Source organism: Poecilia formosa, unplaced genomic scaffold, assembly GCF_000485575.1.
Source record: "Poecilia formosa unplaced genomic scaffold, Poecilia_formosa-5.1.2 Scaffold39, whole genome shotgun sequence".
NCBI lineage: Eukaryota > Metazoa > Chordata > Actinopteri > Cyprinodontiformes > Poeciliidae > Poecilia > Poecilia formosa.
Window position 1 is genome coordinate 2,121,437 of NW_006799978.1, and position 72,089 is coordinate 2,193,525.

General features: G+C 37.4%; 2 protein-coding genes across 3 annotated transcripts; one reads left to right on the forward strand and one right to left on the reverse strand.

Moving 5' to 3' along the window:
* Window positions 1–6,945: 6,945 nt before the first annotated feature.
* Window positions 6,946–19,664, forward strand: neil3 (nei-like DNA glycosylase 3). Of its 2 annotated transcripts, none has more exons than XM_016670951.1 (10): window positions 6,946–7,195; window positions 7,704–7,813; window positions 11,218–11,352; window positions 11,726–11,939; window positions 12,667–12,741; window positions 12,836–13,002; window positions 15,470–15,633; window positions 17,888–18,302; window positions 18,611–18,785; window positions 18,877–19,664. In XM_016670951.1, exons 1-10 carry the CDS (start codon window positions 7,091–7,093, stop codon window positions 19,057–19,059), a joined length of 1,743 nt encoding a protein of 580 aa, XP_016526437.1. In that variant the 5' UTR covers window positions 6,946–7,090; the 3' UTR covers window positions 19,060–19,664. The 2 variants fall into 2 exon arrangements, with proteins under 2 accessions (XP_016526437.1, XP_007551110.1); XM_007551048.2 differs by having other exon boundaries at window positions 18,620–18,785.
* Window positions 19,665–19,775: 111 nt separating this feature from the next.
* On the reverse strand, window positions 19,776–36,705 carry aga (aspartylglucosaminidase). The gene is made up of 9 exons (XM_007551050.2): window positions 36,409–36,705; window positions 33,023–33,176; window positions 31,966–32,078; window positions 30,574–30,686; window positions 28,307–28,415; window positions 27,808–27,883; window positions 25,965–26,072; window positions 23,146–23,279; window positions 19,776–19,972 (listed from the first exon to the last, which is right to left on the reverse strand). Exons 1-9 carry the CDS (start codon window positions 36,515–36,517, stop codon window positions 19,872–19,874), a joined length of 1,017 nt encoding a protein of 338 aa, XP_007551112.1. The 5' UTR covers window positions 36,518–36,705; the 3' UTR covers window positions 19,776–19,871.
* Window positions 36,706–72,089: the final 35,384 nt, after the last annotated feature.

Consider the following 72,089-nt stretch of genomic DNA (forward strand, 5'->3'; position numbering starts at 1 on the left):
ACCTGTGGATTTTTTGCAAATAATATATTGGTTTGTTTGCATTTAAGGTTTTATGATGCAAGCAAACATTATTATTATTTTCAGATTACATATTTTCAGTATTAATTTCCAAGAACATGAATGATCCAGTTTGTGGAAGTTGACCTTTGGACCAGTTCAGTCCAGCATCTAGTGAGACGGTGGGAATTATGAATTCATTATAACCATTTTTCTTTTGAAATTTTTCATTATTTACGATAATCCTTTTAGAAAGAGTATGTTAAAAACATTGCAATTCATCAGTTATGCTGACAGTTTAATCCAATAATTATTTGAAGAAAGCCAAAATGAGAGGTAAGCGGAATGGGCTTTGAGTGAGACATGGCCTGATCTCATCAGCGTGCGACTGGCATTGTGAAGGTGTGATCTAATCAAATCTTAAGTTGAAGAAACAGCTCCACTTTTAGGGCATCAATCAGTAACTGCCCTTCAAACCAAGAAAAACTGCTTTATTTGGGGAACACTGCTGGGCATGGGATTACTAATCTGCTTTATACAAGCTTATAAACGGAGGGAAAATAATTGATTACACTCAGGATATTCTGTAATCTACCACTAAATAAAGCACCTCATGGTGCTTAACAACAATCTCATTGTACCACTTGAAATTGGAACGCTAGTAGTTATACATCAGCTAAGATCCCCTTAAAGAATTTCACTGCTTGAGACGTAATGACACCAAAGGAATGATATTTCAATTGAAAGTCACCCTGCCACTTAGATTCTCAGATTCTCTGCCTTCTTTGTGAGTGTGAACCTTGTTTTCCCCTCCGTCTTCCCTTCAGCTCCCCGCCATGCTCAGTGATAAATAATAGAACTCAAGCACCGCCTGAGGCAGAGAAGATGCTGAGAACACAGCCACTTCCCAAAACCCAAGGTTTCAAATCAAAGGATTACTTGTGCTCAGCGACGCAACAGGCAAAATAGTGACCATGCAGCATAAATGCCTCCACCCATGGGTGAATGATTGCCTGAGAGATGAGAAACAGACTATGTAGCAATGAGGGTAGGTGTTCCTGTGGCACTTATGCAGTCGTGACTGATTGCTTTGTGTTGCTGAAGTCAGTGTGTAATTATATTTTACTTGCATAAGAAACAGCAAGGTAATTCTTATGCATGACAATAATTCACATGCTCAGAGAAGGAGTTCATGTTGGTATATGTGTGTGTGTGTGTGTGTGTGTGTGTGTGTGTGTGTGTGTGTGTGTGTGTCTGCGCGCACACCTGTGCTACAACTGCTGGGAAATGATTATTATATCTAAAGCTTTCATGTTAAATATAAAAGCTAGTAACTTATCAAATAAATAAGTACTGGAACTGATATTTACAGCAGATTGAGAATAAAAAAAAAATATTGTCCTGCACAAAATCTTAAATTCTACAGAACTGATGAAATCATTAACTGCAACTTTCCATCTCTTTTATGAGATCTATAGGAGCTGTGACAGACTGTCTATTTCTTAGTTTTTTGGCATTTTTTATTCAATTTTTTGAAACACTACATCATCTTAATTCATCCTTCATATTTTCAGATTCATCTACTTGTCCTTCACCCCATGCGTCATCTCCTCTCCCTCTCCAGATGCCGCTGCATCATGGACTATGAAACTACTTTCAATTTTGGACACAATCATAGGTAAAAAGAAATTATCTTTTATGCATGAAAATTATAAATATTAAAAGTAGGTGTGTTACTAACATGAAACTAAATATCAAAGGTGACTTACAAGTCCCAGCAGTGCCTTAGGGACTTAAGATGTTAGCGATGAACAATGAGCTGTTAATAAGCCTAAGACAAGACTGTTTGATGAAAAAAAGTTAAAAAAATAATTCACCGAAATCCCAAATCATCATAAGAAATGTTTACTTAGTCAATCAGTGTGATTTGGCAGGGTTTGGTTTGTTTTGAATTAATAAACAAAGAGCTTCACAAAAATCCTCCCTGGGATAAAATGTAATTACTGATGGTATTTTCCCTGAAATCAACAGGGAGGCATGCAAGGCATTTCTGTTTCTGAGGAAAATGTCACCATGGCTCTAACTTTCTCTCTTTTCATTTTAGAAAGTTTATTTCAACTGCAATTTTTTATTTATATTTTGATCCAATGTATTTAAAAAATGTTGCAGTTGCACAGTGAATTGGCAAATTAACTCTACAACTAATGTTGCAATAGTTACAAACACAAAGTAACACATCATGTATAAAGTGCTCATATTTGTTTTGCTTTGCTTGTTTCAATCAATATGCTGGGTTGAAACATGCCAAATCAGGTATATTTATGTTCACTATGGGACAGTTTTGTAGTTATTTATCTTCACTTTAAGCTTGCTGCTTTTATTTCCTTCCTCGTTTCCTGCTGGCCAGGGGCTGTTCAGTATAATCCTGTTTGCTTATCTTAAACGTGAAATTTCTGTGAAAAACTGCCCTCACTGAATAAAACAAGAACAATGCTGGAAAGAGCTGATTTTCTTTGCTCACAGCTTCATGTTCTCATGGCTTTTTGGAGATGAGATATGATCTGCATTACAGGAACCTTGTTTATGTCTTGCTAACACGCCCTTCAACAAGGGAACACCTTAGCTTTTCATTCTGATCAAAGGCTGATTTTATGCTCTCACTGAGTGCTTGGTCTCTTTAACTGTGGTGTCATTATTCATGTCCAATTAAATGTGCTATTATTAAATCAGACTAAGTCTGTGATGCACTATGAGAGGGTAATAGTTAAAATAATGATTTAAGCTGAAGTCTAAGTTCTCCTTGTGACACCAGCAGCTTTCAGATGATCCTAACGAGCCAAACACTTTGATTTATACTAATACTGTCATGTTCTGCCGAGTCCCCAGTGAAAAATAAAGCCTGGTGCCAGTGATGGAGATGAGGAATGTGTTTTCATCCAGTCATTACCAGGGGAGAATAAAGCTAAATTAAAATGGAAATACTGCCATCTAGAGGCTAAACTTCTTCACAACAGCCTACATTTATTAATTTCTTTTCTTGCAGCCATTTTGTGCTGAATGAAATAAAGCCAAAAAAAACAAAACTTGGCTTTTTGTCTGCTGTTGGTAAATCTGCTGTCTTACCACAGCTTTTGTTTTATGTCACTAAAACCTTTGCAGAAAAATAATTTTTGTGTTGCATGTTTTGTTTTGGTAAAGTGATTTCTAATCCTCACATCATTACCAAATCATTTATCATATGAGCATCTTTCAAGTTTAAAAAAATAAAACATTCACAGAAAAAAAAGTTATGTATGAAAGTTTGTTTTATTGTTTTGTAATATAGTATACAATAAAATGATAGTTTTCTATGGACTCTGAAACATTTCTTTTAATATCAATAAATACATTACAAATAGAAAATTGGAGCAATAACGTTAAGTGCATCATCCTAAAAGAAGTTTGGAATTTAGCAGCTTGAGCCAGAAAGTTGTCTCAGTCTGGTGCTTCTGCTTCTGTTGCTGTGGTTCCGTTTACCTGGTAACTGAATTCAAAATGTCCATGGAGAGGTGTGAAGTGTCAGAGTTCAGGGCCGTGCTCCTGCAGCGACTCTGAAACCAATCATGAGCAGAGTGTGAGGACAGTCCAATAACTTCCTGAGTCTTCACAGTCGCCCCCAGGACCCACGACATCAACACATGGTCAACCTCTGCTCCTTGAAATATTTAGAGGATGTTGGTTTCATGTTCCTGAGAAGGTGCAGTCTCTCCTGAAAATGTTTCACAATCCCAGTGGTGTTCTTTGATTAGGTCAGATCATCAGAGATCTCTTATAGGTGGAATTTATTGCAGTCCACACATGAATCATCTCCTCCATTCTGGCTCTGATTGGTTGTTTCTGATCAAGTGGTGTATTTCTGCAGATGGCAGAAGGACAACAGAGAGGAGGCAGAGGAGCTCAATATATTCCCAACTATTGTTTATTGTTTCAAACAATAAACAATTAAAATATATATCAAACAATTTGTTTGATATATATTTTAATAGTTACCTAATGCAGCTTTGTGTGTTGCATAGCACAGTTAGACTGTTGCCTTGAAGCAAGAAGGTCCATGGTTCAAATCCCAGCTTGGGGTCTGGATGGAGTTGGAATGTTCTCCATGAGAATGTGTGGATTTTTCTGGATACTCCAGCTTCCTCCCACAGACCAAAAACACAAATGTTAGGCCAACTGGTTCTAAGATTCCCAGAGGTATGAGGGTGTGCATTGTTGTCTGTGTTGTCCTGCCTCTTTCCCAATGAATACTGGACACAGGCACCAGCCCCTGGGACATGATTATTAATACATGTTGAGCCTTTTATAATAAACATAAAAGATTACCTGTAAGACTTGGTCTGAGATAAAAAATAAGTTGAACATTTCATCCTACAGGAAGGTGTTGGCAGCTGCTACCTTCTATGTATGTCTTTATATAATCAGGTTTATGGTAAATGAGCCAGATTTATACAGAAGGTAGAGTATCTGACTTTTCCATTCTTTCTTAAATTCTATGGGTTTCATTTTGTGTTCAATTACCTGATAAAGATATTTATTTAGATACACTATATTCACAGATCTTTGTTGGTCATAAGTAGCCCATTTCCTAAACAACATACATAAACCATAAATGATTCTGCTGCATAATGTAAGTTAGAAAATATTGAGATTTAATAGGTAAATAAAATGCTTTAAAAATAGCATTATTAGCAGTCATCACATCCTGCCAAGCTGCTGGAGACAGACAGTCAAATGTGACCCTGGTGATGAAATCCCAGTTGCATAGCAACACATCTCCATCTGCAGTAAAGCTTCCTTCCTCCACAGAAGCAACTGGATTTTTTTCTTCTTCATTTATTTTTTTTTTTTTTTGCTTCCCATGCAGTTTAATGTAATTAAAAAATGCTCACAGTTAAAATGATTAAAGCATGGACGCATGATTTTCACAGTTTTTTGTGGTGAACCAACAAAGCATGCAATCAGTAGTCTGGTCCTCATGATAATCAAAGCAGCTTAATTGGCTGTCAATTGTTCTATAAAAAGAAAGTCATATTTGACTTTAGTGTTTATCCAGCATGCAACAGTGATTTTAAAACACTGATTATTTACTGAATGTTTTTTTTATTTTATTTATATTACTACTGAACCTACAAAACAAATCAAATGAGAATAGCATATATGTTTGCTCTGGGAACATCTTGAGAAACATTAGCTGCAACTCTAAGGTTTTATTTAACAATTAGAAAACTCATTAGAACAATTAGGAAGAGACTATTAGCAGAATGAGAAGAGTTTTTTCTTCTGGTCTTGAGATAATTAGACAAATCTGTTAAGAGACTTAAAAGTTTAATTAAATTTGAGGACTGAAGTTGCTGTGTCAGCCTATCATACAAGCACATTCAGTCAAAGTGCTCACACCTGAGCTTACATCTATGGTCCTTTATGACTCACAGTTTGTGCCTCAGAAACGGAAAACCTAAGCTTTTCTGCTAATTGCCTGCAATTTGATCAAAGTTAATTAACTTAGTTAATTAGGCATGTGATCAATATACATTTAAGTGGTGTATTGCAGAGGAAAAAATATTTATTTTAGAATCTGACCTCAAAACAATCATGAGCTTTTTTTATCCGTATGGTCCTGTCATGTATTCTTCAAATGTACCTCAAATTTAGTATGTGCTGCTACTTTTCTCAGAAGATGTGCATTATTTAAAGTGAATGTGACAAGGCACATTTGTGTTTAAGGGTGCTTAAAATATAGTGTTTAAAAAGAATATCGCTCATTATATTCTCCCTGAGTCTCTCCTTGTGCCTTTTTCTAGAGAGGCACTTGATTTTGCTGTTAAGGCTTTCATTTTATTGTTTTCAAGTTGTCATTTTTTTTGGAAAGTAATGTATTTCGTTTGTGCTGCTCTGAAGGTTCAAAGACTCAGCCTGCATCTGAACCAGCTGTGACTCTAATTAGGTGAGATCACATGGTCGCTGCCCTTTATTCTTTGCTATGTGACACCTTGTGGGAGAACAGAACCCTGCAGGAATATGCTGCTTTTAGGTTCGTACATTAGAGCTGAATGGAGAGAGCAGCTGCTTTTAACAAGCAAAATGCCTGTGCCATGGCTGAACACTTGACTGGAGAACATGAATTAAAAAAAAAAAAATAAATCTTCAAATGAAGGAGTTGTGGTGGCAAAACTGCATAAGAAAAACATCTATCTATCTATCTATCTATCTATCTATCTATCTATCTATCTATCTATCTATCTATCTATCTATCTATCTATCTATCTATCTGTCTGTCTGTCTGTCTGTCTGTCTATCTGTCTGTCTGTCTGTCTGTCTGTCTGTCCGCCCATACTGTCGGCAAATTCAGACCTAACAATGGTACAATATCGCCCTCAAGTGAAATTTAAAGGGAATTGCTTATATTTACCATGAATTATGCATTTGTAATGTAATATTAAGATGAGGAAATTGGATTTTAATCGGCTTCTTTGCTCACTGTAACATTCTTTTTTATTATGCATAAATGGATCAAATACAAATGAATAAAAATTATAAATATATACCTTAATAAATTAAATCATTATCTGAGAACCACATTTTCAGTTTACTCGGGTTAACTTTATCTGACGTTTAAATGTTTCGACCATGTGAAACATTTACATGTGACAAATAAGTAAAAATAAACGTAATCTGTTAGAGAAATACTGAGTATGATAAAACCATGAATAAACGATATCGAGTGAAAATGTCCTCATTATTTTTAGCCGTTTGTCATTATTTCAATTTTTCTAGATGTGTAATTATAAAATAGGTATTTTTATCATAAAATATGTATTTTTACGGAGGAAAATGTGATTATCAACCATTTGTGTGCCGGAAAAAATCGGTTACTGTACCTTTAATATTTCCATCCGGAGTACTATGAACCACACTACGCATGCGCGCCTGTGAATCGTATGGCGGGCGACTAAACGTCAACAGACGCTGAGGAGCTGCTTATCTGAACTTTTAGTGGGTATGTGAACTTTGGCTGGTTTTGAATTGGTCCGACTGGTTCCGTGTTGTGTTCAGCAGGATGGTGGAAGGTCCAGGCTGCACGTTAAACGGAGAGAAGATCCGCTCGAAGGTCCGAACGGGTCAGAAAGTGAAGGAAGTGAAGGGCACTTTGACTGCGTCAGCTGTAAGTTGACGGCCTGTGTTTCTACCTATAACCTCATTTATCTGGCTGAATTGAAAATGCATGGCGCATAGAAGCTATATTTACTTCTCGTAGTGACTTGGAAGTTTGTCTCCCATGACTGACTCGGGTTTGAGAAAACAAAGCAGATGCACAAAATAGAAACTGACGCGCTAATCCAGTAGTACTTTCCATGTTATAAAGAAGTAAAACAAATGATGACGGTAAGTTTTATTAAGAAATAAGCAAACTCCTAAACCACAGCTGAAAATAAAACTAAATGTTTTCCTTTTCTCTAAAGTACACCACATTCATTTTTATATAACTAAGAATAACTTCAGCACAACAATTCATTTTGTTTTCTAACAATTCAATATAAAATGCTTTATTGTGTGAGCTGCTTTTGTTCATTCTTTTTTTTTCAGGGCTTGACAATGAAAGGTTATGAAAAATGCAGTTGGTCACTCAGTAGCAGTGTTGAACGTTAATCAAGCTGCTGTATCTTTTTTAGAAAAACAACACAGAGACGAATGTTTTCCACAGTTTCTCTGGATGCCAGTACACCGGTGTGGAAACTCTTGGGAAGGAGCTCTTCATGTACTTCGGCTTAAGAGCCTTGAGGTAAAGTAAACTCAACACGTCTCTGCAGTGGGAACATATTTATACCCTGGAACTTTTTCACATTAAACACAGTGCAATACAACTACAACTTTCAGGGTATTTTATTAGAGGTTTTTGTGACAATTGTGACTTGGAAAGATAATTCATGTTGCTTAAATATACCAAAGTGTATTCGTCTGTTAGAAAACTTAGTCAAAGTCTGGAGCTCCAAATTTATGTTCATATATTCTGGTGTTCATAAGACTTGTTGCTTCCTGCATCTGATCATATGTTGAAATCGCTCTCTGGATAGGCAGCACTTTTTTTTTTCTTAGTTATGTTAAAATATTCCCTCTAATGGGTCATAAATAACATAATGTTTGACAGCACTATTTTAATTGATGGATTTATTGATTGAATGTATTCTTCATTAAGACCTTCAGATGCCTGTCTATGGAAGCGAGCTGCTTTGACCTGGCAGACAAACACTCGTACTGTTTTTACCTCAGTTAAGCCTCGTTCCACTCAAACATCAACAGTTTTCACTTCAACCAGTGGCTGGGTCATTCTCCGTCTACATGGAAGGAAAGAAAAAAAAAAGGATAAAGTGATTCAAAGTGAAAACAGCGACCCATTTTTCTTTTCTGCGTTGTTTGTCCCTCTGACTGAGGGACAAAAATCTAGATTGCACGTAGAGGTATGAGTTAGATTTCAACTGCGCCTGTAATTTGGCAAACAACTTGGGGAATTATTCCCACCATGTGGCTGTTGTGCGAATTTACCACTTGGCGATGATTAGTATATTTTAATAGAATATTTGTGAAATGTACAAATGATAAGAAGTGGACATTAAATGAAATATGCTAAGAATCAAAGGAATGTGTTAGTTTACAATTGTCTCGCTTTAGAATTTTAGTTAATTATAGAGAACAATTACTGTTTTGATTTTTGTTTTGTTTTTTCAGAATTCATTTTTTTGGAAAATTTTCTTTCAAATATGTTGAAACAGATGAGCAGTTGTTTTATAAATAACTTGGAAGACAAATTATTGAAGATGAAGAAATAAAGGTAAATTTAGGTTGTTGTTTTTTTTAAATTCAGTTTTCTTTTTCTTTTGACATTTCAATATAAATGAGTAAAGATGCTGTCTTCAAACGATGGACCTTCCTTTCACACCGTTGATGCCCTCTGTATGAGTTGAACATGAACAGATGTTTGCAGGTCATGCCACACCATTATGATTACATGAAGGTTGTGACCTTTCAAAGTGGATGTGCTTTTTACTTGTCATCTGTTCTGCTGGGTTTTGGATCACTGCCTGATCCTCCACTTAGTACCAGATTGTAGAATTTGGTACTGACTCTTTTTATTTGGTCCAATTTTTTAATGTGTTCCCTTTGTGGCTTTTTTTTTTTTTTCAAACAAAAAACAGATTATTCCTACTTTAGGTTTTCTAATATGGTGGCAATGCCTGTTTTTATGGGAGTTTGGGACCACAGCCGCCTACGAATAGCTAACATTCATCAGCACTCTAGATCTCCACTTAACACACTTATTTTAATAGTTCAAACTCCAAATTTACCGTAGAAGGGGGTGTAATGTATTGTCCAGGCACATAGTACAAATTTATAGCACAATAAAGCTCCAAAAATAAAACTTTGCATAATACCCCCTCTTTAAAATGTATTAATGCACAAAGTGGAAACCAGCATGACCACAGAAGCTTATTTCTGTTCTTGGGTTTACAACCAATCAGCACCAAGGAAAAAACATGCAACTCCTGATGGCTGCTTTGCAAACGCTAGCTAATAGTGTGTCATGTAGCATTGTCAAGGTATTCCAGCTTCCTAAGCTGGATTATCTGTCAAATATTTTAGATATGCTCTATAAAAATTCTCCTAATAGCAGGATTTTCTCACAATAATTTCCAAAAGAAAATGTGTGAATACTGAACCGTGACTAGCCGGGGGTCCACTGTAAAAGGTTTTTGTTCCATCTCCCGTCCACAAACCTGCAAGGATAAGCGTGTCCAGACGATTGTGTGGGATAGTTTTAGCAGTAGTAGCAGAATAAAGCAGTTTTTGTTCCATTACCTTTGAGCATTTCCTCCCTTTTTCCAGGTTTTTATGTCTGGTTGTTGCTATGATTTTAGCAGAATACCCACTCACAGCAGCAGCAGCAAAAGTGCTGAATTTCCTCCATTTGAACCTTTTTTTCCTCATTGTGGAACGATGGCACCCTAGCTCTTTAGAAAAGCTTTTGTAGCTTTTTCTAACATCAAGCATGTGGAGAATAAGGTGCTTTCGGGTCCACTGAAAGTTGCTGTAATTGAGGCTTTGCTCTCGTCAACCAATCTTCCCTTTTCAGGAACAGTTTTTTTTATATATATATATTTTTAGGGAGCAATTCGTTCAATTTGATGTCCTTTACTGGAAGACCTCACTCCTAAGTGGCATCTGGGAAAAGTCAGAAACTCCCAGGTTTTCAGGCTTCGCCATCTGGACCTTACTCAGTGTTCAAAAACAATTTATAAAAGTTTTTTTTTTCCCTCATCTTCCGTCTTTTTACAAATTAATAAGTAATTTGTGCAGAAATACCAATGATTCCAAAGCTTTCACAGGTTTCTTTTCCCCTTCTGTAACTCGGCTTGCCTTTTCATTAAATGGTTTTATACAGTAGCCTTGTATAAGTTCTTTAAAGGCTAAACTTGTAAATTACATCTTTTGTGGAGGTAAAATGCGAAATGTTTGCTGTGGTAGTAGAACTTATTTTTGAAGGAAACATTTTCTCTGTAGGAAGTTAGAAGGTCTCTAATTCAAATATACATCATCCTCTCAGTGTTTGTTTGGCAGCAATAATATTAAGAACATGTTCAGTCGTAGTGTTGTTTTGGTAATTGCTGATTTTTACTTTTATTCATGTTTTTGTTTATTTGTGAAAAATCTTCTTGGCCAGATATTCAGATTGATAATGAATCAGCTTAAAAACACCAGATATTCAGATTGATAATGAATCAGCTTAAAAACAGGACTCCACCAGTATGAAGAAATCTGTAAAACTACAGAAATTTTATTTTATTTTTTATCCGCCCATCCATCTGTCCATCCATAATCATCAATCCCTCTATAAACATCGTCAATCTATAATTCATTCATCCGTTTGCCTCATTGACCACACTGATGTATATTTTTATTGACTGAGATACCAAATCTTACAGAGTGGTTTGTGTCATGGTAAAAAAAAGAAAGTATTTGATGGTGTCGCTATCGTTATCACAAATAAGTAAAAATCCTTATTTTTCATATTCAGCCCCAACTCCGTCTTCAGCCCCTAGAACCATATTTCTTTATTTTGTCAAACTCTAATTAAAATCAGATATTCAACACCTAAAACCATTTTCCATTTTTCTCTCCCTCAACATCTAGAATCCACTTCGGCATGAATGGATCGATCCGTATAAATCCGGCCCAGAGGAAGGTTGCAGCGGGCTCTGCAGCAGCGCTGGAAATACGCCTTAGCGACGACACCGTGGCCTTCTATGACAGCGCCGTGGAAATAAGGTAATGGGGACAACAGTGGAGGCAAGATAGATTGAGGTGACAGGAGTTCACCTTGGGGTATGCGTCTGATTTAGTGAGGATGTCCTACATTACGCTGCTTCTGAACACAGTGGCTATTGTTGCATGAAAAATGCTCCCTTCTTTGCTCGGCATTTGTCCCGATCATAGACTTTCATGTGTTATGCTCAGAAACAAGACAGACAATCATTTGTACTGTCTGAGAATTTCACCTATGCTCTTCTGGCTAATAATAAACAACCTCAAACAATTTAGAAATGTATAACCTCTCTAGAGCTCCGGTTGACCTGGAGTGAAAACAGCAGCCATGTATTTTCTAAATCCTCCTGGTGCTGGGGAACTGTATTTCCTGCAGGTTGACGGAGGATTGCGAGCAGAAGGTCAGGGCCATGGAGAGTCTGGATGTGTGCTCCTCCAGGTTCAGCTGCTCCTGCTCCGAGGAGGCGGTGAGGAGCCAGGGTAGCAGGATGCTCTGCGACGTTCTCCTAGACCAAGCCGTCATGCCGGGAGTCGGCAACATCATTAAAAACGAAGCCCTGTTTGACTCGGGCCTCCACCCAGCCGTGAAGGTATAGAAGAGATGATGGATTGTGTTCAGCAGAGGAATAAAAAATGAGGGTAAAAATGCAAGACAACACTCACAGGGAAGAATAGCAGAAGCTCATGTATTTCTGAGCGCCGCATGGAAATGAGGAAGGTGAAAAGGGGATAAGACAAACAAGCGCATTGCGGCACATATATCCCATCTTTTGGTGCACTTTGAATGCATATGACTGCCTACAGACCCAAGAGGATTCTCCCTCCGGTTAGCTGCATAGAGTTATTAAATAAACATTAATAAAGTTGTTATTTTGATGAGGATCACTTTGAGAACTTCATTGACCTATCTGTTACTGATGAGATGCTTTGTGGTGTGAAAACTTCTAATACTCAACGATTACTTGAGGATTTGCTGTACAAGGCTGTCTGGCCTCCTCAGAGTGTATCGGCACGCTGGACCAAAACATTAATCTCGGACTTTTAGCCCCGTCTTCTCCTGGGGCTGCCTAATGTTTATAAGCTTCCCCTCCATTATCAAGCCTCCAAGTCCCTAAAAGAGCAAAAAAATATATTTTTCTCTCTTATGCAAAGTTGCTGCAATCCCCATGAATATACAACACGCAGTTTTCATCTTTTGAATCATTGACCTCTGCCTTTCTCCATATCTATCTTTTTTTTCTTTGTGGTTTATGTGTTTGTGTAGCCTTGCTGATTCTGAATGTCTCTTTGTTGTTCCATGGAAACTTTAATTTCTAGGTTCAACAGTTGACAGACGTGCAAATCCGCCATTTAGTGAAGATGACTCGTGATTTTACTCTTTTGTTTTACAAGGTTGGTCATTTCATAAGTAATATCGGTTATTAAGAGCTACTTGTAATTTTCTTTTACCTTCGACTATCTTGTTTTTTTTCTTCATCTTTCTCAGTGTCGCAAATCTGGCTCTCCTCTCTACAAACATTACAAAGTCTACAAGCGTCCCCACTGTGGCCAGTGCTCCCATGTCATTACAGTCTGTCGTCTCGGAGACAACGGCAGGATGACGTACTTCTGTGAGCGCTGTCAGAAGGGAGATCCCACCGGGTTGGATGTCAGGTACCGTCCTTGTAGGCTTTTGGCACTTTGACGGAGAAATTATTGTTTTGCATTCCTGTAAAAGCTGCTTGTTTGAAGGTTTGGGGTGTTGGTTGTTACTCCGTTGTAATACCTCACTTTTTCTGTGCAGTGACACAGCAGGGTTATCTTTTGGTTTCTCTGTGGCTTCAAAACAAACGTATAAATAGAGAGCCTGGCGGTAAAGATCTCGACCTTTTTTTTTTCCTTTATAATAATATAAAATCTTAGTTCTTAATAAAAGAAACCAAAATGTAAAAGCTGGACTGTAAGAAAAACTAACAGTTGAAAAGTCACATGTACCTTTTCCTCTGTATTGATCAATGAATCAATCAATGTCTTCTAGTGATCGATAAGTATAATCAAATGCAACAGAAAGAATCAATCATGCAAACGCAACTAAAATTCATTTTTAAAACGCTACAGTAAGTAAATAAAATACTAATAATTAGATAACTACATGAAAATGTAATTTAAAGAAAATCTAAAAAAAGTACAATTGCAAATGTAAATGAGGAAACACCAGGGACTGATATGAGCAAACCACTTAAAGATAAAAAAAGAAAATACTTGGAAATAAAACTATGCTTCAGTTATGATGAAATCCAAAGTAGTGGTAAAACCTAAATTAAAACGATGAATATTACTGATTACACTAAGAAAAGGAAAATATGCAACAGAAGTTGATGAAGATATGTTCAAATTAGATTAGCAGAATTTGATAAATAAAATAAAACCAAATTTCTGAAATTCAAGTGAAAGCCAGGCTAAAACATTTTTTTCTGTTTTTTATAAAAAGCATCACCACTCTGAGCTGCCCTCAGGTTTGTTCCAGAGCTGATGGCCAGAGTTAATAAGGTGTGTTTTATTATTTCAGGTCCAAATAAAATCCTTCAGGGCTCTGCTGGACTGGTAGAATAAAAGCAAATTGAACAATAAATAAACTTAATTAAGAAAAACAATAACTATGTACGGGTAGCCACTGCAGAGATTTTACAATCAGTACAATACAATTTTTTTACAATCAGTGTAATGTGAGCTCTCATTGTGGCACTCGATAGCTGTTAAAAAAAAACAGCTATCGTGATAGCACAAAAAAAAGGGAAATGCAGAAAATCTGATTGTATCCCTGAAATATTTTGTGACATCTTATTTTGATGCCAGAAACGTAGATTTCCCATTTGGAAACTGGTCCAATGAACCCTAAAAGCCTGAAATCATCTTGTTGTCGTCTTTATCAGAAATATGAAACACCCACACAGCAGGAAGCGTCAGCTGAGCCAGATCTGAGTTCCAAACCCTAACTTTGCAGAAGTAGCGCCACGCTTTAGATGTTAGGCTCACATTCACAGAGGCCATCTTTGCAGGCAGATGGGCTTGGCAGGGAGTGGGAAGTGTTATGGGGTGAGAATTAATGCGCATATAAGGCTGTGTTTGCCAGACAGGGCACAGGCTCAACACCTCCTGGGCTGTGTTTGAGCAAAGCTTTGAGGGGTTAGGATGCAAAGCCCTTACAATGCATTACACAGCTGATAAAGCAATCTGTGAGAAGTTTTCCAAAGCCGCTGCTTCTTTCCTCCTCCATGACGGTTGGCAGTGAAGATTTGCCTTTTTGTCAAACATACCCCAGCTTCATGTCAGAGTGAGAACATTTATGCACAAAGCTTCTTTTTTTAAAACACATTGTGTTCATTCATATCTGCATCCAATGTTTGAACTGCAACATTAATTACTGCATCCTTCTTTAGCTTACTTGGATTTTTATATTATGAAAATCTTTTTCTGTGACTCAGAGCTCATAAGAAAAACAACCCTGACATAAAATGAAGCAATACTAGCAAAATGGATGCATGAAGAAGTCATTATGATCATTATCATTACCACCCACTCATTACTGAAATGAGCTTCTCCTTCTGATTTCCCATTATTTCTTTTAAAAGCTGCTGTTTTAGTTGTGTTGAATCTTTCATATCCATCAGTTCAATGAAATCTTTTCTTTTGAAAACAAAAGAACATCATTATAAAATACAATAAAAAGTAAAAGTTGTATTTTATACTGAAATCACATTCAGACTTGGGGTGATTTAATTTTTTTCTACCTTTAACCTATTTTCATGGGGTAAATATTAACCTGATATACAAAATATTGTATATCTGATTTTTTTTTTTTTTTTTTTTTTTTTTATAGATTTAGGGAAAAAAAATCTGGCTAGCCTGTGTACTTTGATTTGCTTATTTAGTTTGAACAAACGTATTACAGGTTCCTTTGCCTTTTGATGCAAAGGAAGAAAATTTTGTAGTTCTTTTATGCTCTGTTTACATTATAGCAACTAGATATAGCAAAGAACATAAAGCACATTTTTCTGTTAGTCATTAGAGGTGTAAAATGTCTGTTTTAGCTGCAGAGACTTACCAGAATCACCTCGGCTGCTCTGTGTTGCTCTCCCAGTGCGCTCCCAGTTAGAAACAGCCTCATCGGTTGGGCGTTTCACGACAGAACCAGCGATGATGTGGCTAAGAAGGAGGAAGAGGACTGGGCTTGTCAACTCTGCACGCTCATCAACCAGCCAGAAGCCAGAGCCTGTGATGCCTGCCTCACTCCAAAACCTGAGGGTGAGTGAACATTTTCTGTCTTTTTACTGTCACATTATCTAATGGGGTGACAGAATAGCTTTGTTAACAAGCGATAAAATAAGAGCAAGTTTTCTTTTGCTGTGTAGCAGAATAACAACATGCAATTTGACGTGAATGCTTCAATGCTTTGAGAGGCAGTGGCAACCGGAGTCAACTGGGCGGACTCCTCTGTGATGAGAGCGGCCGTATGTTGCTCCACAAATAATGACCACGTCTGTCAGCTGGTCATTTTCCTCCGGCTGTCTTCAGACGCTCACGGATGCACTGAACTTTTGCTCTGAAAGACGCGTCCTCGCTCTGTCGCCGCGGCAGCAGCCAAACTACAGCTGAATGGCTTCGACTCTTTGAGACCATGCTGCTCGATTTGGAATACATCAATTCTTCTTTGTTTTTTTTTAAGATCACAGCAGATTGAAGAGCTGAATAGCATCAGTTCACAGCTGCTTTATGTGGGGCTGTAGTTTCATTTTTACAGCTTTGAATTTAAGGGATTTTTTATTCAATCAGTGCCACAACAAATCCTCTTTAGTCCCATCTCATGAAGTGAATTTCTCACTTCTAAAGGAGGGGTGAACAAAAGAAACTGCACTTGTAATCATCAGGATTTTTACAGTGTTGCTCTGAGCTGTTTTAAAATAACCATGAGAAGCCAGACTTTAAAACAGCTTGTGTTTATGTAAAACCCCTGCATTTTCCACTAGACATGAGTGAGAATAATACATGAGACTGGTTGCATATTTTTTGGAATCCTCTAAAATCTTTGAAGATAATAAACATATTTTGCTCCACACAAACCTGACTGAGCTCTGGGAACAGGAAGGTTACTGGTATGAAGGTACTCCAAGGTGTTGAACAGATTTTAAAACTGCTAAAAAATGTCCCATCTCATTACATGAACAATGTTTATTACAGTAACATTGTGACCCCCAGGTTTTCCCGGCCACCCGCGAGTAACTCAAATCTGCAAATACTTGAGACTTCCTTTAAAAACACTAATAAATGCATATTTAGTAGTTCAAACATAAATATTGGTCAATGTGAATTAGAACTCAATATAAAGCATCTCAACACTAGTACAGAAGTTAACATCAAAGGTCTTCTTTATCTCTGCCCTTTGGGGTTCAGCCGGTCAATAATAAAGAAAAATGAACAGAGCACCTGGATTAGCTGCTTTTTCAGCCGGTACTGTGTCAAAGAGCTTCAAGGCATTTCAGTTTTCCAAACTGCACTTTCTTTCAAATATTTTAAATTGCTTTATGGAAAAAAAAAAAAAAAACTGTAAATAGGCGGATTATCTTCAAATAATTTGTAGTTATGTTCCACAGAAAAATCTGCTAATAAAAAAATACAGATTACTGGGAGTCCACTGTGTAGTTGACAAGCTCCAAGTATTAAATCAATTAAATCATTTCTGTTAGATTTTTACATTTTAATTTTTAAAAAAGGTGACAAATTATTATTTGTATATTATTTTTTATTTATTTAGTTTGCCGTTTTATTTACTTTTAAAATAATATCCAAGCATTGTGAATCAGAAAGTGGCAGTAACATCCACTCTGATTCTTTTTTTAGCAAAGTTGTGTGTAAATATGTTGCTGCAGCTTCACTTTGCTGAACAAAGTATGCCATTGAAAGATCATCAAGATAATTTTTCTCCTGATTTTTTATTTCATGAATGCAGTTATTAACTTCAGTCCTCACCATACAGAGTAGATATTCCAGCCAGTCTTAGAAGAGTGCTGCCTTTTTCCCCATCCCAAACAAGCACAGTGGATTTTTTGGGAGTATTTTTTTTATCTTGGCTTAACAGCATAAAACTAGCAGTAATATTGATTCTGATTAAATGATTTTTTTTGTGCAAAGTCTTTAAAATCCTACTTTGTGTGCATCAACACATACAGGCTTATGCATACAAATAAAAATTCTGTTTTGAAGGTTTTTGAGGAGCAGAGTCGATAAATATTCTGTTTGTTCTTTTTGACTCAGAGTTCATTGTTTGTTTACTGAGAGCAGGTAAATTTTCACATATTTGGCTCAATTTCTGCATCTCTATAGATTATGGTACTTTTATTAGGAAGCAGAGCATGGCAGCCATGCTGCTTGCTGTTAAATTTTATGGTAACCACTTTAAGCTAACAACAAGCTGGATTTTACTGAGAGCAGCCAGTGAATCAGAATGAGCTGCAGCTGCTGAACATAAATTGAGTTTCTCACTCTGGCTCCATCTCCACAGTTCACAAAGACGACATTAGCACTGAAGCATCGCCCTTCACTGCTGATTTAATTAAATACCCCTGCAACGCCTTCAGGAAGCCGCGAGAGGAGCTCAAAGTCAACTGGAGGTCTGCGTTCGGGACTTCCACCCTCGTTTTCTCCGACATGACTGAGAAGCCAAAGCCTGTAAAGTCCCCGCTCTCCCCAGCCGGCAGTCATTTGAATTCCTTGGCGGCAGAACGAGGTTTGTATAAAAACAGCTTCTGCCAAGGGACAACAAGCGCCAATTATGCCTCTGGTGGCTGGCAGAAGCAAAGTGCAGAGCTCTCCAAGGGGGAATCACTGGCCTCCTACAGTCACCCTTCCAAGAAAATGAGAATTGATCACAGTCCCCCTCCCAGTAACAAAGCTCAAAATGGAACCCCCAACTCAGGGTGAGTGAACCTTTTTCTTCACCAAATAATGAACAACTTTATAATAAGATAAGTTTTTTTTTTCTTTTTGTTTGCAAGTTCAGGCAGATGTGCTAGGGAAAAGATTCTTTGCAACGTTGTTAAAAAAATGTTCAAAAACGTGTCGCCATGGCACTGCAGCGGCCATATACAATAATTGCCAACAAACATCGTTACATGTGGCTGAAAAGATGGCCCTCGCTTGCAAATAAGTGTTGATGTGACAGGCACTTCCTGTGTTTTATCTGCAACATATTTCACAATAATAAGACTGTTTCTTCTCCTGTTGGTGTGTGCAGAACACAGGCGGCAAACACTGCAGCTTCCATTGCTCCCACTCCCCCTTGTTGCTCATCCCATCGCCGTCCCACCGTCCTCAGAGTGGTCCACAAGGAGGGCGAGAATAAAGGACGACAGTTTTATTCCTGCTCCCTGCCAAGAGAGAACAAGTGCAACTTCTTTCAGGTGACACTGAAAACTAACTTCTTTTTGTTGGGTTTTCTTTCAACTTGTTTAAAACTAAAGAAACAACTTTTTTTCCCCTCCGCTGTTGCAGTGGGCTGATTTGCACTTTCCTTTTTGTCACCATGGGAAACGCTGTTTAATGAGGACGGTTCTGAAGCTGGGTCCAAACAATGGCAGGAATTTCTACACCTGCAGCTTTCAAAAGGGTAAACAATGCGACTTTTTCCAGTGGGCCGAGAACAGACCAGGACTTTCCATCCTCCCTGGCTGCTAACTCATCAAAGCCTCACAGGTGCATCTCAATACATTATAAACATCATAGAAAATCTCTATTTCAGTCACTGAAATCAAAATGTGAAACTAAGATATTGCATGCTTATAAGGTATACATTTCTGGTCATTTACAGTTTTTGAAAATGTCAAAAAGACTGAAATGCAAAACTTACTTTGTTGTATATGAAAGACTTTGAAACCAGTTCAGTCTTTCAGATGTAATGATGTCTCTGGTTCTCAACACAGTTCAGTTCTTGCTCATGTCATGGATTCGTCTGTGTGACTTCAGCCACAGTCAATGTTTTCTGAAAGTCTTTAAGGACCTGCAATCTCTCCCTATTGATGTCACACCTTCTGCTACCACACTTTTTCCTTCCTCTAAACTTTCAGTTTCATTAGTATGATTGAATCCTGTAGACCTGACAGTCAGCTTCTTTAGGAGCAACATTTTGTTGGTTGCCCTCCTTGTGCAGATTGTTGGTGACTTCTCTGTAAGTAATTCTTAACAAAAAATATTAAATTACTTTTACAGGTTTGATGCAATATTGAAATGTATAAACATATAAAAAACAGAGTGAAACATTCTGAATAAATCTATAATAAATAGTTTCTTTGTGGTGTGAATTTGAAATTAATTAAATATTTGATGATGACATCTGATGATGGTCCATCCTCAGATTATGACCCAATAAAAACTAATATACTTCCATTTATTTTGTCATTTTTTTATTACTGTGTTTTTATACTTGTTTTATTAAACGAAATCCTCAGAATAAAGATTCACCTTGTAATCCAGAGATATTCAGAGTTTTTTTAAAAGCAAGGCACAGATTTTAGGACTGCTGTGTCTGACTCGGAGTCGGCCACCATGTAGTGGAACTCTGTGAGGCTGGGGACTCTATTACACGCCGCACCTGAGGAAACAGAAACACACCTGCTGTTAGACAAAAATACTAAATACTCATTATGACTCAATCTGATTTAATGTTTTTTTCCTACATTCCTGTGTAATGCATGTTGAGTCCTTTCTCTACCTGCGTTTCAGATACTTATTAATCCTGCAGCTTCTTTCTTGTTATTGTGTATATACTGTAAATATCAGAGACAATGTGTTATTTGAAGCTGAACGAGGGTTAAGACCTGCATTAAAGAAGGAAAGCTAAAAGATGTTTGGGTTTCAAAGTTTGCCACCGTTGCCATGAGAACTAAATTTTGAGGGCTGGACAGATTTGGGGAGCTCTTGGAGGAACAATGGATGACAAACCTAAAAGCAGAAGATACTTTGATGTGTGTCTCGGATCCAGTAACCTTTAGAGAAAACATGAATCGATGTAACTAATGCAGGACCTCTGTTTAAAAAAAAAAGTATTTTTCTAAAACATCAAATAGAAAATTCACTCATCAGCTGTGCCATTATAATCCTAAGCACATGATGTGAACACTGCTTATAATGCAATGTTTCGCTGCTGTGTTCACATTAATGGCTTTGAAAAATATGAACTTAGATTCATGGGGGGGATGGTTTTAAAATCTTGAGATCTGTTTAATGTTCTCATCAGAAATCAGTAATGGAAAAAAAAAGTTTAGTTTTCAGAACTGAGTTGTTGAAATTTAGGTTTGGTATTCTGTTTTATTCTGTATTTTTTTTCTTCTTTGTTTAAAATAAAAACAATGACAAACAAAATCTGTAGAAAGATGAATCAGTTCTTTCAAAGGCGCCTAATTGGGAAAAGGGGTGAGTCATATGTAATTAAAATCTGATCACACTATTTTGTAGTGCTGTTGTAATAATAATTTAAAAAGTATTGATTACTTCTTTGCTTAGTTTTTTTTAGGTAACTGCAGTAATTATGACCCCACAAACAAATAGTTATCCTAAATAACACTCAGTTGAAACAGGCTTCACTAACTTTAATAATTGAATAATATTTATTAATATTTTCATGATAAACAATGAAGAAAATGGTAAAATAACAATTCAGACTGTTTTTGGAGTATTCATATTTAAAATTCTATTTAAACCTAAGTTTGTAAAAAATTTTCACCATCACAATAAACACTGTGATAAATCCCACTCGTAACCAGGAGTCACTTTTTCTCTGTCCACCAGTGTTTAGATGAGGATTGTTAAAAAATTGTTAGTTTATTTTTTGGATCTCGGTCTCAGACGTCACTGGGTGAAGTTTCCAATTTCCTCATCCACATTATGGTGCTAGAAACGGGTCGATTTAGTTGCTTTTTCTTGGTGATTTTATGTTTTCATTATTAAAAATTCTGTACATCTCATTTTTTATGGCCACAAAATAGAGAGAGCGGGTGTTTCAATTTAACAGATTAGATCTTGGATCTTCCTGTTCTTATGCTGACATTGGCACCAGATCTGCTCCAACTACACTTGGATTGTTCAATACACTCAATAAATTAAGTCCATTGTTCAATTTTAAACAAAGTCTATTGTTTCAAAGTGACCAATAGACTTTGTTCAATTTTATACTAGTTTTGAATGGTGAAAAAAGAAATAAATAAAAGACACTTCCCTTATCAAAATCTGTCCATCGGGACTCGTAATGGTTCAAAGTTTGTGTTGGTGTCTGCATGCAAATATGTAGGAATCCTGACAGTTGACTGGTTCATATCTCACATCAAACAGCTGTTAAAAAACTAAAGCTAAAACTTTGCTTCTTCTTTCAGATTAGGTCTCGTCTTTCTTTCTGAATCTCCACTTGATTCAGGTGGAAACATGCTTTTTACTCCGTTTTCAAAGGAGCTTTGGGATTCATCAAAAACTTTAAACCTTCACAATATCATGTTGCAGTCTAGAGTTATATATATTCTCATTTACACAGCTATTCTGGTGTTTTACCTTCATATATAACATTTTGCATCAAGCAAAACCACATAGAATTACCAATTTTGTTCACATAACCTGTTTTTATCATCTGTGCCAGGAGCTTGCACTGCAGTTGGGGAAATGTGTCAAAAACAGTAACGTAAAGTCAGAGGAGGCAAATAGAAGTGGAAAATCAGTTTGCCACTTCACTGCCCTGTAAATCAGTTTTGTGTATAATTTAAAAATTATTATGGTCAATGAAGCAGGCAGTTGGTACATCTTGCTGTCTTTTTATATCACTTAGCACGTTTCATTCAAAATGTACCTGAAGTTCCACAATCTGTTGAATATATTTTATAAATGTGACATTGAATCTTTCTAATCAGCCACAAATGTGCAGTGAAAATTCTTAGGGTGAGGCAGAAAGCAGCGCTGATAGGGGGCAGTGTTGAGCTCCAGAGGCAAAATGGGCAGCAATCGCTTTTCTTTTATGCATTGAAAGAACTGAGAACAATCGGAAAAACATAGAAGGAAGCAGTCATCGTTTAAAAACTGAAGGCAAGCAAGGAAGATTTTCAAACAGATGATGGAGAGGATAGACACATGGACCTTGTATACAAATAAAGATAAGATCACACATGATTTTTGATTTTATTTTATTTTTTTAAGGGGAGGTCAACCAAAATAATACGTAAATTTTGAGCTTATATAAGCTATGATATTGGTGGACAGTATGGAATTAATGAAAGCATATTTAAATGTTTCAACTGAGGTCAAAATTGAAATATAAGCTTCAGTTTGGGGTTTTATTTAATCTGTACGTCTGATTCCAGAGGAATCGTTGCATCACAGGTCATGAACCTCACTGCATGTCAGTGGATCAAACATTCCTGTCAAACAAAGACGAATATCTGTCTGCTGTCAAGTGTTTTGTTTTTTTTTTTTGGCGGGGGGTGAATTTTCATAAATTAAACTACAGAAAAAAGATCAATGTTTGTGTCAGGCTGCTATTCCTTTAAAAATGTTCTGGCTCTGGACTAAAGATACATGGAGAAGATGTCAATATCAAAGCCTGGAAATGAACTTTTTAGGCTTCTTTCATGCAGGGTTGTCTTGTGAAAAAAGTTGGATATTAACATCATAGCACTATTAGGTGAAATTCAATCCATTGTATTTAGTTTTCTCCCCCCCTTCATCCCAGCGGGTATGCGTCATTAACTTTGGAAAAAGAGTCCATTTGTGAACCCGTACACTCACCATAATGGCCTGTTGTGTTAGCGCAGATTATGGCTCCAAAGAAGTCTGAGTAATGCCTCTTGATTCTGGAGATGGCCGACTTGCAGGCTGCTGAGGGATCGGCCCCGTTCCTCATCAGCTCCACAGCCAAGTAGCTGTTGGCAGCATGACATGGAGAAGACATGAGCAAAGCTAACAAGGCTGCAGAGGGTCACAGACCAGGATCATGCTAAAGATGCCTTCAGAATAATAATGTGGTCTGGAAATGAGCACAGAAAATAAGCATCAAGAAACGGTGAATCAGTGAGTTTCCTCTGCTTTTAAGTTATGTTTGCTGGACGGTTAAATACCAAATGTTGTTAACCCTGTTAGCCTGAGGTCAGAGTGATAAAACGAAGAGTTTCATTTCATTACATTAGACATTTCCAGTACTGGTGGTACACCTACAATGTCCCCTTACACATTACATTACTTCTGTTTAAATGTTTCAGATTAAACTGTTAGTATCAAGCAAAGATAATCCAAGTAAATATGAAACACTGTTTTTAAAAGATTATTTTATTAATCAAATACCTGGCCATCACTGAAAATGGAATTGCTCACCAGAAAATTCACATCTTAGAGGGACAGAAAAAAAGGAGGGTTTGGAAGTGGCCTAATCTAAGTCTAGGCTTAAATTCAATTGAGATGATGTGGAACAACTTTAAACAGGTCATTCATTTTAAAATGTCTCCAATGTGACTGAAGTTTTCTACAAACACTGTGGGCCAGAATTCCTCCAGAGATGTAAAAGACAGCAGAGCAATTACTTTTTCACATGCTTGGTTTGGACAGTTTTCTTCTTTTTCATGAAATAATGTTAAAAATAATTTGATTTTGGTCCAGTTATTTTTGTTTTTGTATTAAAAAACAAGGTTTTCTCAAAATACTATTTATAAATCCTGTTCCCTTGTGGATCCTTCTGAACTTACATCAAGATGTCCTTTGTTTCATGTTGGATACCAGAAAATCAGGCTTTTCTTCTTTTAAAGCAGTGCATTATGTCATTCAAGTCTAAAACTAGAGGCCGTTTCTCCTCAGTATACACATCAGGGATGGTTATAAAAATATGGATAATGGTTAGCAGGTTGGCCTCCAATCACACCATTAGGAGGAGAAATGTGGGCTTACATAAACACATCTCAGTCTGTTAATAAGCAGCTATTCCAGAAGGTAGATGAAAAAAACAACAATCATTTAAACAGACAGCCCTCAGATGTGTTCACCAAACTGGGCTGACATAAATAAAAGCTATAGCATAAAGAAATAAAAAAAGGTAAAATCCCACTTCTGTTCAGAAATGTGCCGATGACAGTTTTGGGGCAACGTAGCCAAGCCTCTTTTTTTCTTCTCATACTATTTATGTGTCTGGTGTTCAAGGGGTGACAGTAGCAGCTGAGCGTTTAAAACCAACACATCACTAATGTTGATATTCTTTGAGCATCTTTTGCTGCTGAGGTGAAGCAAACAGAAAACTACATTACAGTTGTGTTTTTAACGGTTGAAGAATAAAAATCAAATTTCAGAACCATGAGATGGATCCAGCCATCATGATGAAGACAGATCAGCTGTGTGTAAATTTAAATAGCTGGAAACCATCTGAATACACAGCAGACAGACTATTTTAGACGTTACACTAAAGATGTATCCCTTCTTCCCTACATTAAGACTTTGGACTTTCAAGTCAACTATTAGATACATTGGTATGACTGGTAGAGGTATTCATACCCCCTTTTTTATCTTATTTTATGTGATACACCAACACACAGTAGTGCTCGATTTTGAAGTGGACATTTTGCTAATAAAAAACTGAAAAGTGTGGCTTGAATTTGTATTCAATGTTCTTTGATCTAATACCTCTAAAATAAAATGTGGAAGAAAATTAACAATAACATCTTCAATTCATAAAATACTTTTCTTATCCCAAGGGAAAATTAAATGTTAAGTATCTTCAAAGACTCGTTGGGATGGTGATGCTGTGGGCTGGATTGATCCTCTGTAGCAGTCAGTCTTGCAACTAATCTGAAGGGCCTCTGACTGAAGACCGTCTCTGAAGTGTGGACATAACAGCTCAACATGCAGCAGAGACGATATTCCACAGTAACATAACGCAATCAGTAGTAGGCAAGCTCTGATAATCCGCCACATTTGCTTTTGTTGCTCCTCTTTAAATCTCTGTCTGACTCTACAGTTAGAACGCTGGGCAGAAAGACGAAGTCAGGGTTATGATGTTTATCCATTAAGATTGATGGAAGAGATGGTTTGATCTTTGATAAGTTTAATAGCTGCACACTATCCTAAACCAGAGGGAATCATTTTCTAAATATTGCAAAGCCTCACCAAAAAAATAATGCAAGTTAATTTAGAAAAAGAACAAAGCAGAGTTAACATTGCAGAGCTACTCCAACATACTGCCACCATGAGCGACGCAGTTCTAGAATCTAGATCACACAGTCCTCATAAGTCAACAAAGTGGTGGCAGCATCTTGCTGTGGTGATTCTTTTATCCAAAAAAAAAGTGTTTAGATGCTAAAAGGATTTGAAACTGCGATAGATATTCACGGTTTAACAAGAACTGAGAGGTTCAGATCAAGGCATGCTTTTATGTTAGAATGGCCTACTCAAAGTCCACAAAAGAAACCAACAGGGAACATGTGCAAAGCTGACAGACATACCCCATAAGGGTTCTCAAGAATCGACTCAGAGCTGAATTCACAGGTGGAAAACATGAAGGATATGATCATGAAAGTGTCTGTGATGCTGTTTTCACGTTTTATCACTGGGAAACAGAAAAAAATCACCTGGGCAGGAAACGCATCATGATGTCTCCGTCTCCAGTGGCGGCGGCAGCACCAGCTGAGCTGTCTGCGTAGGCTCCTGCTCCGATGATGGGGGAGTCCCCAACGCGGCTGCAGCACAACACACAGTAACAACATCTAAACATTAACAAGTCCTACACAACAAAATACACAGAAGTGGATGTTTATTTCTCACTTGTTAGAACCCAACATTTATTTGTTTCCAGAACTTAACATTTTCGGAATTAAACACTTGACCTTATTAATTAGTTAAAGTATTTCTCAGTTAGTGCAATCAGCTTTTAAGTAGATATTATCCTGTGTCCTTCAGCTAAGTATTTATGCCACAATAGTGAGAAACTACACCATCCTAAAGCTTTTATACCTGATGCAAACATTTGTTCATTTCATACTGAGAAGCAGCTTGTTTCTATTGATTTTGTCAGATTATAAAAGACTCATCTACCAATGTGAAAACTCAAGTTCTAAGTAAATATTTCATGCTTGATTTAAGGCAGTCCATTACGAAGATAAAATATAATGTTAACTATATTTTTATTAGTTTGCAATTGAAGAGAAAATGCCTTTGAAGGAGGATTTTACATTCAAAAATACAGCCTGTTCGCAGTCCTCCAAAGCGGTGTTCCAGCAGCATGTTTTCACAGCAGATCAGAGAAACGAACCAAACGTGGCTTTAAAAGAACAACTTCACTCGTTTCCAGAAGGTTGCCAGATACTTGAAGTTTATGCAGAATCCTTCAAACTAATTTTTTTAGCTTCAATGGACATAAAAGGGAAGATATTGACATAAGTTGCACGAATGGTAAACGTAAACATGGGCTTTGAAGGGTTTGAGAAACATTCAGAATGAAGTAATTATGTGAAGTGTTTGCATCTGAAGTTCAGCAACTGAAATATCCAAAATGGGACTGATTTTAGATACAGTTACCTAAAAAAATTCAAATGAATAAACTGCTTTTTATCATCACTTCTATTGCCATCACAGCCATACAGAGCAGGATTAAGTCAAATGATTTGAGATTTCCATTCTACATCATAGAAATCTGAGAACAAAAGTCAAAATATTGTCATAAAATTATCAGTCCATATCGCCCACCTCTACATTACACTAAGAACATCCATTGTACTTATTGAAGCTCTTTGGAACAAAATCCATCTCTAATATTTTTCTCTTGCTCTTTACTTGATAAAATCACATTTTGTGACTTATTAAAATTTCAGCACCTCTTGACAATGTAAACAGAGCTGATTGTGTTTATTGCCAAGCACTGAGTGATGACTTGCTGTTATTTGTTCATAATGTCTTCGAGCTCAAAATTCAAACTTGCTCCATTTTTCCTGTTCAAAAACTGAGCAGTAATCAGACAGTAAAAGTCTGCAGGCATGATTTTAAAATTCTCACAGCGGCTCCCTGCAAATAAATACAGAGCTGGGCAAACACACAACTCTCAGTATTTAGCATGAGAGGAGCCAGACTCTCTTTGACAGGCAGGAAAGTATTTTCTTCACCAACATGGTCATCTCCAAAGAGCTATTAGGCAAAAACTCGGAATCCAATTCATAAACATTCCTGAGACAAGATCAATTGCTAAAAAAACACTCTGTCACCCCGAGAAGCATTATCCATTTCAGATCAATGTTGTAAGAAACTTTATAATGATTCTACAGGAAGGCCAAGAGAGGTTTAAAGATCGGTAGTCTCCATTAGGTGAAGTGTGAGTCTGTGTCTATTGAAGAGATTAAAGAGGAAAAATCAGCCCATATGGAAGAAAATATACTCAGAACATTGAAATTTTAGAACATCAGTGAAAAGAAATCTACACACCCTGGAACCTTGTGCGACAGTCCATTAGTCGATGTTCCAGCAGCCATGTGGCCGTCTTTATCCACGGCAATCATCCCTGGTGCAAAGAAAAAAAAACAAATGCAAGCTAAGTCAATTCAGTTTATTTGTAAAGAACCAATTCACAGCATAAAGTTGTTTCAATCCAATCAAACATACGTTCCAACTGATAATCAAACAGTGCATTAAACTCAGCTTACTATTCAAATTAGTTATTATTCAAAAGTTTACATCTAAAGAAACCCAGCAGATTGCATCAAGTCACAGACTTGTAGCATATAATAAACTTATAGTTAAATTAATATAAAGTTTTATTATGAAATGGTACTGAAACAGATTCTGTTTGCTGAGTAGTGGTTCCCTGAATACACACTTAGAGGAAAAAGGATAATGAGCATTCCTTCATGTCTGAACCGATACAGAACACAAGTATTGAACCATAGAAAGTAGAAAGCTGAGTCTGGGGCTCAGCAACACCTACCTATGGTGTCATGGGAGTGTATATTAACCTGCCGCTCTCCATTACACTGTGTTTGCGCTGCCTTTGGTCCGTAGGGTCCACACGACGTTGACGGATCTGGACTGACGTTCTGTTGACAGATGATGAACAGAGATCATTTCTTCCATCATGTCTTTCGTCCTGGGACAGATTCACCGCAGCAAAACACGACCCAAGTACCCCAAATTTTAAGCAGTTAAAAAATATATATATCAGCAGATTTTCAGTGGAAATGGTTTCAGAGCTAAAATGTAATTAGCAGATTTTCAGTGGAGATGGTTTTGCAGGTATAAAATCTGACAACTAACAAAGAAAAAAGTCATAAGTGAAGCATCTCCATGTTCATTAAGAGTGACTTTAGGTATCATTTCAGGTGTGATTACCTGAGAGCTTGGAGTGGTTTGAGCATCTCAGTTTAAGCTGCAGAGTAATGTGATCAGTTTTTCTACCCAGTTAAAGTAGAAGTTTTATTCTGATAAAAACTAAAAACATCCACTTTTAATATCAGTGAAAATCAAGGACAACTTTTGCATCATTCTTTTGAGATTCAAGTGGCTCCTTTATTGATATAATAAGAATTATTATGTTATACTGCAATATAATATTAGTATTCTAGTATCTCTGTTGGACAATATCTACCACCCTGTGTGTGAAGTTGTAGCAGAACTGAATCCTCCTTCAGTGCATCCTATCTGCACAAAAGAGTGTTTTCACAGATCCTTCATTCCAGCTGTTAGACTTTATATCCATCACTGATCACAACAAACCCAAACATCCGTGGATATTTGCAGTTTTTTCCCTTCTTGCAATAGTCTGTTGTTTTTCTATGCACAAATATACATGCACATCTTGTCATTTTTTTATCATCATTTTCTATTGTATTCTAGTACTTAAAATCGATTTTGACTTACATTTACCACCAAAACTGTTTTAAGATGGTTTGCTTCTCTATTCAACCACATTTGGCTGCTATTCCAGCTGCAGCCTTTAAGGTGCTGCTGTACAGACGTCTTCTTTTTCCAAATAACGTCAGTTCAGTCAGACTGGAAGGAGATAATCTGAACCCAATCTGTAATCTGTACTTAATTGGTTAATTGTTACTCAGAATGTGGTTTAGGAATGTCAGAAGAGTGAAGGTGACGTTTCCACCTGAAAATCAAACTGACAAGCAGAGTTGTGATGAACTCGGAACATACTGCCCATCTTAGCTGAGTCGCAAAACAAAGCAAGAAAACAAACTAAACATTTATAAATCTCAACAGCTGTACAAATAATTCATCAGAAGCATAAATCAGCCGACAGCAGAAGTTTTTAAAAAGAATCAAAAGCTTTGAGTCCATTTTCAGAAAAGCTGTTTTCAGTTGCATTAAAGAACCAAATGTAACAAATGAAGACTTTAAACCCAACAGGTAATCTTTTCCTATTCCACAACCTTAACTGCTCCTCTTCTTTAGGATGTATTCCCTGTTTGGATTTGCCATATTGATCCATATTTTTTTCAAAAACACCATCCTCCTGTAATTTTATACTGAAGATTCCTGACATAAAGCATTCGGTTCGCCTCAGAAGGCATCAGATATGGGTAAGGTTTAAGTTGAGTAAATCAGAGACTGAGGGTTTTGCTCTGTCTTCTTTTCCATAGATTTTCAGATTGCTTTAGATCAGGACTTTGACTAGGCCATTCTAACATATGAAAGTGCTTTCAACTAAACCTCCCTATTGCATCTTTGGCTGTATGTTTAGGGTGGTTGGTCTGCTGGAAGGCTTTCTTTTGTATTCAAGTCTTCTAATTAATTATATATATAAAGATGCATCATTTTAGAGTAATTGATTTATTAGTTACATTTTTAACCCAACTTCCAACATTCCTATCCACTCAGTCTGAGTTTTTCTGCACTGCAGATATTTTCAATAATAGCTCCAGGAACTTCAGAGCCATAAGTTCTGCTCCTAAAAGTATGAATAGAGAGAATTTGATCAATGGATCAGTGGATGATCTCTGGATACATAACGCCTCCCTGATTCTATAGATGTTGTGACATTGTTGTGGAAATGAAGAGGAGCCTTTTGAAGAGAAGCAACAGCTCGTTGCTGTAGGGCATCACCTTTACCACAAAAGCTGACTTTTTTTTTTCTGAGCTACTTTAGTATGCCTGTCAATTTTCCCTTTTGAAATCAATCTTTTGGAAGCAGTGCGCCCGTGGCAGACACAAGCGAGGAAAGAAACAGCCTCACACACATGCACTTACCTTTCGATAATTAGGTTGGCAGTTGCCCTTCAGCCACTGTGAGAAAACATTCAAAGATTCGTTGGTAGTCAGGTCTTCTGCAACAAAGCCCATGTTTTCAGCAAACACAGAGGCTACGAAGAGAGAGGAAACACTTGGGTCAAGTTGCACATAGGAGACCACGTTGACCTCAGGTTAGGACTTAGAAAAGGTTCACAGACAAAGAAGGGACTGCAAGCAATTTTAGTTCATTTCAGCATCGGTTTATCTGGTTTTAAAGAGCTGCTGCTTTGAAAGATTTTCATCATTTAACTTTGGGAGGAATTGCGTAGCAAATATGATGAATTGGTCATCAGAAGGATATCATGACATACAACAGAAATTATTAAATCTCCTAGATTTAATCATGTTCATAATAGTAGTGAGTAAAGCTCCATATAAAGATGTGCAGATGTTGAGAACAAAGTTTGTTCTGTTACAAAAAAAACAAAGAAAAATGTTCTAAAGGAAAAAGGAATTATAGATTGTTTAAAAAATTGCATCTGCAATTTTCTTTACAAACTCAAACACTTCCTGTATAAACTGAAAAGTGTTTGAGATTGAGTTTTCCTGTGAATCCCTGAACTAACATTTAGTTACATGAGCACTGCTTTTGACAGCTGCTTCATATCTGGACTGCATGGAGTCAAACATCTCCTACATCTATGAACAGGTGAACAGCCCATAATGACTGGACTACATTCTACAGGTTCTTAAGATCTCCTGGTTTTACCTCAAACTGAATGTTTAGTGTCTCCACAGAGTCATTTGGTCAACAACGGGACTTTACAGGGAGTTTTCCTGATTGTCTTGGGTTTTTAAAAACATCTGGAATTTCATCTAAATTTGAATATTAGAAACATATTTCCAGTTAAAAACATTGAGATGTCTGGCACTTATTTCTCCTGCTGCTAGTAAGCTGATTTGTGATGTTTGACTGCTAACATTTTGAACAGAACGGTACATCATGCTGGGATTAAAAGCTTCAGTTTCTGTTCATCCCTCTCTCCTCGTCCACAGCATAAAGGGAGCTCTTGAACAGGTTTTTTTTTTTTTTTTACAACTAGTGCGCAATTATGCTCTTCAGGCTCAGGGGACTATATGACCCATGTGTTTTTCACTTACTCCTAATGATTGTCATTTCATTTAAAAGCCTATGCTGTGTCTAAAAGGTTTGGGTTCTAATTGAGATCATTAATGCAGATTCGAGCATCCACAGATGCTGAAAGCGGTTCCTTTTAGACTCTATAGAATTATACTGAAACAGGCCGTTATGTTAGAAATGCAATTTACATTCTGTGTGTTGTTCAAATAAATGAGTCCATTATTCCTTGCTGTATCACCCAGGGTGTATGAACAGCAATCCCCACATACCTGACTCTCCCACTAGCATCGTATGTTCAGTGCGCTCCATCACGGCTCTGGCGACTCCAATAGCATTTTTGATTCTCCTCAGGTCTGCCACTGCTCCCACCTCCATCGAGTTACTACTCAGAAAGCACACACATACAGGAGACATTCCTGTTGGTTGACTGCAGCCAAATACCATCTGTGAGCAATATATCTCCATTATAAATCAGTGTTGGGGAAGATTACAAAGATCATATTTAACATTAAAAAACAGTTTCAATCTCAAGAGTGCGCACAGTTTTTTTCTTACAGATATAGTATTTATCTGTTGACTGCTCTACTGGATCATCAGGCAGGTGTTTGTCTAGATTCCTGCTCTTATGAATGCACAATGTGTCTGCTGGTGTTTATTAAATTTCTTCTCCATGTATATTGAATCGTGTAAAGGAAAATATCCCCGCACAACATAGTCATAACTGAGAAACAAAAAAGGGTAAAATTTCAGGGGGCATTCACTACAGAAAGAGTAAACAGCTTGCTACTCGTCCTTTGTTGTAAGCTGACATTTACTTCTCATTATAACTTCTGAGACTGTAAATGTTAGTATTTAAGGACCTAATAACTGGAACGCTTTCAGATCATAATGAGACTCTTAATTAGTACTTCCCTGCAGAAGGCTTGAAGGAAAGGTCAGCCAGTTAAGTGTGGAAATGTTAAAGATACATGGAAATAAGCAGCACAAATTGTAAAATAAGTAAATAAATGAAAAGAAATATGTTGATAGCCACATGTGACTGATTAGCACTTTTAAGATGTGAATCATGTAAACATACGTTCTAATTTTAAAACTCTTCACATCATTTTTTTCTGTCAATTTAAATATATATGACTTAAAACAAAGCTACTTTCACTTGGTTCTGTTTCCAGTAAAAATGGTAGATAGTTATAAATAATAACCATATAAGAAAAACATTTCCTGGTTATAATGCCGACTTCACTTGTAAATGTATCTGTTGTAAATGATTTTACTGTATAAATTCTAATTTTTTCTTTGTGTAAAAGCACGGTGTCCACCCATTACCCGTTCATGATCATGGCATCCAGTGTGGTTTCTCCAGTCTCATCAGGGCTGCCACCAAAGCCCACAGTGCCATCACACTGGTCCACTTCACAGCGGGCGCAGCCCTCCTCCACGGCGTCCAACACGGAGCCGCCGGACTGCAGGGCATGCCACGCTACACAGAAAGACAACCAATCAGTATGCAGGGTCAGAAATATGTTTCAGATGCCACAAATGGCATGAGAATAACACTCTGCAGGTCAGTGAGATAAAACTTACCCAACCAGCATTAAAATTAAATATTATAAACCAATGGAAAGTAGCAGATTGTAGGTCAATAATAGAAAATATTTGCTGTTTTAGGAATCTAGAATAATTTTATAACCACAGACTCTGGTGTATTTCACACCAAGTTGAAAATAATAATAAGAAAAAACTTCAACTTCCCATGCTTGTTCAGCTTCCCTGTACCTGCTTATGAAAAGTGACCCCACAGAATGCTGCTGCCACCTCCTTGTCTGGTGGTGGGGATGGTGTATTTTGGGTAATGTGCAGGCACAAGGTTTCTTTTTTCTGCCTCTCAGGTCCTCTGAGCAGAACATCTTCTGGCCTCTTTGCAACTGATTCTTGTCACTAGATTTGCTCACCTGAGGTGGCAGATCTCTGCAGCTCCTCCAGAACCATCATGGACCTTTTGCTTTATTCTGTGATTATTGCCCTTCTTGTCTTGGCAAGACTGCATTTGGTAATTCTTCTGTTTTTTGTCTGCAGACTGCACAGTTCTTCATGAAAAGCTCAAAATAGGAAATATTGTTGTATAACCTTACAAAATGGATCCATGAATTGGTTGCACAGGCATTTATTTATGGGTTTCAGAGCAAAGGGGGCTGAATAGAGATGAACTCCAGACTTTAGACTATTATTTGTAAAAACAAAAGAAGATTATTTATAATTTTCTTCCATTTTACATTTCTGCACAGCCTTGTGTTGGTCTGTCACATGAAATCCCTCCAAAGCACAGCAAACTTTGTTTTTGTAACAAGACTAAATGTGGAAAAGTTGGTGAAAAAGAAGCCGCATTTGGCAAAAACACAAATCTGTGCTGAGCCAAAACAAGTCAGTTTTGCATGATCTCCGAGATGACCAATGCGACGGCTTCCTGCTAAACAGGGGGGCTCACAAGCATTTGGTCACTGATCCCCTAAGAGCCCCTGAGGGATCAACACACCAACTGATGCTACAGCCATCATCTTCCCATTAAATGCTCTGGTTAGTTCGGCTTTATTTTCTTTTCAGTCCAAACCTAAATTATGTTTTTTTCCTCTCTTTTACAAAAACAAGCAGAATAGAAGTGGAGATGATCCCACTGATGCCCGTTACTGTAATCCCCCAATGGAAAACAGTTGCTGGGGTAAATTAATGGTTGCGGCTTGCATTGTTAAATATTTCCCACAAAATATTCACGGGTGTATTTTTCAATTTCATTTCCTCTGCATAAAAAAAAAGAAAGAGCTGACAGACACCTGATGTATTAACGGGCATCCGTCTATCCAAGAGCGAGACTCTCAGCTGAACTTAAATCATTGACGGCCCTGAGCTGATGCTTAAGATGTTTTGAATACCGTTTCTATCATTTTTGGCGCTGAGCTGTGCACCCACCGGAAATCGACTTGATGGATAAGTCACAAGCGACGGCGAAATATTTTCAGTTTCAATTTGAACATGTCCAATGTATCACCCTGAAGGAAATCAAACAGAGTGAGGGCAGGCCTGCTGGCGGCAGCTATGAAGCCTTGTGGGTTCAGCCTATTTCATACCCTCATCTAAGACTCGGCTGGTCTTTCATACGGATAACCTCTAGCTGAGTCACAAGTATACAAGAAAAAAAAAATTAATGGTGTGAGTAGAGAAACGTGAAAGTAGCGGTTATGAATCGGCCAGGGCCCGAACTTAACCACACATACACTCTGCAGGGACACACACACACACACTCGTTTTTCTGCTTTCATGGTTGAAAATTAGTCCAAGGGATTCATTTCTCAGGTATTAATAAGTTTGCAGCTAAGATGTGACAACACAAATATTTTCAGAGCTGCAACATTTGCATTTTTCATTATACCTCCTAGTTTTTTAATCATTTAGTCCGCAAGAGGTAAGTTAAAAACATATTACTTTTGCTAATGAATAGTAAGGGATTTTGAATATTCACAGAAATGTCCTTGTTCATAATTTCTCACAGGAAAAGGTGAAATTTTAACCTATTATAATTAACAGAGATGAATCTAATCTAATCACTCAGATAATCAGATATCACAATGGTTGAAGATTATATCTGTAAGGCAACAAAAGTCTATATTAATTTTCATATTAACCATCTTAATATGAAAATTAAGAAGGTTGTTTGAAATTAAAACAATATATAAATGTAATTATTCAATATTTTACAACAGCAGTACAATCTGGTTGTTTAGATCAGTTACAAGCTGATCTAAACATCCAACTGCTGAGCAAACTGGATTTTTAAGACTAAAGGAGAATCAAACCAAACAAGGTAAAAAAAAAAATGCAGCATTTTCTACTCAAACACATAAAGAATATTTTTGTCAAAAGAATTCAAAAACATTTCTACATTTATAAAATGTCCTGGATTGACGTATTGTCACATGAGTGAGCACAAACTAAAAGAATGGGTGTGCTTCTTTTCCAGCAGCCGTCAGCAGGGCTAATTACAAGCTGTGAAGGAGGAGTATATCTCACGTGAACGCAAAAGAAAATGTATGCAGTTCAAATAAAACAGATTAATAAAAACAAATAATAATTACTGTGTCATATATTGAGTTATTTGCAGCATGATTCAGCAGATTGAGTGATTTTACTCATTCCATAAGGACTTTTTGTCCAACGAGGCAGAAGTGTTAATAGATTGTTACCAAGAATATTTCTTTTAAATTCTATTATTAAATAATATTGTTGCAGAAAATTCAATTATAACTATAACTTCAATTAATCAGGGAGGGTAAATCCGTGTTTCATTGTTTAATCTTATTTTAAACAAATAATTTTTATCTCAATCGCCATTTTTAAAACTAAAATTAATATTGTTGGGTATAAAACAAATTTGTTTTACATAAGCATTTGTGTTTCTTTTATTGGGAAATCTCAGTTAGAAAATATAATCCGACTAAGTTTTCAAAGTAAATTTGCTACTCATAATTAGGTGGATGCACCGACGTATCGTTTCGAAACCAATGAGGACCATATTCTTATGTAAAGGGATTTGAGTTTAAACTCCACCCACGTCACTTGCCGCGGCGCTACATGCAGCGGCATAGAAATGGTGCGGACCCCACCTTTTCAAATCTGTTTAGTGAACATGTAAACACACACGAGAGGGGATAGTGACCTACCTGCAGCCGTTGCACTCTTAAATGGCCACGTGTTGATGACAAGCGGTAACGAGGTATGTCCAAGCCGAAAATACAGCATTAAAAATAAAAAATGGAGTGATAAAAGCATTTTTGCTCTGTTCTGTTCACTTATAGACACTAAAACATGAAGCTGTCAGGTGTCAAGATGTCACCTGACAGCAAACTAAAAATAAAGAGGAGATTTCAAAGAAAAGTCGCTTCAAAGACAGCTACTTCTCTTGTAGTTGTCAGGATATTGCACTTAGACTTCCTTGTTGTGTCACATGCTGAGTGGGCGGGGTCGGCATTAAAGGGACATTACATCTTTCTTCAACACGCGTTTAGTAGACTTACAAAATTAGATAGAAGACGGCCTGGGTTAAAAAATGTAAGGGGAACATTTTCGCATTGTTGCACAGTTATAAAAACAGACTGTATCCTGCATTTCCTGAATTTCCCCACAGCGGTACAATAAAAAGGAAAAGGATCTATCCCATGGACAGTCCTTCAAGAAGCTGATCCTACACCAGTTCCAAATGAATACATAAACATACCTGACTTAATATGCCAATATCTGCAGAAGTTACCATTATATTATTACTGGAATGCTGTTAAGGAAGATCAAAGCTGTAAAAATATTCTGCATCCAATTGCCATAGGAAAATACTTAAATTTACACATATTTCTAATTTGCTATTAATATTTGTTTTTAGTTAGTTTTTATCATATATGCAGAGAGAGAGTTTAAATAAGGCAAAATTTACATCTACAGGTGTATTTAAAGCAGAACTCCTAACGTTTCCAAGAGTACCTCTGGAAAAAATCTCTTTTTTTCCAGCGATCCAGAGTTTAAGGGAATTGTTGACCCTTAAACTCAACACTTGTAACATTTGTAAAATTTTGCTGTAGTTGGACACAGACCTGCTCTCATGTTAACTTACTCGACAAATGGCATCCACTTTTTTTTATATAGGTGCACATCCTTTTGACTTGCTTCAGAGGCCACGCTCATTATTTACACCAGCATGCTCCAAGCTGACCACTTAAAAGGTGCAAAGTGAAACCTTGCTGTGCAGCTGGCAGATTGGGATCTCCGTGACTCCTCTCAAGGGTTTAATTTACATTGGAGACGGAAGGAAACCAAGGTAAGTATTTGCTGCATGTGCTTTTGTAGATGTTGGATGGTTTGTTTGTGCTTGGCAAATGTCAGCAAGCTGAATAAGCGGCCCTTGTTGGCTATTGCTCACATCATTTTCAGAGATTTTTTCCTGCTCTGTTTGTAGCTGGAATCATATTCAGAATTTGTATTATGAATGTATATCATTTCTTACGGTTGTCCTTAGGATCCTTTCATAGTTGATAAAGTGCCTGTCTAAATCTATACCACCTCTTTTGGATGTGCATCATTTTATGGGATCATATTTTTGCAGATAAATCTACAAAAACATTGTGGGGTTTTAGGTTGTAACAAAATTCAAAAGTGTATCATTTTACACAATAAATTGTTGCATACTTCCACACATAAGCAGTACTAATTATTACTCTCTAGTTAAGTATTATTGCTGAACCAGAGCATCTGAAAAACAAACTGTTTTGTCTCACACTGACTCTGACCTCATGAACTTGACCTGCAGTTCTAATGTAACTTACTTTGCAGCTCACATGCAGTGGAGCAACCAAAAACTGTGCTCCAGTAAGAGCAGCACAAGTTTAACATCTTTTTAATCAAGTAAGAATCACAAGGTATTTACCAAAAAGGCAACTCAAGTACTAAGTAACTGACCAATTGATCTACTGACTGATTGTGCTGTATTGTACTGCATGAAACTGAAATGAATAGACTTGAACTGAATTTACAACATAATAGACTTTCCATTATATGCAAATGACTTATTTGTAAAGTGCCTTGAATTTTTCTGATAATTTGATTAATCGAAACATCAGTATCAGTAGTTTTGATTCACCATGAAATGTGGTTTGTCTGGAACTTTATCGTTTTTTAAAGTACACGACAATGCATACACTGCTTTCATTTACCTAAAACCCATTTATTGTCCTCAATTTTCCTAATTTGTTCTTGTGTAAAATGTAAGGTTGGTAACTAATTTTGCTGTCTCCTGCATTACACTCCATGAATGTTTTTTAGTGAATTGTGCACCACACATTGGATCTATGGATGGGAATAATTAGACAGCAAAATAAATTATAGATCGATGCCGTTCTGATTCAGAATTATATTTTACTTTTCTGGTCTTCTAAGAAAGAAAAGGAAAAACAGTTCAGGATATTATGAAAGATACTAACAGTTGGTTCTAGGCTGCAGTGCGTGACTGAAAGCTTAAAGGAGACTGATAAAAAAGTGAAAGAAACTTTAGAATTACCATCATTGGCAAACACTTAAACGAATAAAGGAAAATCAGCAGTAATTTGGGGTTCTGGGAGATTGTCTTTGTCCATAGTAAGGATTAAAAAGGCTGCCCAGACAGCTTAATGATTGGACTCTGAAGAAGTGCACTGGGTCATTTGGTCTGATGAGTCCAGATGTTCCCTTCTCCATCACGGTGGTTACTGCCATTCTCCAACTCATGGAAGCGGTGTTATGATCCCAGCTATCTTATATTATTTTGCTTGGCTTTGTTTTCTTTACTGAGCGTCAGTATGAGCACTTCTCTGCCTTCTTCAGTGAGCACACTACCCTCTGGACAAAGCATGCAACACTGAGAGGATAATGTTTTTTTGATTTCCCCAGTGCTTTTAACACAATTCAGCGTTCACTACCAGTATGTGAGAAACTCCAGAAAATAAAGGTGGTTGCCCCCACAACTGCTTGGATTATTGACTAACTGACAGACAGATCACAGTTCGTAAGAAAGAAGAGTTGTGTTTGAGGAGGTGGTTGGCAGAACGGCTGCACCGCAGGGAACCTGAAACTCAGCACTTCTCTTTACCCTCTACAGCTCAAACTTTCAGGTGAACTCACAGTTCTGTCATCAGCACAAATAAGAGCTTTAATTTCTGCAGAAATACTTGTGACCAATGCGTAAATAATCTAGATAGTGAAAAGAGATTGGACTTTCAGAGTATATCTGCAAAGATCACAGTGTTTTGTAGTTGTATTCATGCATCTGAAACTTTTTCAATACATTTTATCTGGTGTTTTTTAAGTCAAAGGAAAATGACTTTACAAATCAAAACTTGCTTGTTCTTTGTGAATTTTACCACAATTTCATCTACAAGTCTTGTTTGGTATGGCTTCAGCAGATTTGCTCAGAAAGCGAAACTGTTAACATTTTTTGCTTTTTGAAAATTTGAAAGCTCAGTTGTAATACACCAAGAGGGTCTGTCCTCTTCTACTTTTAAGTTTTGCCACAGGTTCTGTGTTGGATTCAGGTCTGGAGACTTTGACTAGACCAATTTAATTCATTTAAATAACTTGATTGTAGTTCTGACTGAATATTTAGGGTTGTTGTCCTTGTCATATTCAAACCTCAGACCCTCTAAAAGGTTTTCACCCAGTATTGCCCTGCATTTCACTCTCCTTCCTTTTAACTCTGACCAGCTTCTGTGTCACTGCTGATCCCAAAGCATGATGTTTGTACCACTACATGTTGCCATAGTGATGTTTTTCAAGATAATATGCAGTGTTACTTCCACACATAAAGCAGACCAGCAGACCTTCTTCCACATGTTTGTTGTGTCTCCTGCATAGATTACGTCAAACTTTGAACTGGAGCTTCTAATAGTTTTTTTTTTTTTTTCCCAACAGTTAGTATCTTGTTTCCTCTTCCATAAAGTCCAGCTATGTTGAGTTCATGACTTACATTTGTGCAGAAAGCCCTGAGGCTCTGGCTCAGTTTGGGTGGACGTCCATGTCTTGGTAGGTTCACAGTTGGCTTGTTTTCTAAAAAAAAAATAAATCTAAAAGGATAATGTAAACATGCATTATTATTGTTAAGGTATTGCTCAACAAAAGTTGGAGCCTCTGATTTTATCACCACATTTTTCAGATAATTATCTGTTTAAATTTTGCAACCCATATTTTCCTTTCTGTAGCACTTTGTGTTAGCCTATTGTTTTACAGTTTAGTAAAATGGATTATGTTTGGTTGTTGATGAAAAGTTGTGAATATTTCTCAAAGCTCTGAAGTTGGAGAACGTTGGATACATGATTGTTCACCTTCTGATCAGGAAAGGTCTGGAAAGCAATAACTATGTTTTCTACAAAAAAGAGGAGATTTCACATCTCAGCTTGTGATAGATGGTGCATTTGTCCTTTCAGTCATTTATTGGTGCTATAACATAAAAGCCAGAGACAAGAGGAAACTTAAACTGAGAGAAATGATGTGTAGGAGATGGTGTTTGAAGACTTAAAGCTTTGAAAGAAAATAGTTACAGAAGATGTTCAGCTTGATACACTGCAGTACACACCCTCTACAGCATACTGATTAAACAATGAAGTGGCTTCACTGTGAGCCTTTTTTCTGCAACAAGATCTGGTACAAAAGGTCATTCCTGCCCACTGATGCAACGCTTTGCAGCGACTATATCTGCCAGCAACTCTATAGATAAAACCAATGACATGACTTTCCATATGCTCTGATTGTTTGCTTTTTCTTTCATAATTTAGTAAATACCACATTCTATTAACATGAGAGGAAAAATCATTTCCCCTCTGGGATCGATAAAGCACTTTTTTTTTCATGTCCATTTAGATGTAACTCATTTGTCATTTCAGGGCCACATGTTTCTGACTCTGAAAGGGCAAAAGAGTCATTTCTTATTAGTATTTTCAATAAAATGGTAGCCTACAATTTAATTACAGCATAGCTGATGGAGAGTGGAAGCTTTTCACTGAGTAAATTTCAATAGCTGACCAATAAAATAACTAACTCGCCTGGTTGTAGGGAGCAACACTTAGCAGGAAGTATTTGAACCCACAGAAGCAACTAGGCCTTTACAGTCAGGAGGTTCTCATCAGATTTAAATACTATGGTTGTACACACATTTACAGGTTTTCAGTTGTTGCATCAGTCACCGCAAAGAACAGTTATTCTGGGTTTTGAGGGACCTAACGATGGTTTTTAATGGTGTTTGGAGGATGGTGGAAGATTTTCCATGGAGAAGAAACCCTTCTCCATAGAAATCATAAAGATCATCCTTTATAAATAATTAAAATATCATGGTGTGCTGCTTTTTTAAAATTTTGCATGTTATGAAAAAATTATTTGTCAACCCTCTTGATACAAAAGAAAACTAATATTTTTAAGAAAATACCTGCTTACTATTTAGTCGTTAGTCGATGCATAAGCTCAATCAACTTTAGATTAACTCATTCATGATAACTTGCATCTCTAGTGCTGACAACTGAAATCCACAAAACAGGGGATCCAGTTCAGGTCTCCAGTGAATGCCTGATTTAAAATCCCCATGAAATAATGGAAGGAGTGGAGACCGCCACCCACAGGCTGGTACACAACAGTTGGTTACCGTGGAAACTGAGCGCACCATGGTGAAGAGACATTTTTACTGACTTAGTTAAACTGAATACTGGGAGACCTGCTTCAGACAGACAGGCACTGCTCTCCCAAGTCCTTGCACTACTTGGCTATCAATGTTTTTGTCTTGCTTACAAGACATAAAAGGTTGAGGCCAAACAATCATCTTTCCTTCCCTTCTATGCAGAATCAAGTAGGAAAATGTGTTTATTCTCCCTCATACTCAGTACCGATTGAGACAAAAAAAAAAAGAAAAAAAAAAAGAAAGGTCAAACCTTGATGATGTGGATTTTTCAGAAAAGATGCTCATCAAACAAAGTTTCCTTTGGGGAACAATTTTGGCATAAAGTTATTAGTTATTTGTCGAGTCACTTGAGCATATATCCCAAATTTCTTTTCATTGGTCCTTATTTTTCATCTGCTTCAATTTAGCTCCCAGTAGGAGGCAGCTGATTGTGACAGAGAGAAGGAAACAGGCTGAGGTGAAAAGTTTGGCTTACTCTCCAAATGATGCCATATGGCACTGCCTTGACATTACATATTTCATGCTGGGATTTTCTTTCAAGTTCCAGGAATAACATATCCTGGCAGATGAGGCAAAGTGTCCCTTAGAACAAAAAAACTTGATAGAATTGGATTCTCTGATTTTGTACCAAACAAGAACAAAGCCTGAGCCATGGTGGGGAAACTAACAATATAGTCTAACCTTGAGACGTGGACGCTAACAGCATGTACCCTCTTACATTATTCATATATATAAAAATACAATTTTCACTAATATTTTATTCATTGGTTTTTCTTTAACAATAGGAAGTCGTAGTGTGATTTGACAGGTATCTGATGGAGAAAAAATGGATGAGAGGAACAGAGAGTATTGCTTTCACCTGTGTTATTGATCCAAATTAAAGACCAGCACATAAAAGAAACTTGTTAATAATAACTTCATCAATCACAATGTCCTCTCAAGTTGTTTTTTAAAATCAGACAGAAGTCTCTGTGGGTAGTGACAGTGTTGGTGTAGGTGACTGTAAAGGTACCTGAACAGAAAGCAGGTGGAAGTAGAGAACAGAAAGCACTTTGTATAATCCCTGATGGACAGCACCTGCTGTCTAAACGGCAACACTGACAAATGCCTGGGCAGAAACGGGGTATAGCATTTTTCGACACCAGCATCACTGCACGAAACTGGACATTGATTTTTTTTTTTTTTTTTTTACATTGGTAACTTTTCAATGCTACAAAACCTACATCCTGGTGCGCTGGACCAGAGATGTATCTTAAAGTGGCAGGACATTTGAGGCCTGGATTTCAGGATCAGTGTGATAGAGTACATTCACACCAGCCCTGCATAGCCCGCTGTAATCTAACTCCAGTCCGTTTGCCTAGAAAGTCCAGTTCATTTTTTTAGATGTGAATGCACAAATGAACTCTGATGTAGACCAAAAAAGCAAAACCTGGTCCACCTACAATCCTAGATCTTGGTTGTGTTTAAGTGAATTCTAGTGCAGTTTAGATGGATGTGTGGACGCCAAGCAGACCGCATGCTGCTTCAAACGTAGGAAGCCAACTAGGGCATCCTGGGTAAATACACCAAAACAAATGAGTGGGTCTAGCACCAGTGGGAGAAATTGTGTCATTTGCCAAAGACCAAAGAATAATCCTACAACCACTAAAATCTATTTTTCTTTACAATTTGCAAAGAGAGGAGTTGCATTCAGTGTCTTCTTCAGTGGTTCTTGTGTCATTTCCTTCAGTGGTTCTTGGTTCAGTGCCACCACAGGCGAGTGGGTGAATAGGTTGCTCAAAGGGTTTGGTTTGTTTGACAGAGCAAAGAGAAAGTGAACTCTACCAACTGAAAATTTAACAAATTGTGGCGATTTTGGCCCCAATTCCAAGAGTCTACCAGATATTCAGGTGTGAAAACACCCATAAACTGTCAAACGTATGGAAAAGCAAACTTTCAAAGTTACAGAACTTCCAAAGGCAGATGAGCTGAACTGGGATGAATATCATGGTGAAAATATTTAACAATTATTTATTGTAAAATAAGCCTTTCTAATTATTCATTGTGGCTTAACAAAAAGAACCTTTCCGTAAAAACAAGAATTGGTTTCCCTTCAGCCATTTACATAGACAACTCTAAATGAATAAAACCAATTCCTCAGCATGAATAACTTTTTAAATATATGTTGCTAATATATGTTCTTGGTTTTGGAGTTGGATTGTTTGAAGGTTAGTCCAGACACCTGCCGTTGTAACCCAGTTGCCAAAGTTCTGAAGGCTTTGACAGGTATGTTAAAACACAACTTGACTTTTTCAAAGCCTGTTAATGGGGTAAAATGCCAACTATAAGATCCAATACCAGCTGTCAGACCCAAGAAGGGAATATAGAAAAACCTCATGGTCTGGCACAGGCTTGGAACAGATCTGTCTTCAGAGAACAGTCAAGTTAAGTCTGTCAGCTAACATCAGTAGAAAACGTCAATACCTGAAAAGTTAGGTTTCCTCTTTCATGAAGTTACAAAGAAGGAGAAAAAAAGGCAACTGGTCTATCGGTGTTTTCCTTTGGAAACATAGCCAAGAAATCCTAATTAGCTGGGAAAAAGGTAAATAATATTTTGGAGCCACTCTGTCATGTTATTTCCTTGTCATGCTTTATTAATTATTTTTTGCTTTTTTGGAATTGATTACAGTTAATTGCTTTGAAAGATTTATATTTTAAAAATTAATCTGGGTGTACCAGTTTAATGTCTTTACAGTTTTACTTTTTTCCAGATGATAGGAAACTAACCCTTGACTCATAAAATTGTCATTATTCTGCAGTGTTAAATCTACTGATGCATTTGGCTTTACTTTTAAATACAACCCACTTGGAAGTCGGTCAAGATTTCTTTTGAAGGATGGAAATGTTCCTATTGTCATGGTCACATTAAGCATGATAGTTACTGTAGTTGTATCTTGTTTTGTGCAAACTTTTAAGTTGGTCTGGCTGGTCAGTGTTTGAGCTATTTTGGACCAACTATTGTGTCAAAGATACTTGACACATTATTGGCTGGCATTTGCAGTCAATTCAGGAACACAATAAACTTTCCTTGCTGCTGATTGGTTGTACTCCCATAAGTGGAGATAAGGAAGACTGTGTATGTTGACTTCAGTAGTACTGAGTTGGCACATGTCAATGCACATTAAGGTATTTGGTGTTTGGGGTGGTGAAATGGGCAGTTATGATCATTTTAACAGGGGGTCTTATTTGTGGATTTCAGCTATTCACAAGTGGTTGTCAACCTTAATCCCTGGTAATATTAGGGGTTCACTGAATAAGGAGCTGCTTATCCACAGATATGTAGCTAATAGCGAAAATTCAACCTGGAAGACTCCATCCCCTCCGTTCGCCCATCGGCGTTATGCTCATCTCCGCCCTCAGCTCTGGACCTCACCCGGCGTGTCCAATCATCAATCAAGTTCTGCATAAAAGGATCCACACCGAAGCCGTCAGCCGCTTCCCAGCTGCGTTCAACCCACCACCGCCCCTTCTCCACCCACATCCTTCGGCTCTCCAGGATGGCAACCTTTCCAGACCTCCACCACCAGTGTCGGGCCCTGGGGGAGAGCATCCCTAATCGGTTATCGGGATGTTCATCGAGTTCACATCAAATCTCAGCTCAGATCAGCTGCCGGGTCCCGAGCGCCAAAGAACTGTTATTCATTGCTGTCATTAAATCTTTTAATTGTTCCTTTTTCTTCGTCTGAGTCTTTCCAGATTGAATTTAATTTGGACTTTGATGGGGTCATTTTAACATAATTAATCTGTTGCTGCTGTGTTAGTCTTCCTCCACACATTGCATCAATTTTTGTCTCTTTTGACCAGAACACCATCATATTTGCAGTGTCCCCAACATGATTGGTGATCAATATTCTTTCCACAATGGCTTTCAGATTTCATAAGGGCCAGATTTGCAGACTGAAAGACTAATAGTTGTCCTACATTTTTGTCTGGTACATTTGTGGTTGTGCAGCATTTTTTTTCGGACTGAACAAATTTCTGAGATGCTCAACGCTTGGAATATTGTTTTATAATCTAACTTTGCTTTCATCCTATCTACTGCATTATCCCTGACCCTTCTGGTGTTTTCCTTAGTTTGTTCAATAATCTTTTCTCTTTCAAACCTCTGAAGTTTTCACACAGCATCTTATCTTAAATTATACGCCGGTATTCTTCATTTGGTAATTAGGTGACTGGAGTTTAGGGATCTGAGAGTGAAGGAGGCTAAGCACCATCTTACAATTATGCAGTAGTGATTTGTCTATTACATAAATGAATCTTATTGCACCTCTCATTGAGCCTTTGGCTTATATTCATACTGGGGAACTGATACAGGAGCCGATTGGTTCCTTTTTTATTTTGATACAATTTAGTCTCATATTTGGCTTTAATCATTTAATTGGGCAACAAAATAACAATCGGTAATTTATTACACCCTGGTAGTACTTCTCATAACATATAAGAGCTTATGTCAAAGATCTGGTAAAAATTACCACCAATAGTAAATCTACCCCATGGAGCTGACTGTTTTGATATATTTATATGGCTCTATAGGCATTTCTCATTTTATAGAAAGTAAATAGAAAAAAATAAATAAATAACTTTTGTCAGAAATGTTGACAGGTGAAGAAAAGAAAAACCCATCCTGCTCTTGTTAGGCCAAGCAGAAGCTGTCCTTTTTATTATTCACGTGTTGTCAGGAAGCCTTAAGATAAATCACATAAATGCTTGCATTGCATTTTTTGATGCACGATCTCCACCGACAATACACTTACCCTATATAGAGATTTACATACTATGCACATATGCTAAGAAGAGCCAATGTCATTCAATAACAAGACCTCATTTTAGCCTGTCGATTGCATAAACCATTTTTTATCTTCCGTTATGTCAGCTCTTCAGATCATATTGCTAAATCTGCACAGTCAGTGAGGCATCTACATAGTCTGCAGGAGCTTAGATACAGCTGTATTATTTGTGACTGAATGTTTGAGACTCCTGCAAATTTATGTTTGAGAGCATCCAATGTTGGTTATTTTTTATTTTGTGAAAGCTTGCTGAACAGACTGTCAGACATGCAGGATTAAAGATAAATCCATGCATGCACTTCTAATGACTTACATAGCTAAGCAGGAGCAGGATGGTGGCCAACTAGATGTCATTTATGCTGGGCTGCTGCCCCATGGGGAGAAAAAGCAAGTTTCATACAGGAGCATACCCCACAGTGTGAGCTGCATAATGGTTTGTTGTCATGGGCTGTGGTCAGATGACTGCTTACTTGAAAACACTTGCATTACAACCACACAGCTCGTTTGGTTCAACACAAAAGATGTCCAGGTTCACTTTAGGATTGGAAAAACAATGTTTGCAGAGCAAAGAAACAGAAATCACTGCTCTCAGAATAAATGCAACCTTTTCATGCATGAAATGATCTTTTACTGATGGGTTTTAAGTAAGTGGGTAAGTGTTGTAAGTTACCTGTGAGGGTGAAACCATTAAAGGCCTGGCACTTCCAAGGTGTTTAGTATCTCTGTATGCCTGCAGATGTTGGGTTAGGGATGGGGTTGATTCTGAGACTCCAGAGGCACCATAAGGAAGATGGACTCAGACACACTTGGTCATGGATTTTGAAATCTATTATCAGAAAATGTGACTGTGATTGTGTGGCATCTGTCACATGTGTTTCGATATGTTTTTGTGAACTTACACCAGTTGATCAGCTAGGTGGCGTGACAGAGCTGTGGTTCTCAGTCCTGCTCAGTTCTTCATGTTTTATATGTCTGTGTTCCTGGACACTTTGCATTACCTCCTGATCATGTTGCTGGTAATCACCTGCTAATTAAGGTTAGGCAGAGAAAAACCTAAAGATGCAGGTCAGTTGATCCAAAGGGTCAGGCTTCAGAAATATGGGTTCAGTTTGCAAAGTTACACAGTCAAAAATTAACAGGAATATTTGTAGTTCTTTAGCATGACATTAGAGCAAAAAATTGGAGTTAATTTTTCACTTTTATTCACTTATTTATAAATGTAACTGTTTCAAATCAAATATTTATTTCGTAAGCTAAGTATTTAGCTGTAGCTACATATAGCTCGAACCTCTAGTTACCAAGCTAAATATCCAGCCTTAAAGTAAATATTTAGTTTGAATTCAGCTTGAAAATGGATTTAGTTAAATATTTAGCTCAGAGGTAAATACTTAGCTAAAATGAAAAGACTCTTGCCAATAATCATAAGTGGACTATCAAAATAAAAGCTCGGCCTCTCATAAACTCCTGCTGGTGCAGTCAATGTTGTGGTACAGTCAAAGGTCAACATCTGTTTTCCCATTGCAATGGCTCATTCTGTTATCTCCTGGGTTGTTTTGAGATGTTTTTTAGTTTTGTGTTCCTTAGTCTCTTTCTTTGATTAGATCAGTCTTGTTTCTGTTTTACTTTAGTTCAGTCCTCCTGTTTCTAGTTATGTTTATTTCTTGTCACTAGTTATTTTTGTTACCCTTCTTTTATTATGTTTCTTAGGTCTAGTTATTCTGTTGTGTTAGATTCATTTGTGTCATTTTCTCTCTCTCTCTCTCCCTCTCTCTCTCTCTCTCTCCCTCCCTCTCTCTCTCTCTCTCTCTCTCCTTCCTCAGCCTGCCTTCTGCTGTCAACCCATCAGTTCATCAGGTCTTTTCTTTCAGCATTCACCCTCACAGTATTCCTCTCCTGCTCACACTCCTTGCTGGTTCCTCCCATTGTACTATTTTCCCTGTTTCTTCCCCGTACTCCCTGCTAATTTAATTTAATTTAATTTAATTTAATTTAATTTAATTTAATTTAATTTAATTTAAGATAATTAGTCAAGCCAGCAGAAGTTTATGAAAAGGTACCAAGACCCAACTTTTATTTTGGTAGTCCTCTTCTGGTCGTCGTCATCAAGGGAATTTGCATATTAGTGAAGTATTTAGCTCTGAGCTCAAAGGTTAGACTAATATTTAGTTTGTAGTGAATTTGTTTTAAACTAAATAATGGTAATTATTTAGTTTCCTCACTAAATATTTTGTTCTGAGCTAAATATTGAGTTTCAAAACCAAACTGCTAAACTGCTAATGAGATAGTTTGAAACTTTGACATTTATAAATTAATGAATAATTTGGTTAAAATATGACTGAGAAATGAATCCTAATTTTCTATTGTTCTCTTATGACAGATTATAGAAACACTGTTTAAGAATCCAAGAAAAGGAGTTTATATGAAAGTCTGCCATAAACAAACATATAGATGAAAAAAACAGCATTTGAATAGCAGTCCACTGAAGTGACCGAGATGTATGCAGAGGTTAAGGTAACCATTTTGTTTTCTTGCTGTAACGTTCTATACTGTGACCTTTTCTTTTTTTTTAACTCCATCATCTTTGTTTGTTGTTGGTAATTGTTGTTTTCCTTTCAAGTGGAGGAGCATATTTGTCCCTGACCGTTGTTCGTGAACAATCTTCCAACTTATTTTTTTTTCTTATATAAGCAAGCTTTTTGTTCTTAAAATAAGAAATAAATTGAATCTAAATCCAGACATTTATTTTCTTAGGTTACAGTGTGTTTCATAAAGTATAATGTGCTCTCCTTCCTTTGCTGTGCAGTAGGTTTATGATTAATGGCACAATAAGTCGTTGCATTTTTGTTCCACATTACAAGTTGACAACTAGAAAGAGAGCACTGCTCTTATTTATTTCACTTTTTCCTGTATGTATGATTTTTATTTATTTTTAGTTTCTCATCTCAGGAGTCAGTTTCAATAAAACTGAACAAAGACGTACATCAGTGGAAAACATTGAATCCAGCCTGTAAGTTGGAGTAAAGAGCAGAACCTCTCAGGATAACATCTGGGACCAGACTTCCTAATTCTATTGCATTGACTTCTGTGCTGTTGTTTCCAGTTATTGAAATCACTCTTCACTCCTCCTTTCGCTGTCACAAGTGATACATTTAAACACGCGGGTAGAGGGTTTTAGATGCACTTCGCATACCACGGGTCCATTAAGGTCACTCAGCTGGGAGGGGAAAAAGCAGTTAGACAAAGGGAAGAGGCAGAGCAGTGTTCATGAGTAGCTTTAGAGATCCAGCTGAGTCAATCACAATGTAATTGTGCCTGTGTTCCAGAGGATGGGGCTGAAGCATTAACCACACGGTGCTATTGTTCAATCCATTTTTATGACACAGATTAATAAAACTGCAGTCTCGTACTTGCATGACAAAGCTGAAGATCACTCGGAATCAGATTTCCATGAGGCTACGGTCCGCTTGACAGCCTACTGAGGTGTGTGAGTTATTTGAACGTCGGTAAAACAACTATAAAAACATGATATAAAAAGAAAATGGGATGGTTGTGGGGCTATTCCCCTGAAAGTAAAGTGTTGTTACATTGCAAACTCTTGGATTTTCCTGCTGCACTGGATACAACTGCTGCATAAAGCCTGATCCCATAACATCTTCAAAGGGTCTTTTAAGAGGGAGGAAGAGGATGGAGATGTCTTTAGTTGAAAAATGTCTCTGCAGATGTATCACAAAACCACAGGTATTACTCTTGAGATTGAAATTCCTCTTCACGCATAAAAGAGCAAGAAGAGGCACTTTTTCCATGTCTGGCAGGGCCATGCCTGTCTTTTCCCTTTTTCTCTACTCCAGACTGCCTGAAATGTTCTGATAAGACGCACAACTGTCTGACGAGGAGTAACCTTAGCATGCTGAGGAGGGATTCAAATTGTTTGATGGAGTGACTGATTAACTGTATCTTTTTTAACTCCCTGGTGTAGTGTTGTGATGAGACAACTGGCACCTGAAGAGTGGGGCCGTTAGAGATTTTCTGTCAAGCCACTATGTGAGGAGGAGGAAAAGTCCATCAGTTTCAGAGGAAAAACAAACTATCTGTACAGTCAGGATTCAGATAAAAGGTAATGAAACTTACATCTTAATATGTACTTTCTCTTTTTGCAGCTTTATATTTTAAAAACTAGAATATTCCACAACTGAGGCCTCAAATTATGGGAAACGTATACTAGTTATGTGTATTTGCAAAACTTAATTTTTATGTAAATTAATTAAATTATTATCTGTCAAATGTTTCTTGAATAGGGATGAAGAACAGTTATGCTCCTAATTATTCATACCTCTGGCTGTTTTAGGCTTAAAATAATCTTTAATTTCACCAACATGTTTCTTATGACTGGAAGCAATATCAGTGTTCTGGAGTGATCCAGGATCTATGGAAGGAACGAAATACTAGGCTGATGGCAAAGAGGCTTTCCAACCTCAGTGCCTTAAAACTGGTCATTATAGATAAACTGTCAAAATACCAGGGAAACAGGCAAACAGCTGCTGAATAACAAAGGCTTTGACTACTGTAATGATGATAAAGTTTCACTGAAAAGATGTTTGACTTGATTCAGAAGCGTGTAACCTTTGGTCTAAAGTGAAATGTGGATGGACTCCTTTATCCACCAGCGGGATGAAGGAGTTATTTTCACCTGTCTGCAGATGTTATCCTTTTGCAGGAGAAACTCAATCTGAGCTGAAGATCCGTTATTTGCTTTAAGTTTGACCATTTTGGGGTCAAGGGCTTTGTGTTCAATGTTGTTCTGCACTAAAGAGGAAACACTTGGAGGCCCTCAGTCAGTGGATCACACAGGGAATACAGCCTCCCAGCAGAGAGTGAGCCTACCACCTTATTAATTAGCCTTTGCAGCTTAAGGCCAACCTGGTAACCTATTTAAGGAGTAAATAATTACTTCTTAGGTCTTGTGTCATCATTGCTTTTAGTAATTTGGAACGTTATCACAGAATTACTTCTGCACCCTCAGAGTGCCAAAACAAATTTGGAACAGTGAGGAGTTTGCCCTGAAGATGGTCTCTGGGCTCCAAATCTTTTAGGATTTGTTCCAAAATAAGATAAATTCTTCTTTGAGTCCCTAAGGGTTGAACGAACTGTCTAGAGAAGGGATTGATATCAAATAATTGGAAAGTGCATTTAGTTTGAAAATCTTTGCAGATCACTTTTTAAGCTGACTTCCTTTTTAAGACCTGTGCATCTTTGGACCCAACTTTATGTTGAGCTGAGGTGAAAAAGGTTTTATACAGAGTCATGATTATCATCTTTTGTAACTTTATGTAATGCTTTTAGAAATAAGACAGAACATAGTTGTTGTAACTTCTGTCAACTTTCATGTTGTCTTAAATTTGGACAATTTCTGTGAATTTCTTCTTTCATTTGCAAATCAATACCTTGTTTTGTCTTTGTGTCAGTTGCTGACTGACTGAGGCACAGCTGATCAATAAAGGCTTTGTAAGAAGTTGATAGCTTTGTTAAAGTGCAGTGCCAGCGCTCACTCAGTCTGTGTTGACTCACTCTTCTGCTGTTAATCAAGCCATGGGATGGAAATGCACTGTTTGTCTTTAAGCTGCAGACTTGACGTCTGTCAGGGACATTTCGGGTCCCTGTTCTTGTGTAAATTCTTATTATGATGTGTTGCTGTACTTCCCCACTCGATTAAATTTGCAACATCCAATTTTCATATTCCTAAGAACAAGCCATTATTAAGTCAGTACCTATTTTAAAAATGTGCATAAATGCATATCATTAGCTGCTTAATTTATTTTCTGTAAACAGGCACATAAAACACCCGGCCATTAGGAGATAAAAGTTTACCTAATGCAGTAATTTGACCAAGGTTTTGCTCTTTGTCTCCCTTTACATTACCTCCTTTCTGTTCATTGCAAATGGATGAAAGGGTGTGGGTATTAATCTGTTTAAGTCACCTTTCCCCTTTATGCGGTGTGACAGTGAGGGGGTTTGTAAACAACCTACTTAGAGAAAATTATACCAGAAAATGTGCTAATTAGCCCAAACAATGCTTGTACTGGCAGAGGAAAACCATCTAATCTCTGTCCTCAATGCCTTAATGCTCGTCTGCGAGACTCTGGGGTCTATTTTCTGTGGGGTTTAGAAAGTCCTTATTTTGCTGTCCTTGCCTAAATACTAAAGTTAGAGTAAATGTTTATGCTCTTGCTGAAGTGGAAATTAATAAGTTAGAATATAATCCAAAACGGAATTAATTTCAGTTACTGAATTCAGATTTAAATCTCAAAGAATTAAACAGTTCAAGCAATTATCTCTGGTAGTTTTGATGATTTTTGCATACAACTAATAAAAAGTCAAAACATTCTGAGGAAGATAATTCTGTTTGGTACCAGATGTAACAGGGCAGCCTTGGTTCTGACCTTGTGGTGGATGTTGATGTCCAGTCTCTCTCTCTCTCTCTCTGTCTCTCTCTCTCTTTCTCTTACTCTCTTTTGAATCATGAACACTGACTTATGAGAAGCTTTGGATGTTATTATGTTTTCTGTGACTACCAGTATTAGTGGTTGATGTGCTTCTGGTGTAATTATGGTAGGTTGGATCTCACTGTGATTCACTCGAGCGTCTAAACTCAGTTTTAACCCTTTGTGAAACCTGAAACGTCTTTGACTTTGTTTCCAGCCTGATTTAAAACTTCTTTTGATTAGATTGCTTTGCATTTTGATATCGGTCATCCTGCTTCATGCTATCTGACTGTGATTCTTTGTTTTATTGTACAGGTAATATTTGAAAATAAAAGGAGTAATTTCATTTCCACAGTATACCAGTTTGGCTGGACATCTTTTTTCCCCTTAGTTAATAGAATCCTATTATGAAAACAGCTTTTCCACTCTGGTTATCTATCTGTGATATTAAAATTAGTTTGAGCTCAACCATTGTGACAAAAACAGACGATATCTCTAAGGGGAGCTAAAACTATTTCAGAGCACTATGTCTTTGTTAATATGGTAGTTCTGAAGTAAAAGCAATGTGTGTTGGAACACTTATGACAATCATTTAGAACAGAGAATAAATTAAATGTATGAAAGTATTATTTTAGCTTTTTGAAAAATGATGAAACTAGGAATTGCTTTTTATAGTAATAATAATAATAATTTTCCATGTTGTGTGTGTGTAGGTGTGTGTGTAGGTGTGTGTGTGTGTGTGTGTGTAGGTGTGTGTGTGTGTGCATGTGGCGATGGTCCTAAGCGAAAGAGAATTTTCTTTGCTCCTTCTCCTGTTGATGCTTAACGGTTATGACAATGGTTTCTTTTGAACAGTCTGGTTACGAAGCAATTTGTCAAGTTTGTTGACAACTTAGACTAGAAATCCTGCAACAGAGGAATGCAAGTGTCAATCCAGCCTTTGTAATGTAGACAGGCAGCAATAAGTGAAGATTTAGTGCCAGAGGCTGTACTTCTGACCTCTCCTGATGGACTGTAATACTGTTGATAAAAAATAGTTTTTTATTTATTTGTTCTTGAAAAACTTGTTCATTATAAGAAAGTAGACTATTTGATCTAAATTTACTTGGACTCATTTGAAAAGATAGTTTTTTTGATTAAAACAAACTAAGTCTTTTCCTCACAAATGCCACTGTGTCTTGCCCCTGTGCTGTAATCTGCGCTATAAATGGCTCGGCATGTTGCTGCCCTGATGCTGCACTGCACCTGCAGAGGTAAGCTCCTTTAAAGGCAAGTTAATATGACTGTGTTTGCTAGAAAACTACCACAGCATACTTAATGTCAAACAGAAGCTTTTTTAGTGGAATATAATCTGGATTTGCAGGGGAATAAATTCTATTTTTTAATAATTTTTTCTGCTTTCTTTTAAATCATATTTTAAAGTCTCTGCCTCTATTAAGACTTTGTTCATATTAACTCAGCTCTATTGGGGTTAGAAGGTTAACAAAAAGCCATGAGGTTTTAATGTGCCTGAGATTCACCTTCATGTTTTCAGTTCTTCTGAATGTGTTTATCAGTCAGCAAAGGGACAAGATGCCCATTAACAGCTGATCTCTGCTCACATCTAGGATTGTGTTTCAAATAACTCAGGTAGTAATTACTCCCAGTAGTGGTGATTACTGTCTCAAGTCATTGTGCCAAGCTGAATAATTATACTGCTTCTGTTATTTACTAATGAAGCAAAAATATTTTACAAAGTAAAACTTCCTTTTTAGAAACTAAAGAACTAAAGATGATGGGCGATTTTGTTAAAACAACTTTTAGAACATTTTTACAAACGTACAGTTATGTTTCTTTGGTGTAGGATGAAATACAACAGTCCTAGTAAAAAAATAATTCTGGGATTTTCATGTACAAATAATATAACCTTCATAGGTGTTAAAATCATTTAAATTTAGCATCAGTTTACAAAATGTTAATATTTTACATAAATTTTTCTGTGTTGATGTCTGTCAGGCGCTGACCTGAGATTTTTATGTTCAGTCTCGTTGTATAATTTTGGTCAGCATTTCTGAAGTGTTTTATAAATAAACAGGTTTGATGTGGTATAGTTAAATCAGAGAGCACAGATTTTACCATGTTTTTGTTTATTAAAGGAAAATCCAGCCAAAATCCTAAAGTCTACGTAAATCCCAAAAATCCCAAAGATAAACAAAAACCAAGAATATAAATATTGTATTTTTTATAATGTTTGCAGAGTGTACACATTACCAGGGTCTGGCAAATAACAAACACAAGGATCCTTAGAGAGCTACCAATATGCAACAAATTTGATCAGATTTTATTTAATTAGCTTTACCTTTTCATTCTAACTAATATAATTTGCATTAAAATATTTTTGCCTATTTAATTACACAAACATTTTAAAGTTTTCTAAAAATCTTACCCTAATGTGATTTTATTCTGCTGAGCTGGTTTTTAGTGGTTTGAGGATCCTATTGCTCATCATTATTTTTAAGCTTAATAATAATAATAATAATAATAATAACAATCAAGAATTATTTTTTTATATATGTCTCACCTTCTGAGAAATATATATGTGGTGAACCAGGTGGGCGCCTCCACATCAAATTGTTCAGTTTAGTAAACCTTGGGCATGCATTGTCTAACAAGCGTTATTCTGTTGGAGAATAATGAATACAACCATTATAAAGTTGAATATTTAAACTAATTCCTAGTCCTTGAGCAAATAATTCATAAGCAAGCCATTAAATAATTGAAAAGCCAAAGAAAGATCACCTTCCCTCAGAAGCAGAAAAGTCTGCAAGACAAGAGCCTAAATTTAGTTTAAACAATTCATACAGCAAACCGGATGAGTGTCAATCAACTTTTTCATATTCATATAAATATGAAAACTTTCATGCTGTTTACTCTGCTTTCCCTGTTCAGATCTCCCCATTCAGCTTCACACAACATATAAATGCAAACACAACCTGCTGCACTTTGGAATCAATAATATCCTAAAATGTTCAAATGAAGCAGCATAGTTTCCCGCCTCTCCTGCTCTGCACCTTTGCGCCTGCTGGGTTCTGCATTGTCCTCTTTTCTGCAGACATTACAGAAAGTTTTGACCCGACTATCCAGCCTTGATGACAAAGTGCCTTAAAGCTCACATTTTCAGATTAACTTTACTTTTCATTGACTGAAGAAGTGTGGTTGAAATGTCCAGTGCTGTAAAAAGTATCTTTTGCCATTAGACATTTCTTCTTTTACTTTTTCTGCAATGTTTACATGTTTCATATTTTCACAAAATGTTTATATGACCCATAGGTAAGATTAATACAAGACGCATGTTTCAGATGATAGTTGAAGGAAAAAAAGAAAGAGAGAATGAAAGAAAGAGAAATACAAAAAAGAAAAAGAATACAAAGCCATTACTAAGGCTTTGGGACTGCTGGGAAGACCTCCATAAATCAAACTTTGAAAACAGCTTTTTGTATCCATTCAGGTTCTGTTTGTCTGGTATTAAAGATTGTTTGATGGTCTAAAACATTTATGTGTCACATAAATGGAAGAAATCTGTAAGGGGATAGATCATTTTTCAGGACACTGTAAAATTGAAGAATTCAATCATAGCCGTGTCAATACGTTTTTGAGCATCAACCCATGCTTTTTTCTGGGTCTGAACCTATTCAGATGTTTTAATTGGGATGAATCTAGGAGGAATAATATAAACTATTGAGACAAATAACCAATCTAAGCACCACAATCGAATTGTTTTCCTGGCAATCGAGCTTCCCGTCAGGATTGGACACCGCTCCTCTCCCCACTGACTTCACTCACCAAAGACAATGTTCGCCCATTTGCTGAGTAAAGATTTGTTTAAGCGATGCTGATTTCCAAATTAAATTTCTTGCCAAGCCAAAGGAGCAGGTCCTCCAGAGTGCTGAGAGAATTGTGGCTCCGTTTTAATCACTGATTTCTTTCAGGTTAGTGAGAGAACTATTGATTTGGATTCAAATGAAGCTGTTGTAAAGGCGAGAGGTCCATTTGTGAAAACTTGCTGCCGTGCCTTCCTCCAGATAATGAGAAAGCATAATGAAGCATGTTAACTCTCATCATCCCCCCCTCATCAAAGCCATCACCGGCAGCACTTTGATTGGCATCTATCACTGAATCAATGGCATTGACTTACATTTATGCCTCGCCATCTGTTTTGTTGTCATGCATTATGAATGATTTGGAGGACGCCATGGAAACGTTAAAAGCTGTGACAGTTTTCACAGCAGGTTTCGCGGTGGAGGTTGTGTCATTTCCACTTCCCCACATCGAGGGAGAAATTCCTGATGTGATGCGTCGGGAGAAAAGTTGAAAATCTCTGAGCTGTTTTTGTTTCCTCCACATGAAGCTGAACGGCTGTTTAATCAGCCTGACGAATAGATTCTGTGAACTTAGTGGCACAAATTAACTTGAATTAAGTGCATTTTATGTCTATAGGTACAAGATGTGAGCTACATATCAGGATCACATGCCATACGGATGAAACAGCTGAGATGGCCCCAAGAGAGGCTATCGCTTAGATCTTTAATTAGGCCAGGAGAAGACAGGGCCATGTAATCAATCCTCTTACCTTTGGGGGTTTATGCTGGGAATATGCAATAATACATATTCTCAAGGTAATTTATGTTTGTTTCCCTTTTTAATTATGAGTAAAATACAATTACACCCATTTTTTATGCAAAGATTGGGACACTTACTTTTATGTCTTAATATAGGATGTTTCTGAAACCTAATTTACTGTTAGCTGAAAACAGCAAAGCAAGAATTATTAAATGAAATGTAATATTTGCTTGTCAGATTTACAGTGCAGGAGGTTTGCAATATATATAATGTCCACTCACCTACTAGGTCACCTAAGTAGTAAATAAACCACCTAAACTGACAAAATAGACAATCTGAGAAACAACAGAGATGCCCTCAGTACGAGAATCTGTTGATGAAAAAACACTCTGGTCTTTATGGTGGATGTTCCACCAACTAGTCGCCATAAAGAGTCTCTGCTGTGACGCTTTACGTTTCAGGTTAACTAGTTGCAGTCACATGGGATGCAGATTTTTCTGAGAAGCTTAAAGATGTGGAACTGGGTGGAGAACGTTGGTTTGAATTGTATAAACAATGTGTAAGTTTGCCATTGGCATGTTGGGCTGTTTTATCCATCCAACTAATTTTAACCAACCTGTGTGCTGAAGCTTGTAACACACAGCTTTACACTCTTCTAAAAACACTGTCAAAGTCTGGAAACGTAGTTCAAGCTGCATTCAGACCATCTGAAAGAGTCTAACCCTGTCGTCATCAGCACGTCTGTTCATCCTGCAAAGTCAGAGAGCCAGAGAGAGTTCAGTCCCAAACTAATGAAGAATCTGTTTCAACATTTGAAAGTTGGTGTCCACAGATGTTCTGCATCCAGTCTGACTGAGTTTGAGTTATTTTGCTAAACAGGAATGGACAGAAATGAAAGGTGGTGGAGACGAGAGACTTGGGAGTAACTGCAATGTAAGACTTTCAGATTGTCGTATATAAGAGATGTTGGAAACTATGGTTTATTTTTCTTCCATTTCACAATCAGGCAGAACTTTGTGCTGATCTCAGTAAACCTCTTTATAGTGTAACAAAATGTGAAAATGGCCGAAGGGTATGGATGCTTTTTCAAAACACTGCAATCTTATTCCCCCACATATTATTTGTGATCAATCTGAAGACATTTTAAAATGTGTTTTATTAAAGAACACAGAAGCTGATACCAGTCAGCCTTTCTGTTCATGTCGATACTGCAAGAATCATGCTTCTCTGCTAATTAATGAGTGCAGAGGTTTGAAGCTTTATCTTATGCCACAAGACATTTGGAATCACTTTCAGTTATGGTGCGTGGATGGAGCTGATGCTCTGACACGCCCAGCATGGGGTCTTTGAAAGTGAGCAGCGTTTTGCTGTGGAAGAACTCTTCCTAAAGCAGGACGGGAGTCAGAAACTAAGAGTAATATTCACAACAATGATCCACATCCCAAATAGTCTCAAACTGTTCCTAAATGTATCCCTGCTGAGTCCAGGTGTCTTACAAAACAGCAAGCAGTCTGCATTGTCTTTTCTAAGTAGAAGAAGCACAGTCATGATGAACAGGTCCGTGTAGCTGGAGTCGCCTAGTTTTCCATAAATTTACCTAGGATGCTAAAAGCTGCTAAACCGGACTGAGCTGCTGTTTTCTGTTCGGTGCTCGGTTCTGTTTGACCCTCTGCTACCCCCTGCAGAGCAGCAAAGATGTTGTTGTTCTCTGCAGATCCTTGCAGCAGCTAATTAGAGCAGGACTAAGATAGCAAACTACCGTCATTGCTACAGGTAGTTTTAATAAGGAAACCAAAAACAAGTTAGCTTTTTGTCAACATCCAGCAACATGTTTACTCCAAGGAATTGTCATAGTAATGCTGCAAATCAGCTACATGTGAGTGAAACAGAACATGCCTAGAAATGTAAGGCGAACTGAAAAAGATCAAGGCTGTGATGCTGAGCTTCAGCTACTGATGTCGCTGCTAATGAGAACTCCCATGGTAAGACCAACTTCTCAGAGGATGGCTTCCACATGTAAACACTTGCCTGACTCAACAAGCACATCCACAGTAATTGTATGGAAACAAGATGTCACGCTGTAGTGTACGTACTCTCTCCCAACTGGAGAGGAAAATAGTCAGTGGTGACACTGCAAGGGTTTCAGTGGCTGTTATTGATGTTGGAGCAGATCTGATCGAAGGCCCAGACGCTATTAATTCAGATGGTAATTACATCAACTTGACACAAAAACTTGTGTAACATTATCTTGTAACTATGGACGAAATGATTTCTGATAGTGCCAGCTACAATTATCTTTCTGCTTTGAAACGGGGAGAAACAAATTGAATAGCTGTGTAAATGAAACGGAGAGCGAACTCTATGGTCTGTGAAATTCCAAATGTACCCTTGTGGGATGCAGCTGGTAAGTGTTTTATCTCGATGAGCTTGAGGAGTTGAATGAATTTCATTAAGAATTTTTTATTTTATTTTTTTTACTTTTAACAGGGCTGAACTTGAAAAAGTTGCACATTTTTAGCAAGAGAAAATCTGTGTATTTAAAAACAAAAACACACAAACACACATACACACACACCCCCCCACACACACACACACACACACAAGATTCTATTTAGAAATGTATGTTCCTGTTGTGTGATGTTTGTGTGAAATGAGCACATAAAATCCACCTGAGGTCTCCATGGGTTGCCAGTTTGCCAGGCAGATACCGTCTTTGATGGTTTTTCTAATTCTTTTAGATCTGGGTAGTTTTGTTCTAGTTTTTGTGCGTTGTAAGTTGAGTCATACTGACTGAAAGTTAGCTTAACCTTTACAAATGTTGAAATGCTTTTACCTGTGAATATCTACATGAGAGCCCCTCTAAATCCTTCCTTTGTTAACAGTTAACATAATTTGTATTAATACAGTGGAAATGTCTTGGTGCTACTGCAGAAGCTAACATCTCCTGGAAGCATCATATTAAGTAGCCCTGTGTCTAGATATTCCAGCTTCCTAAGTTGCATTTTTTACTTTTATTTTAATATTTTAGAGAAGTTCTTTAAAAAGTAACCTGTGAATAGACATGTTTTCTGCAAATAATCTAAAGTTATGTTCCCCAGAAAACTCAGTGAATACCAAACTGCAAAAAGGTGGCGGGTCCAGTGTAATGAAATATTCAGTAACAACCAGGTTCACAATTTTACTTTTCAGTTTCTGACCTTCACACAGTCATTTTGCAGCTGGTGGCACTGGATTTTATTTAGAGCTATAAGAATAGAGTACAAATGGGTTTCTACATTCTTATTTGTAAAAATGTATTAATTTTCCATTTTAGAGTCATCTACTACTCTACATTTGGCAAAAACATAAAATCCCCCCAAAACAAAACATTGCTGGAAGTTCTGAACAATTTTGGATATAACAATTCTGAAATATGTTAAAGTTTAATTTTAGATTTGTTTCTGAAGATTTTATTTCAGTTCTTCTTTTTTTCAGTTGATTATGGATCCAAACCTTTTTTGGGACGTTTGACTCTAATATAAAATGGGACATTCTGGCTGCTTAGAACAACTTAGGTGCAAAGGTACAAAATTATGAAGGTTCAAAATGACAGGTACAACAACAGACTTTATGTATTTTGCAAAAACTTTGTTGCACGAAGAAGAAAAAAAAGATTTCTCATTTACAGCTACAGGTTGGCAAAAGTGAGGGGAATAACAGACAGAATGAAAAATAAAAATAAAAAAATGTAAAGACACAACAATAGGTAAACCGTTTAACAAAGATTGATTCAACTAAATTGAACTCAGGCAAATTATTCCAAAACCATTCAAAGAAAATGTGACAGATGTTTCTATTTAAATGTTCCACAATGAAAAGTTTAAAATGTCAATTTGGAAATAAAAACTACGTAAATTTGTTTTAACTCACTGCTAACGTTTTATTTTTATAGAAAAATAAAAAGAAATTATTTGGAAGAAATTCTTTCTTTTTGTCTTGCTAGCATCCAAACAAAATGAGGTAAACATGAAAGAAAATGAAATTTTAAAATGGTTTTGCTGTTTACAATATTTTGCTAGAAAATAATAAAAGAAATATTACCACCATTAAAAAAAAATTTCCAAGTTAGACATAAAAATACATTTGTTATAAAGTTACCCTAGAGGCAGCTATGGGGGTTTAAGTATTTTTATCTAAGTGCAGTTCTCCAGGGTGAAGACACTGATGAAACGCCCCCACACAACCTCTCTGTCGACTTTCAAAGCAAAGCGTCGGTACAAAAGCCAAGGCTCACTCCTTCTGTCTCTTGTCATTGCGCTGTCTCTGATAAGACGATCTTAAAGCAAATGGATATTTCTCATTTAAACACAGTCCGGACCAAGCGCTGATGGTGCTAATTCAAACTAAAAACTGCTGAAAAGTGACCCCTGCTGTGCCCTTGTCACTAACTCAGGGTAACAAGTGAATGAAAATGGTTTTACCTGAGTCAGATAATCATTACTAAATGAATTTACTCTTTGACCAAGGGTATAAGTGGGATAAATGTATATCTCTGAGATGAATACAGATTTCACTTATGTAATGAAAGGCATGCTGGGTATTGATTTTGGAGGTTGGACTCGGTGTGCCTTTCAACGCTGCCCTGTTGTACATTAGAATGATGAGTTTTCCTTATGGCAGGTGTTTACATGAAACTGTCAACAATTACAGCGACAGCGAGTTTTATGTTTTGTTATTTTTCTCCGGGCCTGCAGGTCCCCCTCGTCCACTGCTAGTATGCAGATCGCTCCTGCTTCATGCATGCATAATGAGCACAAATGTAAATGTTTTCCACAAGTCCATTTTTTTTTTCTCCAAACCATGCATTTGTGCACAGTCATCATCATTACAGACACACATCACCTGTATCATCAGCACCGTTTTCCCCTTCCATCATCTGCATTCTAATTATCATCATAATCACAAATAACATAATTATTACCGTTGTGACTGCACGCATGGCACAGTCATTACCATTGTGATGCACTAATAAAGTGGCAGTGATTCATTTCTCCATGGCTATGTCTGCGTTCATTACGCCTCAATAACAGATGGACCCTGTTAGCTGCACACGTCTGACGACTGCTGAAGTGTCGGCTTCAGCACATGGAGCAGCTGGGAGGACATGGCCCGTGTTTCAGAGCTGGTCCGTGCTCTTCAATAATTCAACCCTTCCAGCTGTCTCCTATCAGGCCCAGAGCTCCTCGGCCTCCAAACTCTCATCACAGCCTTACATAGACTCTTTAAGTAGAGCCTTGCATCAGTTTGGTTACTTAAGAGACCTAGAGTCTATATGAACACCCATGCACAGTCCAACCTTGATTATTTATTCAAGAGAAACTCCTCTTTAAGAATTCAAAATATTAGAATTAGCATTTAATGGGTTTCCACTCATTTCCTTGAATTTGTGTTTTTTTAAAAAACAGAAAAAGAAGAATAATGATACCTTTAATTATTGACTGGCACCCTTAAGGAAAGTGGTTTAAAGCCCTTGAATTCATTTTTCCTCCTATAGGCTTCCTGGAGAAAAAAGGATGGATCTATGGATGTGGCATCCTGGTGAGATGAAAGTCTAATTATCTCTCAAGAAAACGAGTGGAAGGGGTTTTTAATTAGAGCCCAACCAAATCTGCGCACTGAGAATTTGTACATTGTGATGGATGGTGTGTGTATCTCCTTAGTGACTGCAGACGGAATAATAATCTGACTCTGTAAAGAGGAGAGGCCACCGAATCAGAAAGGAAGAAAGTGTTAAGCGGAGGAGGCAGAGCTCAGGCGGCCGCTGAATGGTGTGCTCCGGAGTTTAGAGGTAAAGAGGTTCATGAAGCCCAGTTGGATGATTTATGAGTCAGATAGTGAAAAACTCAGGGTAAGAGCTAGAAGGAGAGCGCTTTTAAAAAGAGATAAGTAAACAGGACAGAGATGTAAAGAAAAAAAGAGGAATTAGACAAAAATAGGGAGCAACAGAGCCCTGAGCCACAGCCATGATTGGTCCCGTTCTGAGCACGCAGCCGATTGGTTAGCCTTCTCCACACTCCCCTCTCCTTGGCTCTTACCTTCCCTCTCATCTCAGCAGGGGGTCCCTCAGTCGCCAAGCCCCTTAATGCTCCCCTCCACTCTTCTGTTGCGTGGCTGGCATGCAGAATGCATAATCACTATATAATCATAATCAATGCCTGTGTATGTGTGGGAGGACTACAATAGAAACTGGATTGGAAGATTTCTACTGTTGTTTTTTTTGTTTGTTTTTTTTTTGTTTTTTTTTGTTTGTTTTTTTTGCTTTAGAGAAAAAACCCAGAAGAAAACAAGAGTTATACAGTATATGAAGCATACATTTCCAACAGCAGCCTTGCATGTAAACTCAAAGGCAAAAGCAGAGCACTCAATAATGTGATTATGTCTGTGCTAACTCGATTATTGCCCTGAAAGAGTGGATCTGAGCTGTGGGTGCATTAGGTTTGCCTCAGAATTTGAATGCTTTTGGAGAAAAAATCTCTTTTATGTATTTAAGTTGTGTCTCAGAAAAGGAGGCATTATTCATCCTTTCAGATCTATTCATGGAGGTTCTTCCTGATGACATTGCTCTTTGCTGTCAGACCTAAAGACTCAATGTGGCCCACCTTCTGCACAAAACCAGAAACCTTCACATTTGACTGGGAGTTGATAAATTGTGTTGGATAAATGAAGTGTTTCAGGGATTATTTAGTCATTTCATTGTTTTCATGTGCTTCACCTGTTTCCTTTGCAAGTAAAGAAAACAAATATGAAGAAAGCAGCAAACCTGACTGAATATAATGTTTACTGTACAAATGTTATTTGCATCCAAGAACAGAAGGGATGCTTCGCCTCACCAGAGGTCCTGGTCCCAGAGTCTCTTCCCAAAATCTTCACCCTGGTCCGATGCCTGAAGCATCCAACCTGATTCCTCTCAAGGACTCTCGACTGAGTTTCCCCTCTTACTCCATCTCTAAAGCTGCTGCCCTGCAGTGGAAACTTATTCCAGCTGCATGTTGCTCCTTTGATCATGATCCATATCGTCCCACCATCAGTCAGAGCCAGAACCTCACACGGATGGTGGGAGATTCTGGCTGTTGACCTTTTGATTCAGCAGTTCATCAACAGACAAACTGTTGAATTTAAAGCTTCACTTTTTGGCTCAGTCGTTTCAGTCATACCTACATCACCTCAATGATCCTTTTACTGCTCCATCCTACCTTCACTTCACAACAAACTCATATGCAGAATTTCTGGGGAGTCCTCAGGACCCCACAAATACTAGTTACCATTTATTGACCAAAAGAAATCTGATGACTCCTTGCAGTTTTATAAGAAATGCAAAGTCTCTGTTAGTTCTCAGTGTTTGAATTACCTAGCAACAAAGAAATATGAATAACTGCAAAATCTTTGTTGCGAGTCTGCCTCATTTTTTCACTTTAGTGATTAACCTTTTAATATTAATTAGTGAAAATCACCCTGGGCTGTGATTTTTGTGTATTTACATGTTATTAAAAATGTTCATCAATGCACAGTGTTCCTCTTGACTAAATAAAAACAAAAGAAATAAAATGAAATAATCTAACTGGCAAAAGGTGACTTTGTCTTATCATGATTTCTATACTCAGAGTTTGTAACAGAAGAGGGAAAAGTAAAATTACCTGGATCTCAATCGGCTTTTTATATTCAAACTCATGATGGCAGCATGTTGATGTTGCACTGTGACATTAGTTCTGATTTGTTCTTTTTGTAAACTTTTATAAGTAATTCTTGTTGAGTAGTTTCAGGTTTGGATGATTATTCCGTCTGGTTCTGGATGCTGCGCAGCTGGAAGGATTTTCCTCTTACTTTTTTCCTTTCAGACAGTTGTATGATGTGTAACCGTGGCAACAATGCATTGTTTTTGCTACCGGGAGCAGCTGATTAGCATCTCAAAAACTCAAATAATGTCTTAACTTTGATCCCAAATCCCTGCAGGAGTTGAAACAGAGGATTCATGGATGCAGGGCAGAAACAAAGAGGAAGTTCAAACTGGACAAAGATCAGATATCATCAGATCTTTAAGTGCAACATTTAAAGAGGAGCATTAAAAGCAAATATGGTTGATTGGCAATGCTGACCAACAACTGATGGTGTCAACCAGAACATCATCTCTGCTGTCATCATGTCATGACAGTCATTAGACTATAATACAGCAACAGTGTCTTCAGTAAGAGGCTTCTAGACTGCTAGTGGAGATCCTTCCAGCCCACAGCATCACCATCCCAACTGCTCTTTGTAGATACTTGGATGATGTGAGTTATGACTGTGATTATTTTCCCTTTGGGACGAATCAAGTATTTTTGTATCAAATTTGGGTTGATTATAGCCGTTCATTTCTTTTTTTTTTTTTTTTTTTAACATTTACAGAAACATTTTTGCTGCTTTTACAGGTTTAAGCTGCAGACAGCTTCCACCTCTGGCTAATCTGCAATAGAGCCAGCAACAACATGTTGTTCTCTAACTAAATCTAGTTGTTAACTTTGAATGTGTTTATAAGACACCATATCACTATTACAGCAGAAAAAATCAGAGGGATTTGAACACCAGATCTCCAGCTCAAAATGAGGTTTTCCTTATTATTCCTCATTGTTCCTTATACTCTGCTGTATGTTTATTGGCAGGACTGTCTTCATATTTTTGTCTTTTTGCTGATCTTCTGTTGTGGGCAGTGAACATAGTGATCAACATCAGATGAAGCTTTGCATTCATTTTATTGAATTGGTTTTGTTTGGGTGAAGTGAGACTAAAGGCTTCAATTGATGCCTGAAAATGATACAAATGATTGTGTGCTTTAAAATGGTGGCGATCTATAGAGAATTTTTAAAATCCTTTTAGTGTGAACCTAACGCTGACTTGGAAGCAGAGGTTCAGTAACTATAGGCGGTTGTTATCTTATGGGCTCCTCAGTATTCAGAGCTCATTTCCCGGGTGAGGACACAGTGACCCGCGAGGGCTGTAAAACTCCTCTGAACTCTTGTGAAGATGGATTATTGGGATTCAGTCTGTCACGATTTCTTTTGATGAGGAGTAACCAGACGGTCTCGGTCTCGAGTTCCATTGACTAGAAGAGAGACTCTCTCATTCTGTCTGGTGTTGTTGTCAATACAACATAACAATGATATAGGTTACTGCGTGGGCACCCAGCACTAACAGATGATAATGTTTGCCTTTTTCTAGCCTTTATCATCTAAGATGTCCTCAGAGTGTAACCCCGAAATAAAGACGGTTGACCCTTCAGCTGCTCAGTTCGAATCCGATGTAGTGAATCAGTATCTTGAGCACTTTGATTATGGTTTTCACCCTCTTACCCTCAGATATACTCAAACATGCCTGTGGGTAATTGGTAGTTTCTGGTGTTCCTTATAAACCATGATCCTGATCCTGTGTTCCAGTACTGCTGTGTTCAGAGTTTTTACCATTCTGCCAAAAGTCTGGGACATTCTGTGCAACTTTGGATTTCTGGCTCTGTGCTTGAGTATTTCACTTTACAAAAACATCCCTACATGCTGCACACCTTCAGGTTTTGCATTGTAGTTTCTCCCAACATAAGTTGCAAAGTTGCAGAGCGTGCATATCCTTAGATAACCTTAGACTTTATAACTGGGAGAAGTTTTTTATATTGCATTAATTGATTGCGATTGTAATCATTAGCTGTGTAAAATGCACAAACCTGGCACACTGGCTGACCAATCACATGGTTCACTGCCGTTCCACAATGAAATGCTGTTAACAGTGTGGTCAGGAAGTTTTTTTCTTCATCTGCCTGTGAGGACTTGGAGACGGATGTCTGTTATCTGGCCAAGACATTCCTCTCACAGGCCATTCCCTTTTTGGACAGCAGTTTGGATTAAGCCTTTGTCCATGAAGTGTGCTCGCAAGTGGAGGATGAGATACAGTGGACTGGTGCAGGAAAAGGTTCCAACACCTGCACAGTTTGTGGGAGCGCGGTTGGAGTGTGGAGCTTATACAAGACGACCCGACTTCTGAGCCTACAGACAATTACATCTAATGAAGAACCATCAGAGACTCGAGCCTTGGTCATTTTTACAGCCTTTCTCTTTTAAAGATGAGTAGGCTGAGCGCTCATCCATTACAGCGTAGAAAACTCCATGACACTCCTGACCTCTGCTTCATGGGTTGTGAATTGGATCCTGATTTTCAGTTCGGTGGCCATTTTCCACTCTCCTGGATGGAACTGAAAGAGATGAACACTTTATACTATCTGTGCTATGACCACTTACCGTATATGCTCACACTGCCTTTCAAAAGTATTCATACCCTTTGCATATTTTGTCACATTGCAACCTCAAACATAAATATATTTCATCTAAGATTTTATGTTATGAACCAGCACAAAGTATTGCTGAATTGTGAAATGGAGGGAAAATCCTACATATTTTTTCAAGTTTATTAATAAAAGAATATTCTTAAAAGTGCAACACATTCATTATGCCACCCCTTTACTTTGATATGCCTAAATAAGATCCAGTGCAACCAGTTCACAAGTGCTAATCACAGACACAATATGGAACAGTCCAGGAGTATCAAGGCCTTTTTTAAACACACAAATAAGCATTTTGTGTTATATAATAAAAAGAATAATAGTACTACATGTGCTTTAAACTTTGTGTTGCTTGGCAACTAAATAGTGGAAACATGTTGTAAATAAAAATAGCATATTTATATATATGTATATTTTGCATGTACATTAATCGCTGATTAAAGTATACTTCACCCAGATTCTGCTGCACATCAGGAATTTTATCCCTTTGGCTCATTTTAACAGCAGCCGAGTGAAGACAAACACACTGACAGAAAAATTAGCTAATTAAAACTTAAAGTAATAAGCTTAATTAATGACATCATTCGCATAACAGGTCATGTTCAGCCCCATTACCATAACTGCTCATGGTTAATGTATCATGGTGATTATTTCACTACTTATTGAAGCTCATGTGCATTTTGCCTCCACTGGGGTGTGTGAACCAGATGCACCAGTGATGGGGAAAGAAAGTATTTTTGTCATGTGGAGAACATATTACATTGATAATTATTTTAAGTGGTTAAAAGTAAGGCTTTATGATCATGTTGCATCTCTTTGCATCAGAAGCCCAGAATTTGGGATGACATCACATCTGACTTTAAATGTTTTCATGCTGTTGGTCAGAAAACAGTTCATTAAAGCGTCGTCCACTGCAGTTTATAAGTGCAGCAGTCAACTTGAATTTGGTTAAATTTACCAAGTCAAAATTCTATCTTAGGTTCTGTTCTTGTTGGTTTTTCCAACAGTTGAGTTTACAAGTATGACTTTAGGATTTAAAAATATAGCCAAGCGTATTTTGACAAGATTTATTCTCTGTTCTATTTGCCTCCGAAGCCGAATTTTATAATTGGGTCACAAATGTGTTCCAGTTGCAAGCCAGAAAACCAGAGGGATTCCTGTTGTTGCTTAGATACCAGGTTAACAGCTATTATTTCATTTCATTTCAGATTTTATGCCTGTAACATTGTATTTGTACTTGTTTATTTTTGCATTTTATGTATTCATATATTAAAGCAATTTTCCAAGTTTACCTGTTGCACAGTATTCTGTCTGACAATGGTTTAGTGAGACAGAATCACAAATAAGCAGCATGTTACTGTAACTTCTACTTTATTTAATAGGGGAACCGGCCATTTTGGATTTTAAAGTTTGGGCTGGAGAGGACATATGACTCACTGAAGTCAAAATCCCAACATTAGGAGGCATGTGTTGATTTTTCTAACATTCAACTTTTAAAAAGTAAGCTAGAAAATCAATGCAATTTGCCATTGTTGTTGTTAGTGTCAAGGCAAGCAAGTATTTTATTCCAAGCTGAAAATAAAAGGTATTTTTTTCTTTGCATTTTTTGCATTCGGTCTCACAATCTTCAGTATCTCCTAAAGCAGGGGTGCCCAAGTCCAGTCCTCGAGAGCTACCATCCTGCAAGTTTTAGAAGTATCCTTACTCCAACAGACCGGGATCAGCTCTACAGAGGCCTGATAACGAGCCATTCATTTGATTCAGGTGTGTTGAAGCAGGGATGCGTCTGAAAGTTGCAGGATGGTAGCTCTGGAGGACTGGACTTGGGCACCCCTGTCCTAAAGTTTATGTTGTGCTCCCAATGAGATGGAAATTTAGATAGTCTGTTTTTTCCACTGCATGTTAATAGTGCAGCTGCCAAATTGGTGTTTAAGGTTTGCATTGGTGAGGAACTACATCTTCTCAGGCTGAAACTACAGGGATTCAGTTTTATTTGTTTCATTCGTTTCAGCCAAGCTAATTTCTCCAATTTACAGCTTGAAAATTTCTAATTCCAAGTGAACAAATCACAAGGATTCCCAAAGATTTATCCGGACTCTTTACACATTACTTACTCATCCGGCCTTAAAGAAAGAGCCACAGTATGAGGAAAGCTTGTCTGTTCATTTTACTGGTTAGCTCTGCCTCTTAAACAGCTCCAGCGTGTGGGGCATCATGTCTGTTGCACCACTCTAATGGCATTTCATTCGTCCACCCCCGGGGATCCAAAATTTGGTTTATTTCAGACAACCTGTGGATGTCTAATTTGACTCCTGTCCAGGGATTTTTTTCCTTTAATTCCATGGCCTCTTTGTCGTTTTCTCAAAGAATTGTGAAGTGGCAGCGTACATTATCCTCCTGGGAGCAAGCCACCGCCATTCAATCGGCTGCAACACCAGGACTCAAGGCTTCCTGGCAGAAAAGCTGTTCTGGTCGATTTCAATTAATGTGAATATTTTCATGCATTCAAGAAAAATAATTCTCCTAATAAAGGAACAAAATCTGTTTCTTTATTATGAAACTCTCAGAAAAAAGATGGAATTTTAAGGTTATTCTACAATCTCAAATAAATAGTTTCATTGTTTAGGGTTTATTCAGCACTGATTCAATCAACACACTGGAGACTTCTTCAGCGAGATAAAGGATACAAACATGTTTGCAATTTTAAATTGCTGAGCCAGTTACAGTTAAAGATTAGTTGTAGAGTTAAAAAGTTGTTAGGGATTCTGTGTAGTTGAATAAGTTTTGTAATAAGATTTTACAGCTGTCCATCTGTCTGCCTGTTCTATCTGTCCATTCACCTACAACAACATCTGTTCCCTCAAACATCTATAAAAACAATAAAATCAGACCTGAACAACGAGATCTGCAGTGAGTTTAGTTGAAGAGTATGTTGAACCTCACAAGCTGATCGTACCAGCCACGTCTTTGCTTCTAGGCTAACAGAGTCAGCCATTTCGCGACCTACTTCCCTCTCTCCCATAACGGAATGGTGACATTCTGTTCTGCCACGGCGTCACCACCCATAGCTCAGCAGGCCTCCTGACAAATTAACCTACGGCCCGAGAGTCACTCAGCCTTGTCACCGCCATGAATTTATCATGAGGAACGTCAGTCAGTTGAACAACAAACTCTGCAGAAGGGCTTTTTTGTTGTTGTTGTCTTTTTTTTGTTTTACTTCATCCTCATTGTACAAAAGCCTTTTGTAGCAAACATCAATGCAAACAAGCAGTTTATACAATTTGTAAAAGATGACAACTTTTATTGAATACAATGCAGAAAGAAAACAATTACCACAACTTTTCAAAGTCAGATTGATTTCTATAATAGGATATCCTAATGATTCACAGTGTTTCTCAGGAAGAAAGCAGTAGTCTCTGTTGAATAAATACTGCTAAAGTGATGTATTTGTGTTTTAAATCTGACATTACCTGTTCTCAATAATAGACGTTAAATCTAAGTGCAGTTTGTTGCAGGGCGTCCTCTGAATACTAAGACTTATTTTACATCAATTACTACAGGAAGATTACACTAACAGACATGTTGATGCACTTTGAGGCATTTTTCCAAACAAATATGTAAACTGTAAACTTTAACTGATGTAAGGAAATTTAATGAAATTTGGAGCATTGCCTTAATAATGTCCAGTGTAAAAATAGCATGTTGTTGTTGTTGTTGTTACTGTTGCAAGAAAACCAGTGAGGTTTCCTCATTTCTATGGAGTTCATTCTTATCAGAACCACTAGATGACAGAAATGTATTTACCTTCATTTCATGTGTTCAAACAATACAGGAACATGTTCACATTTTGAGGTTGTTCATGTGTGCTGCTTCTTTTATGATGTAGAATCTGTCAAAAATGCTGGTAAAGAGTCCATACATT

Excerpts from the sequence above, each read along its gene's own strand:
- neil3 (XM_016670951.1), top strand. The coding sequence starts at position 7,091 with ATGGTGGAAGGTCCAGGCTGCACGTTAAACGGAGAGAAGATCCGCTCG. Across the intron at positions 7,196-7,703 it reads GCACTTTGACTGCGTCAGCT|AAAAACAACACAGAGACGAA; the intron begins GTAAGTTGACGG and ends TATCTTTTTTAG. Across the intron at positions 13,003-15,469 it reads CCCACCGGGTTGGATGTCAG|TGCGCTCCCAGTTAGAAACA; the intron begins GTACCGTCCTTG and ends TTGCTCTCCCAG.
- aga (XM_007551050.2), bottom strand. The coding sequence starts at position 36,517 with ATGCTTTTATCACTCCATTTTTTATTTTTAATGCTGTATTTTCGGCTT. Across the intron at positions 28,416-30,573 it reads GCCAACCTAATTATCGAAAG|AACGTCAGTCCAGATCCGTC; the intron begins GTAAGTGCATGT and ends ATCTGTCAACAG. Across the intron at positions 19,973-23,145 it reads TAACACAACAGGCCATTATG|GTGCGGCGTGTAATAGAGTC; the intron begins GTGAGTGTACGG and ends CTGTTTCCTCAG.